The following is a 69,998-nucleotide window of genomic DNA, read 5'->3' on the forward strand; positions in this document are numbered from 1 at the left end:
CTAAATACTTAAGTGTTACATGAATCCAATAGAGTCTCTTATTGGTTTATAAATTACCACAATAATATGTCAGAATATATAAATATCTCCATCATTGATCTTTGTGGACTCATGTAACACATAGATTTTCTATGATACAAGGGTAAACTAAAAGCATCTCAGGATGACACACCTATAACGATTACCTTAAGTGCGTAGTATATACTCCCTCTGTCGTATTAGGTTTGTCCCAAGTCAAACTTGGTAAACTTTAACCAAATTATGGAAAGAAATAATAATATTTACAATACCAAATTTGTTTCATTGAATCCACCATAAAATATATGTTGATAGTATAGTTGTTACTATATCTTTCTACAGATTTGGTCAATGTTAGTAAAGTTTGACTTAGGACAAACCAGCTAATGCGACATGTAAATAAAAATGGAGGGAGTAACTGCCAGAGTGAATTAGTGTTTGTAGAATCATCAAGGTGCAATGAGGGGGAGTTGAGGAGATCTGATGTATCCTAAATTTCAAGCACCAGTCTAGAGAAAGATCAGTGGTCCAAATTTGATTATGCGAGTCACAGAATACAATAGCTGAATCAGATGGAAGAGGGTAGAAAGGCTTCCTATCTACGGGAAGATGCACGAGGCATTGGTACCTGTCAGCGAAATAATTTTAGAAGTAAAGGCTTTTCGTGAAGCTATAGAAAGCGGTATGTGAAATAGACAACTATGAAACAACTAAAAACTAAAGATTCATAGTGAGTCCAAGAAGATGACAAAATTTAGTGAAATCAGCATCCTGATTTTCATATGAGTTAATAATTAAAATAATCAAATAAGAGTGTAATTCAAATACATAAAAATAACTCCTAGAGTTTTATAAACAAGTTAAGCAAATCACTATATGAAAATACACGTTTTTATGAAACTATTTTCATAGGTATCAGGAAGAAAAAGACACAAACAAGGTAAAATCTAAACCATAATAAATAAATGTTTAGGGCCGTGTTTGGTAAATTTCGCGCACGTTTTCTGAGAAAAGAATCTCGCATGCATGGATTACTAAATGAAGTCTATTTGCAAAACATTTTTAGGGATAAGTGTAATTTTTCGAGACGAATCTAATGATGGTAATTAATCACGCGGTCAAAGGCCTCATTAGATTCGTCTCGCGATTTACACGGGGGGTTGTGGAGGTGGTTTTGTAATTAGACTTTATTTAATACTCGTAATCAGTGGTCAAAGTAGGGTGAAAATTTTTTCACCCTACAACCAAACACGGCCTAGATAAAAAATAGAAAAAAGAATCAAATACAGTATTAGGAAAAGGGGCAGTAGCTAGCAAAGGAGGATTGAAGGAATTATAACATAATCCCTACTCTTAGTGTTTTGCTCTTAATTTCATAATTTATCTAAATTGAGGTAAGCTGATAAGGACTGATCAGCCAAGAGTACGTAAAAGCACCATCAAAATAGGGCATCTGCATTAAATTATGTTTAGATATAGATATTCCCTTTTGTCATGTACATATTTTGCACAATGAAATAAGATGATAAAAAAGTGATATCTTAAACTGGACTATTTGGACAAAGTAATGACAATGAAACAATTAGACAAAGTCACTTGAATACATTTAATTTTAAGTTAAAAAGATCCTAATTTTAACATGAAAAATTGCTAGCTACCCGCGCTATCTGCGCGGGCCACCTTGCTAGTTTAATAGAATTAATAGAATACTCATACAAATAAGTTGCAACTTCTTTTTTCTAAAACCGATCTCCAAAAAACTCTGAGGTTAAGCGTGTTTGACCTGATGCAATTTGGGGATGCGTGACCGACCGGAAAGAATCTTTCCAGGTGCGTACGAGTGAGGATAAATGTTTAGAAGAAAAAATTTGTTGGCCTGTGAGGTCAATCTAACTATATCCTAAAAAAAACTGTTAGATGTAAACGGATCCGACTTCGGGGAGGCGAGACGTTACATAGGGCATCGTCTCTTCAGGAAGTACAAGCCAGCTTCATCGTCTAGCTACGCTATTAGCTGCCCAGTGCCCATGCATGCATCTCAGTGGTTCGGAATCGAGCTAGGTCAGACTAGCAGCTTGTTAGGCTTGTGCTGTTAGTTTGCCTGATCCTGATCCTACAAGATGGTGTATGCTGTGTTTAGATCCTGCAAAATTGGCACTGTAGCGAATTGTAGTAATTTTTATTTGTTTGTGGTAAATATTATTATACCATGGGGTAACTAGACTCAAAAGATTCGTCTTGAAATGTACATCTAAACTGTGAAATTAGTTATTTTGTTTACCTACATTTCTTACTCTATGCATGTGTCTTTTGATACATTTAATGATTCGATGTGATGGGAATTTTGGAAATTTTGGAAGAAGTCGGGGGAACTGAACACAGCCGTAGTGGATTGGTGGTAGCTAGTGGACTAAGTGGAGCAACATTTTTGTGCTTGGAATTCTGTGGCTCCGATCCAGTAGTAGTGGTTCAACAAGATCACTTACACGTCCTGTCATGTCCTGCAACAGCTAGCATCGTGGAGCTGTAGCGACGTACTTCTACGTATTTTCAGCTAATCCACGACATCACCAATCTGGATCGGATATGGGGCTCGAAATTATTTGTAATCATGTTTTTACTGGATAATGAGCTAGCCATGTCTGATGTCTCTGGTCGCCACACCCTGCTGATCCTTTTGAAGGACATCAAGGCCCCAGATACCCAAACCTAGGGGGTTTAGCCATGATCGACGGATATTACTAGCTAGCTGCTGAAACCCGCAGCAGCAGTGGCATGATAGTTCTGCCGGCCGGCCGCTGGTTGTCAAATTATGCTAGTACCGCCACTCATTCTGGCTGCTTTGATTTACTTTGGGGCCAGCTGGCCTTGCGAATCTTGTGGGTTAAAGCAGGCTGACCTTTATTTATGGAGATGGTTAATCTGAATGACCAGATTTTAATCTGCCCTCTCCCTCTCTCTTTTTTTTAAAAAAAATCCAAGTAACCTTTTTTTTTTGGCGAAAAAAAATCCAAGTTTGCTATCCGTATAAAAAATTGTCTAAATTTGAAGTTTTCTTTTCACATAGTGAGAAATTTGATTTAGGGTAAAACTAGGACGACGTCCTACACGTTCGACACGGATGGAGCAGTATGCAAATTAATATTTGATGAATCTAAAGCTAATCTATCTGCTTGTCTTGTACCCGGTTGTCCTTCGCTGTCCCTGTGCTCGGGAGTTCGTCAGGGCGATTGGATACGCACATTAACGGATGTGGAGCACAAAATCTAAGACATTCAGGCGATCGAGCAGGGTGTGGCATTGTTTATAGCGTCACCAGAGCCGCGACACCTTTTCCAGAACGGTTTTATAGTGGCTGCAAGTAGAGTAATAAAGAAGATCGGAGGAAATAAACACGTTGCTTACTTGCTTGGTTGAAACGTACTGGGCCTGGTCAACCCGAAAACTTGCTGAGCCTGCGAATGATACCCCCAAGGCCCACCTGGCACCTGTCGCTGGATGGAGATCCGACGGGCCATACGAGAAGCTTCCTTTAGAAGACGATTAATCAATCATACAAGTTGTTCCACCACGCGCAACACGCGCAGCCGTGCACCGCCACTTGCTCGACCGGTCGTGAAGGCCAGCCAGGTCATCTCTCTCTGCCTCTGCTGCATCTGAGCCGCAGATCGAGCTCGCGGTCGTGATCCCACCCCACCACCGTGATGGCGCGGCCGGGAAATGATGGGGGCGGAGACGGGCGGGCGCGGAAAGGCCACGCACCGACCGTGGGGTTGGTCGGCCATGTATGCGGCTGTCCGGCAACGGCAACCACGTAACGGCAGGACGCGGTGACTCCGTGAGGGAGGAAGCAGCCAGCTCCGGTCGACAGCTCGGGATCGGTGGGTGCGGCCGGAATGCGCGCCAGGGAAGGGGAGGGGGATTGCGTCCAGAACTAGCAAACAATTCTGGCGACTAGTGTGGTCTGGAATTGTTTGCTGGCTGTGTCCGTGTGGGTGGGTGACGTTTACGTGTGCGGCCTCCCCTCATGGGCTGCAAGCCGACACCATTCATCTTTGGAGGCCCACGTTTGGATTGGGTTCCACTTCCACTAGCTGCTGCTGTTTTCACGTGCCCTTTTCCTCTCCTTTTTGAGGCACTTTCTGTACCGTTTGATTTTCTTTCTCCCGGGCGCTGCTGAATCGTTGACGGACACGGTAGCGGTAGGCATGTACAATCAGGACGCCAGCCTACGTGTCTAGGATACGGTATCGCTCGTCGACACGTGTGGCTGCCCTTTCGTCCCGTGTACGCGTGGGTCAACGACGCACTGAGGCCCGTCTGCACTTCCCCCTTCCGTCCGAGTTCCGACCGTGCGCACGCGACGACTTTTCAGTCCACGTTCCGGAACAGTGCTGGACCGCTAGTGTTGATCTTGTTCGCCCACCGCGGCGCCGCCCCCCTTCGCAATACGTCTCGTCCAATGTCCAATGCGCCCCTCATAGAAGTGGACCCCGGGCAGCGGCAGAACCCCGCGCGCGGATGCGCCAAGTGCCGGCGCGCGCGAGGCAAGCGCTGACGGGCGGCTGACGCCAGCGCGTAAACCGGAGGCGAGCGAGAGCGACGAGGCCCGGCCGCCCGCCTGGCCCGAGCCCTGCAGGCGCGGCACGCGGCGGCGCAAACAGAGCGCGACGCGCGCGGGGCGGCATGATTCCGACGGGTTCGGGCGGCAGCGCGCGGCGCGCTCCCTGTCGCGGGCTGGCGGCGCCGAGTGCCCACACAAGGCACACGATCCGAGCCGAGCAGCAAGCAGCGAACCTTCCCGGCCCGCCCTTCAGCTGGGACTGGGAGCAAATGTTTTTTGACTGGCCAAAAAGCAAGCCTGTTTAGTTTCCAAAAAAATTTCTAAAGTACCTATGGCTATCACATCGAATCTTTGGACACATATATAGAACATTAAATACAATTGAAAAAATAACTAATTACATAGCTTAACTATAAATGACAATACGAATCTTTTAAGCCTAATTAATTCATAATTAGATATTAATTATTAAATAACAACGAAAGTGCTATAGTACAAAAATCCAAAAAAAAAAGCGAACTAAACACAGCCTTGGGAGTGTGTGCTCACAGCCCTTCCTCCAAAGCAAACGAGCTGCAGGAGCAAGGAGATGCATAGCAAGCACGGCAGTGTGTGTGTGATTCCACAGGATAAGGCTGTGTTTAGTTCGTGAATTTTTTTGGATTTAGATATTGTAGCACTTTCGTTGTTATTTAACAATTAATATCCAATCATAGACTAATTAGGCTTAAAAGATTCGTCTTGTCATTTACAGTTGAACTGCATAATTAGTTATTTTTCAACTGCATTTAATGCTCTATGCATGTGTTCGAACATTCGATGTGACGGATACTTTAGAAAAAAATTTAGCAACTAAATAGGGCCTTAAGACAAGAGAATCTGCTCGCCCGATAGGCTTTTTCCCCATTAATCAAATGCGGCGCATCCACGTCAGTTGCTGCCGCCTGGCCCTGTTCCGTTCAGACGGACGCTCCACTTACTAGACGACTACCCTTCGAGTAAACTCGCGCGATTTTGTATTACAACTAGGTGTACAATCCGTGCATTTGCGCAGCTAGTATTGAAAATAAAAATATAATATGTTGTTGTATTCTTACTTAAAGATTATACTATTTTTTTACCATACATCACCCTATTTATTATCGTAAATTATGTCTTATTATTGGTTAAAATAATTCAATATGATCTATATATAATAATTTGATTTGTTGAGCTTTAATAATATTATTTATATAATTATTTATATTTTCATTTTATTTAGACTGATTGTTGTTAGCTTTAGTTTTTATTAATAGTATATGTTTGTAATTAATACATAGCTAAATAATATTTTATATTTAATTTTTCATAATGGCATTGGTGGGTGATTTTTAATTAGGCACAGGGGTTGTGATTTTAAATTAGCCACAGGGGTATTTTAGGCTAATTTTTTCGTAATGGCAGTGATGGGTAATTTTAGTTTTTTTTCTCTGATTAACGTGAGAATTTCTATGTCTTAAGAGCAAACGTGGAGGCTCCGTTTGTTGGCCAAATAATAAGATAATAGATTACACGACCACCACAGTATTCAAATGCACGCACAGTGGATAAGAATATGACCACCATAGAGTATCCCCCAAATTAAGCACGCATGATTGGTAGTACTAACCATCACACCGGCCGTTGGCTCAGTTTTCTGTTGGCAAACAAACATTTATTTCAATCAGAGCTCATTTTCCGTTCCGTTGTGAAACCAACTAATAGCTCTGATCAAGAGCAACGATGGATCGGAAAAAAAGAAATGCTGGGATCGAGTCTGCAACCGGTACACATCCAGAAGAGACAACACCACCATTGGTCGCTGGCTTGTTATTTTAGCTCGCATGTCGGAGCTCCATACGGAGCCCATGCATCTCCGTGACCAACAGCTTAACAAAGAGACAGCGACAGGTCTGATAAAAGAAACCTCCCCGAGCTTGACCTCCTTGTCTCGAGCCCCCCAATTCTAGCTAACACCAGGCTCTAATCAGGAAGCAAAATTTAATGAGATGCCTCGGCTTTAGAATACAGGCTAACATGGAAGAACACACATACCTCCAAGCATTCAACGAATCTGCGCAGCTTCCCTCTCTGAAAGATACACGTTTGGAATTGCCTTCTCAGCGCTAGACACTGACCAAATCAGAGTGGTTAATGGGTAGCGGTTGGTTATTAGCCTGGTCCTGCAAATTAGCTCAGACTTCAGTCTTTGGGGGGCCATTGCTTCATTGATCTGAATATTTGCCTTAAAAAATGTTTGCGTTTTGCAACTGAGTCATTGTTTCTCTTGTCTCGTATTGGAATACGGTCTGTAATCTCGACACTGTAAGATGCATGCAGCATGGTAATACAGAAGACAAGGAATCTCACATGCAAGACAGGCATGATGCGTGCACCCACCCACAAAATCGGCATGAGAAAAACCCTGAGGCATGGGGGTCACGGTGAGGCCATGCCTGTCCCATCAGGCCGGTAAACGGTAGTGCAGACGACAGACAACATCGATCAGGTCAGTCGACTGATCAAGCAGCATCATGTGTGCGCTGCCTGCAGTGCGTTGCTTGGGATTTAGTAGGGATCTCGCGAGAGCAGGAAGAAAAAAAAAGGCCTACAGCAAATCGCCAAACTTTGGGGTTGCCCGTGCCCCTACCTAATAATTGTTGTACACTCCTAAACAATTGCTTACTCACTCACATGTGACGTAATGGTCCACAAACTACAGCTCATTATGCTAACAGAGCCCCAGTTTTGTCATGTTTGCCAAGTGGTGCTTAGATGGTAATCCTGCTTACATCTAACTTCATTTTCGTGAACTAGCTCTCCTTGCGAGTGGCCATAAAGGTCTAGTTTGCAAATGTGTCAAAGTCCAGACACCATAGTGCATTTTGGCCTGCAACCGTCACCGATTTATATCCAAGAAAGCCATGGAGGGAGGGAGGGAGGGAGCCTGCTCTTCTCTTGTTAAGCCCCCTCCATCACCAGTCGCTACCACCATTGCCAATACACCAGCATGACGAAGCTACTCTGTGTAGTTCTTGTCACAACCCTTCTTCTAGCCACTCTCGCAGGTGCTTCTTCATCTTCTCTTACGTCCTCCCTCGGCAGGCATCAAGCACAAGTTCTAGGTCGCAAAGGCAGAGAACTTGGGCAGTACCAGCATCAAAGCAGTCACATGCAACAGCCTGAGGTCAGTTCATAGTCCCTACATCCCCAAGAACCTGTTGAAGTTTCAGTTGGTTATCTTATCTCTGCAAAGGGAAATTCAGTGACTGAAGCCTGAATCTAGCAGCAGTCTGCTTTCCTCTTCACATCAACTTTCTGTTCACATTACATCTTCAGCAATGTACAGGAAGGAACTTGACAGTTCATGATCTGTCCATGATCTGCAGGAAGTGGCTATGGAGGTGAAGAAGCCTGCGGAGACGACGGCCGGTTGGACGGTGGTGGATCATGGTGACGACGCCAAGGAAGGGCTGATCTACAGCGCGGACTACAGCGGGGTGGCCATGCATGCCGGCTCTCCGCCGACGCCCAAGCCCAAGCACAGGCACCCCAAACCGTAGGACATCCGAAATCCGACCGCGTTCGTCCATGACCGTATCCTCGTGTAGTAAATGGTGTTCTTAATCTTGTGCGTTTTATCATGGGATTGTACCATCCGTTCCTTCCGTCTCTGTAAAATACTAGGCTCTTCTGCTGCTCCTGTTGCTTTGCCACTGTGCCCTTGCATGATTGCATCTCACTGGTAGGTCCTGAGCAACGACGTCACAAGGCACACAGAGAACACGAGTTCGTAAGCTGATCCACACACACACAAAATGGCAGTCGGTGACACGTCAAATCATTGTTAAATTTGACCGAAAAAATCATCGCTAAATCGGGTGGCATGCCGCCGCCGACATGCCAATCGTGGGAGGTTGGGCGCTTGGGCCTTGCTTCGAACGGCAGACACTGGTCTGCCGCGGCGGCGCACCTGCGTCTACAGCCCAGTCGGCCGCTGCAGCCAGCAAGCGTTGATCGCCGGACCGGGGGGGAGGGGGGGGGGGGGGGGGGGTCAGATCGCCGGTGTGCCCACCGCAGCCGCGCACAGTAGCACAGCGGCCGGCTCACGTAATTAGGTTGTTCAGAGCCTCCGCAAGGAGGGCGAGCACGCCTCCATCTATCTCTCTGCAATCCCAACTTACCACAACAACGCCTCTACTGGCTGGCACGGCATTGTCTTCCAAAACTATATAGCGCGAAATTCAGGGGAATGGCGAGGCCAATTCAGGAGGACGTGGATCAGAGCAAGCCAAGTAGCAAACGATATAGCTTTTCAAAAAAAGAAAAGAAAAAAAAGAGAGAGAGAGTAGCAAACGACATCGGCGCGGTTTCAGCCTAGAACAGAACAAAATCTGACACCTTATGCTCGACGCATTATATCTGAAGAACCAGACTCACCGAATGAATTTCACTGTTCATTATCGAGTCCCAAGTGGAGACAAGTACAGACCGAGTACAAACGTGGTATCCAAGCAAAAGGTTACTGTAACCGACGAATCAAAGAGAATGTGGATCCAGAAACTGTAAATTTTGTACAGGATGGCGCCGAACAGAATCACAAGATCCACCGGTGGGCAACAATCAATTTTGTTGCGGACCGGTTTATTTGCCTGAGCCATGCTTCATGTCTTTCATACATTCAGCGCCAATTTCTTAGCAGCAAGAGCCTCGGCTTCAAGGGTTGGCTCCCAGAGAATTGTGGTCTCTGCCAGTAGCCCTGTCACAATGTATGGGTCCATGTTCGATGCTGGGCGACGGTCTTCCAGGTACCCTGTTCGAGCGAACGAGGTGAAAAGGGGAAACAGTCTTGGGTTTTCTAGTTACTGAATTCACATGCATGAATACTGAAAATTGTATAATAAGATATGAATTTAGTGCACGGTATCTTTTTCTTTATATTGCGGTGCACGTGTTGGCCAACTGGATGTATACATTCGTTAACAAGAAATATATTTACATCCTGAACTGCACGACTAAATTTATATTTCAAAGGCAAATGCAACATTGGTATAGGGTCATTTGGATAGAGTGCAGTCAAGATCACAAGACCACTATTGACCACTATTGTGCCCTTAGCAAGATGATGCAAAGGCAAGGAAAATTAATTACTCTGCATGGCCTAGACTCTTTGCCCAGTGTCCAAGTAGTATTTATATATAGGTAATATCAAGGAAAACTGCAAAAACATACCTTTTCCTTTGGCCTCGGTATCTCTCCCAACACGAATAGAGCATCCACGGTTCGCCACACCCTGATAAATGAAAATGCTTCATTAGCAACTTACAAATAAAAAATATTCAGTGGACAGGCAAAAGATAAAGAAAGCTACACCATCCATACCCATGAGAAGGTGTCGATGCTAGCTGTCTCGTGTAACCCTGTCAATCTTCTCTCATTTCCTTCTCCATATGCACTAATATGCAAATCATGGCGCAGAGAAAGGTTAAGGATTGCTTTCTTGATCACTTCAAATCCTCCATCTTCACGCATGCTCTTCGTGCTACATTTGCAAGGATTTCAGACTGTCAGTCTCAAATAAGGGCAAATTATGTTAAATGTATTGATAAAAATTCATAAATGCAGAAAGTAAATAACTGAAGTAAATACTCATATGGATTCATTCATGCTAGGCAACAATTTACTAATGGCATATTGATACTTACTTTTACTCCCTTTTAGGAATGCAAGAACAAATGTTTTTCTTAGCTCTCAGCAGTCAGCATATGCTAAACTATAGTGCTATAGGAATTCTAATGTTTGGTCTATACATGACAAAATATACCATGAACTCATTGTGAAGGATTATTAAGTATTAGCATAAGGACTGTAACCTGTAATTTGTGTGGCAGCCAGCTCCATTCCAGTCACCCTGTCACCATATAATACGGATATACGTTCAGTTTCCTTTAATTGTAATCCATTATAATAACTTGAAACATGTAGCTGGCTGGCATACCGGAATTGGTTTTGGATCAAGTGTAAGCACAACTCCAGCTTGCTCCGTGATTCTCTGATAAAGGTGAGTAGGATTACATGTAGAAGTGCTTATAGTGATGCAAAAATTGATATAACATTAAGGACAGAATCATGGGCTTCAGGCCTCAGGTCTATTGAACGAGACAGATACACGGTACTATGATTTTTCACCACAAGGAAATATTCTAAAACCTATAAATACTTACTTTACTATAATAAGCTGATGGACTCTTAAAAATATGCTCCAATAACAAGGAAGAATAGAAGAACCGAAATGACAAGATACCAGGAAATCCTTAATTACTATTTGGAGTACCTCGAGAAGGTATCTTGAAATCCATATGTGGTCTCCTGCTTCAATACCAACACTAGGTCCAACTTGGTACTCCCACTGCACAGATAAGGATTATGAAGTTCTGCCATTTAAACAGTTTGGGAGGGGTAGATATATAACACACAGATTCAGAGAACTAAAAAAAACAAATTACATGTGTCTTGAAAAATAACATAATCATACCTGACCAGGCATGACCTCCCCGTTTGTTCCACTAATGTTGATTCCAGCATAAAGGCATGCCTTGTAGTGAGCATCTGATATGTCACGGCCGAATGATTTTTCCGCTCCTACGGCACAGTAGTACGGACCCTGCCATATTTTGACAGAATATGTTATTTTCGAAATAGTGTTCATCAAGCCAATGCAAGACACTAATTTCAACAAGTAACTTTACTATGGCATGATACACCAAGTCTTTCTTCTTGATTAACAAAATACCTGGGGACCAGGGTAGCCTCCAACAGGCCAGCCAAGAGGCCAATTCACATCTCTCTGCATCAAAGTGTACTCTTGTTCAATGCCAAACCTAGAAGCAAAAGGATACATGAAGTGTTTCAACTCATTTTGCTATTAAGTAATAGGATAGTAAGATTTGTATTATAATCTATAGCGTACATGTGATTAAGTCATGATTACCATGGCACTTGTTCAACGACCTTTGGGTCGCTGAAAATTTGTGCAGCCCTGTGGCGTTTGTTAGTAGGAATGGGTTCCCCAGCTGGCGTGTAGGTATCACACATAACCTGAGAAGCCAAATTTTATATTAATCAGCATATTGTTTTGCACAGGCTAATCAGAGGTCAGCATGTTCGCCCATAAGTTCAGGTGACTATGTAGCATCATCTGAGAAGCATGAGCAACAATCACAATTGAAGGTTAAAAGATGGTACCATCTAACTTGTAACTGCTATTCTTTTAACCTTTCTATTCACGTTTATGTGGAATAGCACAAAAGGCTAAAAGCATGTGTAGAATGATACGAATCAGTTGGGATTGGATGTACCAAAATGTTGTTGCCACCTCGGAATGGGTCCTTGAAAATAGCCTGGGGACTGTGAACAGAAAGAGAAATATCAGCAATGTAACAGTAAAATATTTTTTTCCCCGTATAAAGAGCGCATCTGTTGTAATCCCCACTTACTATAGAATGACTTCACTGTCTTCTCCTGGAGCTTGCCCTGTGCTTGATCCATCGTAGTTCCATTTTGGTAGTTCCGAGGGGTCCTCCACCGGTTTTTCAATTGTCTGAAATGCAGGCATGAAGATCTATTTTGAGTATCGTCCTGTAAAAGTGATATGCAAAAAGTGAAAGGAGTCCCTGTGCTCATGGGCTCTTTCCCTTAACACCTGGTAATTGACCGGAAAAAAGAGACGCAAATATGGTGGTGGTGACGTCGAATGCTTACCCTTGATTTGCTTCTGATATCGATTCCAGATCCTCCGATCCTACATAATATGAAAAGGGGGGGGGGGGGGGGGGGGACAGATGCAGATTCGTCAACACAGAGCTATTAGCACTTTGCATCAGTAGCGTGATCCTCCTGATTTTAGTATTTTACACACAAAAGTATGTGATGCACTCTATTACTTAAGTGCAGGAACTGGAAAGCAGAGATGAATCAGCACCCACAAAGCTTTAGAAGTTGTTTTTAGACTAAAAGCTTAAGAACTTTTCGTGGCTCCGAATACTTATACAACTTGCAATAAAGTTGAATCCGCACTGTATCTTGTGTGTCCCCGCGCTAGCGGGATCTCAATCAACTGTGCACCTCCCGATCGGACGGTTCACGGACATCCAAAAAGTGAGGCCTTTGGCCTATTCCCAGGCTACGGTTCGTCAGGTGGGGGGCAAAACAAAAAAAATCCCTGCGCTACAGCGACAGAATGGAATGCAAGGCGCGTACCAGATGTACTCGGCGATGATCTTGTCGGTGTAGGGCTTGGTGTCCATGTTGAGCAGCTGCTCGAGGCGCGGCACCACCCCGGTGCTCGCGGTGCTGAGAGCCATGGCCTTGAACCCCGAGGTGCCGCGTCCGCTCCTCCTGACGCCCCACACCCTACCCCCGGCGCTCGCCGCCGGCCTCGCCCGGACGGCCGCCTTCGCCCCGACCTGGCACTGCATCGCCGGCACCACCGCCTGCGCCATTCCGGAACGGACCGGCTGCCCTCCCTTCCCACTCGAAGACCTTCAGCGAAGCAAATCGACGCATTACATCGCCAGCCCCAGGAACCACGCGGGAATCGGAATGCGGCAGAGGAGCCGCCGCCGGGCATTGCACTGCACCCCCCGAACTCACCTGGGACGAGCGCGGGCGAGACGACGCGATGCGAGAGACGGGAGAGAAAGGGGAAGAGTGGCGCCTCGGAATTATGGGGGCGGGCGGTATAAATTTTTGGGATCCAGTCGCCGCGAACAGCATCTGGCTTTTGCCGAGGGGATAGGGATAGGGCTCCGCGGGCTGTGGGTGGACGAGAGATCCCTGGCCCTTGCCGAGCACCGGAGCCGGAGCTAGGCAGCACGACGACACAGCACACCAGACGAGGCCTCGATCACACGCACGCGCACGTCCCCTCCGGATAAAACCCGCGGCGTTTTCCTGCGGCTCTCCTTGTCGCGCTCGCACGACGCACCTGCTGCACCGGTGACCTCTGCGAAACCGCAGCAGCAGCGACCGGCGCGTTGTTTATGCTTGGGATTGATCCATCGGCATTGTGAACTTGTAACCTGCGATTACAATATGGCCTTTGACCAGAGAAGGGCAGTTATTGGAGGCGAGATTAGCGGTTCAGGGATCGTCATCTTCTTGCTTGGTTGCAATCCGCGCAGTGGGCTCTTCAGGTTCTGCACTTTCGCAGACGCAAGTGGCCATTTCAGCACAAGATCTCCACTCAGAACAGGGAATTCACCACTATTCACTTTTAGAGTAGTATTCAGGTCCAGCGACCGACCAGGGGACCAGGGTTGCTGGACCGGACGTGGGCACATGGCAATGTGCCGAATTCAGTAATTGACAAACAACTGCTGATCTTTTGTTTTGTTTTGCTGAAAATAACAACTGCTAATCTGACCAGCAACTAAAGGTCCGCGAAATGATTGAGTGTGGTACAATACAACCGTACATGTGCCCCGTTAGTTTTTTTTTCTCGACAGTAGGAAAAATGACTAGATAACCACCCCCAAAAACTTCCCTGTCAAGACTTAAGTGGGATTATCCAGTACTCAACTCACGTATGCCCCGTGCAACGCCAGCATTCCCCTCATGTACTGATTCCTGGTTGTTCTATACATCTGAAGCAAAGTCTCAAAGCTCTCACAGGCGTCCTCGTACACGACGTACCTGCAGAACCTTGACTTGAAGCCTGTGAAGCCAACCAAGGCTTGCTCAGGGTTAGAGCTGAACGCCCCAATCGGCTCTTCAAGGGCCTCCAAGATGTTGCAGAAATCGATTCTCAAGTCTGCATCTCCTTCTTGTGGCAAGTGCCGGAGCCAGCTCATCCACTGGAACGGTTCATCATTATTTTCTTGCACTGCCAACTCGATGCTTCTCCATGCTTCCTTGAAGCTGCAGTTCTTCTCCATGCTCCTAATTATCTCATCAAAAGTTGATCTCTGGCTGCTTCTAAGAGCCTTCAAGTGTGCCGTTGTGCAGGAACTGGAAGATGGAAGCTTTGCTGCAACTATGCATGCCTTCCTGAAAATAGGATCATTGTTGGAGAGCAACCTGATGGCCACATGCAACACAAGAGGAAATAGCGAAGTTTCCTCTTTTGCTCTGGACCTGTCAAATTGAGACCCTCTAAGCTTCTGCTTCTCCACCCAACAATGAAGTGCAATATGTGCAAATCCTTCCCACCTGCAACACAATGTATGCTAAGAAGAAGACACACTAGACACGCAAAGTAAGAATTTCACATAAATGCGGTTAATACTTACTCAAAGGGTGGCTCAACCTCAATAGCAAGCGTCAAATGAGTGAATAACCAGCATATGCATTCATTTGAGATTCACCAACATCAGTGTGAGCCTCGTGGACATAACCTCTAGGAATGTACATCATGTCTCCTTCATGTAACACCTCCACTCTTCCACTGTTATCATCTAAAGTACAATCTAGAGGATCAAAAGGCTCATATAGTCTAGGCAAAAGTGGCTTTGGATTAGGCCAAATCATCCATTTCTTGCAACCAAGCAGCTGCCAAACAAGTACACAGTGATCATCATAATGTCGGGCTAGGCCTTGAGACCTTGGAGGAGAGAAGTATATGTTAGCTCCTACAGAAGGTTGGCCAAATAGATCAGCCAGGGCAGAAGCTATAGCAGCAACCTTTTCGGACCGGAACTCCATGCCACGCAGCGCAATTGAATAGCCATTCTTAAATGCATGCTTACATTTTTCTGCGAATGCATCTTCATCCAGGAAGACTGTTCCATCATCAAAAAAATGCTCCTCCCTCACACATACCCTTGAGGTTTGATCACTTGGGCCTTCTGTTCTCAAAACTCTAATGTCTTGCCTGTACTTTATGGCATCACCCAAGGAATCATGAACTTCATGGAGAAATGAATTTATATCAAGTTCATCTGAAGCAATAGCAGGGCAAGAAACAAGCCCCTTTACAAATGATTCAATTATAGCATCAGGTGCTGTACCAAGATTAAAAACACTATTCAAGGCTGCAGAGATAGGATCATCATTTTGAGTGTTTTGTTTCCTCCTGTACAAATTAGGTGATTTTTCCCAGTAGGCCAGGATAAAATTTTCGAACTTGGACTCTGCTTGGCCAAAAATACATTTCCTGACCACATCAGGCTCTAGGCAGGCTGGAGAAGCAAGATCAATTGAAAGATTAAAAATAGCTTTAGATATTTCATATTCTCTACTTTGAAGTTGATTCTTCCTGTTGGTGCAATCAGCTGATGATCTCAAGAGTTTGACTTTCTTCCATACTTTATATAACAAAGACAGAGTGCTCCTTACCAGCTCTTGCTGCATACTTTGCATTTTTTCAACTTTACAGGAACTCACCAGAAGGACCACTGTGTCAATGATGAAGTACGATATTTTATTTGCTTCTGTGTCTTTTTTTAGGTGTCTGATTGTCCTGCTATCGACAAATTCACAAATAGATCCCACCTGACAAAATACATGCCTACAGGAAGTCAACTTCACATTTTTCACTTGCTGAATAGGTTCAGAAAGTACAAACAGAGAGCATCTCTTTCATCAATTAAAACAGACTGTGATACTTTTCTTCTTCTAACTATAGGGTACCTTTATCATATAACAATAAAGCATGCATTTGAAATACATTTCGCTGATAACATGGCTCAAGTCGCTATGTTAATGTAAACAATTTTCTCAACCTAGTCTAGTAGCAATTGCACATATACAGAATTGCTGGTAGGAAAACTAGACAGAACATGAACACGAATTCAAGGTTGTGGCACCGAAATTTGATATTATTTTGCTCAATTTGGTAGCGAAATCGAACAAAACAGTAAGCAAAATGTGCTTCTCATACAGTAATGCAACTATAAACTATTACTTCAAAAAAATACAGTAATACAACTAAGGCCGTGGCAGATGCTCACAATATCCTCGGCAGAACAGGTGAGCCTGCAAGGTGCTCCCTACCAAGAGAAGACACCGAGAGATCCATTATAGAATTACAGGCAGCATCGGTCACTAGCTGGCTTCCACTCCCCAGCCCCCCTCGCCAAGCCGCTGGCAATACCACTGTCGGACGCCAGCACCTCGCCGGCCTCCATGGACCGCAACGCCGCCGCGCCCAGCACCTCGCAGCTCAGCGCGGCGACAGAAGGGCAGCTGCAATCCACATTGCAGCATACAGCTCGTATCAGCTCGTATCAGAAGGGCATGAATGTAAGATAAAGTGATAAACAAGCGCGGGGAGGGCATTCCTGCAAATTGATGGAGGCGGAGCTTGCGCGGTGCCTACCTGGAGGAGAGGAGGCGTGGAAGGAGCGCAACCAGGGAGTCCGGGAGAGGATAGAGCATCTGCGGTGAGCGGGAGAGCACACGACGCAGGAGGCGGGCTGCTAGTGCGGCTGGGGAGCAGGAGTTGCTGTTTTGGCGGGTAGTTTGGGCGGCGGCGAGAAGAATGGGGAAGACGTGGCGGTCGAAGGAGGCGGAGGAGGGCGAGGCGTCATCGGCGGTCGCTACATCCCCGCGCTCCTTCCTCTTTCTCCTCTCCCCGTTCCGATTCATGGCGTCCGGGTGCGTCGCGGCGGCGTTCGAGGGAGGGAGGCCGCGAGGGCGCGGTGGGAGATGATGGTGGCTGCAGAAGTACGTGTTGCCTGTATCGGTGGCGTATAAGATCATATTACGCTTTCTTTGTAGCTTTGCGTGATGACGCCAAGACATCGGTTGGAATTTGGAAACTTAGGCATGAATTGAGCTTGTTGCAGACAATGAGACAACCGCAACTTAGTTTCAATTTTAAACAAAAAAAATCTAAAGTACGGGATTTAATGAATTTTCACTATTTTTATTAGTTATCTATTTCGCTAGGGATACTCTGCAGAATGCTCGTACTAGTTTCAAGAAAAATTTAAACTCTAAAGTAGTCACACACTCACGATCCTAATAATCGTACTTTTTATTTTCCAGGCAACATAGCCTGATGGCCGTGTATCTAAAAAAATTGGAGGATGTGATGGGCTTTTTCACCAAAACAATGACGATGAGATACGTGGCAGCGTACTAAAAGCAATCAGAGACTAAATTAGTCTGAGAATAGCAGCACAGCTCGAGCTTACCTTCGAGGGCGGGTTGTTATGATCTTGCGCGCCATTAGTCACTAAATTAGTAGAAAATTGCTGATACATTTATGCTAACAACTTGAACTTTAGCAATCATACTTTTAGCTGATGGAATAGTTAATAAATCACCGTGGTGGCCGTTTGGCTGTTCCCCATACTTGCTCTTTGAAAAGTTGGAGTTGTACGGTCATTATGCCCACACCTACTCCCAACTCCTTGGCCGCTAAGAATGCTTTTGGTTAGATTTCATGGATTTTTTTCATCTTTGACCACTAATTTAGAGTATTAAATGAAGTCTAATTACAAAACAACCTTCACAACCTCCCGTGCAAATAGACTACATTTAGTACTCCATGCGGAAGATCGTTTTTTTGTGAAATCTTGATTTGACGTTTTACCAAACGCGGCCATATATGAAGACCTCAACTCGCGTCTCAGCAGTCAGCAGCAGTGAACTCTCTCAGTCTCTCCTCCTGAGCTCTATCTCCTGAGTCCTGACTATGCGTCGTGGAGCTGTTCCTCTCTGACCTTCTTCTCAAGTCTCGTATATGTGCTTCTTGTTTCTTGAATTATGATCCGTTTTATTTACTATGCGTCTCTCTCTCTCTCTCTCTCTCTCTCTCTCTCTCTCTCTCTCTCTCTCTCTCCCTTTTGTGCTTTTTCATTAAGTTTATTTTGCGGTTTAATAATTTGTCAGTCTTTTTTGTTTGAGCTTGGCCCTTGGAGGACAATGATGGAAACAACGAAGGCTCGCTCGCCGAACCTAATATGGCATCTCAGGTGCCTTGACGATTATATTCGTATGTGTACTGAGTTCTCCGTGCTCACAGCTTCCCTTTGTCACTCTCTCACTGATTAGAGTCTGAGAAATCAATCTTGGCTTTGCACGTTCTTCCTTCTCTCAGCTCTCACCGTCTTGCAAGGAAATTAAAACTTTGCAGCTTCTATGTTTTTCGCTCTGAGCAAGTTATTCTTGCTGTCAGGTACCACGCCATCAGACATTTCGCTCTTTCCTGCAGATGAACAAATGTCGCTCAATTTTTCTTTTTCCTGCTCTTTCAGATTTCTCCTGGTACTATTTTGCTCCCCTTTTCGGAACTACTGTCCGAAACTTCGTGTATCGCTCTTTCGTTTTGGAGTGGACGAACTACAGTTGTTTTGTGACATTCAGAACTTCAGATCACGCATAGTTGTTTTGAACGGTCGTAGTTCAAAATATCAGTTTGAGTAAGAAAAGAGACACGAGATGCACTGATGCACAAAGGTTCAGAATCAGCATTTCACCAGGAAGCTCGATTGCTCAAAAGGGTTTCGGTGGAAGACAAGTTCTGTTATGAAATTTGTGTGGAACTAAGCCCGAACTTTCCGACTGAACAAAATTTCTCATTAAACTTTCATATGGAACTTGGTCCGAAAATCACAACAGAAAACAGCTCTAAACATTCAACACAAAATGATCTAAACTGGAATGAAACTACAGCTCTGTTTGCAAGTTGCAACAGCTAACTCTCTAACATGGCAATCCCCATCATCTCAACACTAATTGACTAATATATGAAAGAACAACAGCTCTATTTGCAGCAGCTAGCTCACTGGGGAGTTGACGGTGAGCCCCGCGCTCACTAGCGAGCACACAGTACGAGAAGCTGTGCAACACAATCTATGGACATCTGAGCCACCTGCTCGCTAGTCGCTACAGGAAGGGGTAAATTAGAAGAGCACCGTGAAAGATGTGTCTGCAGCAATTCACTTCCAAAAGGGGGAACTGATGGAGACGATCAAAAGTCTCCACATATCGTGTTTTTTTTTTTCACAACAATACAACACTATCGTCAGACCTGACATCCACTGCGACGAAACTACGGTGAACGACGGGCAACAAACTTATTGTTTAACCTAATAAGGTACACAAATTTCCCGGTGACTCCCATTAATTCAACAGAATCCACGTATCCTAGCTTCACCATTTCTCCATTTAACCTTGGAACATCAATCAACGCCTGTATATCATATAGCACACCACTGCATAGGGTACTTCTACTGCTTTGCATTAAGCATATCCGCTACTACCTTGCCCATGCAAGAAGTGCACAACGACACAGGTTATGTTGTCACTGCTCTCCCTCTTGTAGGCCTCTTGCAGGAGCTTCTTTGCAGCTTCTTCCGGGTCCTGAATGGATCTGGTCAGGGCGACAGCTTCCTGCATGACAAATATTGTAAATGAGCACAAGGAATACATTAAGAGACCATTCAAATATTCTGATGCTTTGCATTTCCTCAAATTACCTCATTAGAGACCACATCCCACAGCCCATCACTTGCAAGGATGAGAAACTCAAGTGTCTCATCGACAACTTCCTCCTATGACCCACCAAAGCATTACAAAACACATCCATTAAATTTTATCAAGTGAATATAAATGATAAGAGGCACCCAAAAAACATGACTAAATGAAAACAATACTTCTTCAGGATAGAAAATGACTTGTACTGCCAGTTTCTGTGATCACAAAAGTAAAAGTTGATGGAAAGATTCATGTTAAACATTCATCACCAAACACCTAGATGGCACAATGCTGACAAGATGTGCATAAACAATAAAGCATTAGCGCATTACTAAGTAACTGAGCACTGCACAAGGATGAAAGCTTACGTACACACATATGCATTTTGGGAGGAGAGTAAGTGAAAAAAGAAATAGTGAAATGTCCAAGATTACGTACTCGGATCTCTGGATCCACAACTACATATTGCTTTAAGAGTTTGTCACCAAATGCGCGTGAAACTGCAAGTACGCCACCAACACGCCATGTTCCTGTAGAGCAAAGCACAGTAATTAAGAGGAGAATCAAAATTCATCAAGAAACCATGAAGAGAATGCGGTGACTGGTGTACCTGCCCACATCACAAAACCTCCAGCATCTTCAATACGTTGCCGCTCATCTGTCTGATCAGGCTTGTGATCTTTTGAAACAGCAACAGCTGCAAAATCCAGCAGAACACATCAAGTTAAGAACTGACTAAATGGTGTTACCACTGAGGAACTGATGCAGATTATTTGCAATAGTCAACACATGTCGAATCTCGGTTGTGGACTTAATGCCTACCTTAGCATGACAATGCCTACAAGACACAATGTCTCAAAAATAATCATATTTATATTTACTATCAACAAAACTTACAAGCAAGCATGCATTTTATAGCAAGATAAGACAAACAAAGCCAAATTTGGACCGTTAGGAAATGTCTCAAAACAATCATATCGTGGTATGTATCAGCTAAATTCTACAGCCATGCACGAACAAAGCGCTCGAGGAGTGTCACACCTCCTTGCCCAGGACCTTCGGGCAGTTTAGGTGTTCTTTTTGGTCAGGTCCCACCCTTATGTCTATCTGTAATAGTCTACAGGAGTCCATTGTAAGGGCATGATACAGGCCCCTAACTGTATCACTTGGGGTTTCTACCCCTCCCTTTTCTTCTTAATATATTGATGAGCACTGCACGTTCGAGAAAAAATGCATGAACAAAGCAAAAAGGATGCATTATATTGTCATCCATATTCCATAATAATGAAAGGCATTAACAAGTCCAGTTACTTATAACCAACATCAAGAGCATAACTAAACTAAAACTGAAATGTAATGCACTATATTGCACTTGCAGAAAATTGATGGAAACCACTGAAGATTGTACCTCGTTTTTTTTGTTCTACTATTTTCACTAAAGAAGTTTTAGAGGAAAGGAAATTGTCTCTGGTAACTATATTAAGTAAAAGCAACAGGGTGATTTGAAGAGCAGGCACAGTGAAGTCTTCATTACCATTTCCACCCCTGCATATGATAGCCCTAGAGTCCCCGACATTTGCGACAAAGAGACGATCACCGACAAGAACAGCAGTTGATGCAGTCGAACCACATTGATTTTGACTACTGTCAGATTCTAAGAATTCACTGTCGGTGCTTTTATAAGCATCATCTGCAATAATACCACCATGCAAACTCTGCTGATTGAATTCACACAATTTAGCAATTGATGTTAGTGGAAAAGAGAACAAAAGAAATACCTATAGCGACTTTGGTATCACTCATGAACTTTGGGTGCCTAAGAAGATGGCTGGACAGGTTTTCTTTAACATACTCTGCTACTTTAGCACCGCCATGACCTACACAGATAAACCATACACTATGGGGTCAGAAAAAACTAAACATATGAAAATTATGCTCAAATTAGTTAAATGACATTATGCTCAATTGAGAGAAATTCATACCGTCAAAAACTCCAAAAAGGCCAACTATCTGACCATCAACACAGTCAATCTTTGTTTCATAGAAGTCTTCCATGGAAGCCCTTTTACAAGGGGAGCTTGCATAACCATAGCTAAATTTACCATTCTGGCTGGCAGAAAAATAAATGAGAAACACTGAGCAAATAGGTAATACAATTACAAAATGACAGTCCACTGAATTGATTTTTGGCTAAGACAAGGTACTATAATACCCCGGAGATCACAGAGTACAATTAGCTGCCATTCCAATAACTGCAGTTATGGTATTTTGAAAAGCTATAACTGGATGAACTCTTGCCATGTAGGGCTACACACATCATTTCAGCTTCGAGCTAAAACACATAAAACACCTGTCTGCTCATAACAGCGATGAAACCCTCACCATTTGTTACGCGAAATTCGTGTGACGCATCAAGCAAAGTATCCCCGAAACTACAAGCGACATGTCATCACATTCATACGAAACTAATCGCAGCCAAGCTGAGACAGACGAGCACACACACACCACCAAAGGAATTTAAAGCTCCCACGTCATAATTCGAGCATATAGAACACGGATCAAACAAAAACCAAGGGGTCAACGAGAGAGCAGCTCTGAGAATCGTCACCACCTGAGGCCGCCGCCGCTGACGGGCGATCCATCGGTGGGGTGGCCGATCACGGTGCTCAGGTACCCCATCCCCCGTGGACCACCGGCGGGGACGACGAGCCCGGTCGAATCAAGCAGCCGCGAGCCGCGAATCGGCGCTCCAACGCGTCAGGTCTGGGGGGTTTGGGGGAAGCGGAAGCGGAATGGGAGGAGGACGGACGCGGGCGGCGACGGGGTTGGCACATTTCTAGTGGAAAACTCCAGCTCGCTCGTCGGGGATTTTGCGGTTAGGCCCTCGCGCTAGCGGAATATCAGATCTCGCTTTTGGATGAGGTGCCGTGCGAGCGGCGAGGCCGAGGTGCTCTTTTCACGTGACCGAACATGGCTTTCGCGGCTTCGGTGCGTGCCAAGTGGCCAAGCTAGGAATGGAAGGCATGGCACTAGTGACTCTTTTTTTTTACACCCTCTCTTCCTTTATTAATAGTCTCCAAAATACTGTGGGGGCTCTATGGAGTTTTGGATAGTAGGGAGGGCTGGAGCCCCCTCAGATCCGCCCCTGTGCGTGCCTGATTGCAACCTGATCCTTCGAGAACATCGAGGCTGGATCACCGCGTGTCGCAGCTCGATTCGGCGGCTTCCGTTCCGTGTCGCCGCCGTCCACCATGAATTGCGTAGCTTGTGTCTGGGGCGTCCCGGACGAACGAAGATGAGTTTTAGTGGCAGCGGCGTCTAAATTGTCGAGTGCCATGACCGTTTAGGAGTGATTGTACTCTGTGGGCATCTCACGATTCATGTCCGGTGATCAGCGTCGGCGAGTTGCCATTGCGACCGCCATACGCGAGTTCGTTCTGCCTTCACGAGGCACGAGTGTCAGGGCACGATGGGAGACGGAGTCCCCTGCAAAGCTTTCGATCACCGACTGTGTAGCGACCAGATCGTCGTCGTCACCCTCGGCCGTGCGCCTCCACGGGAACACCGATGGCGGCTTTGGCCTGCCGCCGATGGTCAGAGTGCACCTGACCGTGATGGTGCCGTCGTCGCAGACGCACGACGAGGCCTCCAGCTCCCGCCGCCGGGCGAGCTCGACGTAACCCTTGCTGAACTCGCCGTCGCTCCTCGCCAGCGCCCTCGTCTTGGCGGTGGCGTCGTCGAAGACGGCGCTCTCGCCTTTGCTGTCCAGGATCTCGATCGTCGTCACCCCGGTGTTGTGGAAGCAGAAGCGCTCCGTGCGGCACTTGACGAAGACGGCGACGAAGTCCCGCGTGGCCGGGCTGAAGCCCGTGGGGTACAGCTTGATGCGCCACGAACGGCCATGGAAGACGAAGGGCTTGGACCTCAGCGCCTCGCCCGGCCGCAGCTGCGCCGCCGCCTTGGAGTAGTTTGAGAAGGTGTGGACTCGGGTCGTCGTCAGCGTCTTGATCGCGGGGTCGCGCGAGCCCGCCGCACGACGCAGCGGAGAGTTTTTGGATGCCATGGGTACAGTTGAATAGCGGCGGCGCCCTGCCGTGGTCTGTCGTCTTTGATGCCAGTATATATTGTAAGGAAGCTTGTTCGTCCAGTACCCGAGTCAAGTTCTAGTCCATATCCATCATGCAACGTGACATAGTTCGGATGCGAATTGCAACAAAGGCCTCGTTTAGTTTCCAAAAAAATTCACACAGTATCCATCACATCGAATCTTCGGACACATGCATGAAGCATTAAATGCATCTGAAAAAATAATTAATTACGCAGTCTAACTGATTAGCACGAGATGAATCTTTTAAATCTAATTAATCCATGATTAGATATTATTTGTCAAGTAACAATAAAATGTGCTACAGTGCCAAAACCCAAACTTTTTTATCAACTAAACACACCCAAAAGTGTTTTGTTTCTACGCGAGCCATGTTCGATTCTGATCCGGCTCCTTTTTTTTCGCTGAGAACAAAAAGAAAATATTTCTCTCAGCAGATGTTTGTCGCTAGCCCTTTGGCCTTTGCATTGAATTAAAATATAAATATTAATGTGTGCAAGCAAATATATACTAGGTTTTTTGTGGGTACAAGTTGTATCCTAATTGACACGTAATTCACTGGAAATATTTGAGCACCGAGAAGGATTCGATTTCGCCCGAGTGATATGGTATCCCGCCGCCGATTTCGCCGTACATTCCTCCATAACTGCTAGCTTGCGAGATCTCGACGGAGAGATGCCCGGCGTGAGGCGTGCGTGATCAATATCTACTGTTATCTTTTACAAGTAATATTTTCTTGGTCCATCTATCCGAATCCTAATAGAAATGCGAATAAATTAATCCAAATCTTAATCGGAATCTCAATTGGAATATAGACAATTAATATCTCGTACAAAGTTGATAGTATTACATAGATATATTGTATTACCTATAGCAACACATAGGTACTAGACTAGTCCAAATAAACACATCCCTAATAATAATTAACTAGCTAGGGAACCCAACCCTACGTACATCAACCGATCGATGATGGGTTGCTGCCTCTCGGAGCCCGACGCCGGCGTCGAGCTGCAGGACCCGGTGTCCGGCACCCACCAGTTCACGATCCGGCATTACAGCCAGACCAAAGGCATCGGCCCCGGCAACTCCATCCTCTCCCGCTACTTCACCGTCGACGGCCGCACGTGGTTCGCCCGGTTCTACCCCGACGGCTACACCCCCAACTCGGCGTTCGCCGCCTTCTACGTGCAGACGCTCTACAAGCCGCGCCGCCGCGCCGTCCTCGCCCGCTTCACCTTCCAGCTCCTCAAGCCCGACGGCACCGTCCGCTACTCGCGGCGCTCCGACGGGCCCTGCACCTTCGACAGGCGCTGCAACAGTTGGGGCTTCCGCGTGTTCGTCACCCGCGAGGCCCTCGAGGGCGCCGAGCTGGGCGTCCTCCACGAGGACTCCATCAAGGTGCGCTGCACCGTGGAGGTCGTCAACAGCCGCCGCCGGGAGAGCCGCGGCGGCGGCGATGGTGACCGGGCCAGCAGCGTCGCCGCCGGCAGCGCGACGATGGCGCCCCAGTCGGCGGACTTCGCCGCGAACGCCATGCGGTTGTTCCTCAAGAGCGGCAGGGCGCCGTTCGACGTCAAGTTCTCCGTGGGCGGCACGGTCTTCGAGGCGCACGGGCTGGTGGTCGCGGCGCAGTCCGAGTGGTTCGCGACGGCGCTCTACGGGCACGGCGGGGAGGGGGGGAGGTGGGCGGAGGCGGGCCTGCCGTGCGTAACCATCTCGGGCACGAGCCCGGAGGCGTTCGAGGGCGTGCTCCACTACATCTACCACGACGAGCTGCCGGAGAAGCTGATCAAGGCCAACGGCGAGGCCGCCATGACGCGGCAGCTGTTCGAGGCCGCGGACATGTTCCTCATCGAGAGGATGAAGCAGATGTGCGCGGGCAGGTTGCGCCGCTTCATCAGGGACGACACCGTGCGGGGCATCATGGACCTGGCGCAGGCGCACTCCTGCAAGGAGCTCGAGCAGGCGTGCCAAGCTTTCTTGGGCCGCCGTAGGCCACAACCTACAATTTTGTACTAGCTAACTAGTTTTATGTCTCTGATTTGGCATGTCAACAATTTCATCATCTTTTTTTATATAGAGATAGAGAAGCAGGTCATACGTTTTGCTAACGAAAGGCATGTATGGGCCCGTTTGGTTGATGGGCCGTGTTTGTCGCTGTATTGCTTTTTATTAAATGGGACCCGCACCATCACGTGCATCGCACCCGACTCTCTCGCACCTCGCACCTGGTGCGGTGGGGTTCAATCTGGGCCCGTCGAGGTACCGTCTCCGCCAGCGAGGCTGCGCAGCAGAGGCGAAGCTACAGTGATGTAGTGTTTCCTTTTATCTCCATATTTACAGCCTCTAGTTTGCTTTTAATTAAACAAAAAATAGATTAAATAGGTATTCAATTTAGTATCTGAAAAGACAAGTGCCCTGGCTATAGTAGACAGTCGTACCGTACCAATATAATGTAATCTCTGATGATATTATATAAAAAAAACATATAGTTCCAAAAAGTTACTAGTACAAACTTTTGTGCTGGCCAGAACCAGTGATAACTATCTTTTCAGAATCCACTAGTAAAACAGAAAATTTGAATTTAACATATATTAGATGGAAATGTACCGGTGATTATGTAACTTATGTAAACCCTATTTTCGAATATCTTTGTACTCAGGAAGAGGGAGAGTGGTCTAAGGCTCTGAGCAAATTCGGAAAACATGACTTCTTCGTTTGATTATGCAAGTTTTAAATTTGGAACTGGAAATCCTGTATTCAATTGTGTACATATAGTGGCTCGGATAAATTTACAGGAGATTAACGGGGACCCGGCCTTCGAGCATATCCACCACATTTTGCATGCTTGGCCTCGTGTCCCGATCGTGCTGGATGCAGCAGAGTGCCACCTTCACCAGAGTCTTCACCGCCTCCGCATCGTCTACAGCCAGCACCATGGCTGCGTCCACCAACTCCATGTGCTCGCCTTGCGCCACCTTCTCCCGCAAGTTCCGCGCGAGGTTCGGGTCCGGCGCCGCCGCCGCCGAGGGGTCGAAGTTCCGGCGCCCGCGGATGAGCTCGAGAAGCGTCATGCCGTAGCTGAAGACGTCGGACCGGTCCGACACCGCGTTGACGAGCATCTCCGGCGCCATGTAGCCGAAGGTGCCCCTCCCGCGCGTGTTGATGACGCTGGTCAGGTCCCGGGTGATGGAGAGGGAGATGCCGAAGTCGGAGACGTGCGCGCGGAGGTCGCCGTCGAGGAGGATGTTGCCCGGCTTGACGTCGAGGTGCAGGATCCGCCGGTGGCAGTCCTTGTGGAGGTACGCGAGCGCCCTTGCCACGTCGACGGCGATGCAGAGCCTCTTCGGCCAGGTCAGGAGGCGCCGTTGCTCGTCGCTGCGGCTGAAGATCCACCTGTCCAGCGACCCGTTCTCGAACAAGGGGTAGACCAGGTAGAGGCCGCCCCCGTGCGGGAGGCAGTAGCCGAGGAGGCGCACCAGGCTGCGGTGGTGCACGTTGGCGATGATGGAGATCTCCCTTCTGAACTCGTCCTCGCCGGCCTCGGTGCGCCCGCTGTGCATATGTATGCGCTTGACGGCGACGGCCGTGCCGTCGTCGAGGCTCCCACGGAAGACTTGGGCAGAGGCGCCATGGCCTACCCTGTTTCCGAAGTCCTGCGTTATGGATTGGATTTCATGGCTCGAGAATTCCGTCAGGAGGTCCTTGATGCGAAATGGGGTCTGCTGGATTCGAAGCACGGCCGCTTCTTCTTGCCGTGCCGGTATGTGTGGCCCCGGGCCCGTCTCCACGTGGGCATCAAGAGCATCGAGCCATCGTCCGATGACTCCAATCCATGGAGAAAGCTTCCAGATGCAGTACGAGGATATAGACACGATGTTGGCCCCGAAAATGAGATCGGTGCGCAATCGAATTGTGGTCACGGCAAGCGAGGAGAGTAGGAAGACAAACAGAACAAGAACAAGAAGTCCAGCGGAGATAAGTTTCCTCTTCCGACTAGAGGAGTTGCCAATGTATAGGAGACCAACGTCGTTGTAGGCTACTAACTGAATGAGTAGCCATCCTTTAATAATGCTGTATTCTTCTCTTGGTCTCAAGTAATATCGAAGATCTGATCGATGAAGATTACTAAGATAAAGAAGATAGGTAGATATAATCACAGCCAATAGGATAGTTACAGTTGCACCATGTAAGATGGTTCTCACAAGCTTTTTCAGCCTACAGCAGTGCAGGATTATAGAGCCAAACTTCCAGACGCAATACGAGGATATAGCTACTATATTGGCCCAGGAAACGAGTTCAACTTGGGGATAAGAGGAAACGGGTCCAACACGGCGATAAGGGTTGCGGGAGTTATGGAGTCCAAAAGAAGAGATGAGGAACACAGACATAACAACTACAAGATATCCAGCAGACATGAACTTCTCCGGCCAACCGGAGGAGTTGCAGATGTATAGGCAGCTAAGGGCAAGGTAGGCTAGTATCTGAATGATCAGCGATGCAATACTCTGGAAATGATAAAGATAAAGGTAGATGTAGGCAAAGATGATCACAGAGAATAGGGCAGTTACCATTACACCATGTTTGATGGCTTTGATTCTCAATGGCTTGCAGCATCCTAGCAGAGAAGGATCCTCGACAAGAGGGTTGGAGTCCTCTAAGCCTGGCATGTGTAGCTACACTCTGCTGGTTGGAACTGAATACTGATGAAGAGAAAGCGCTGCGGAGATGAAAATCCGGGATAGTGCGTGCACTTGAGCGAATGGGTTGAGAAGAAGAAACCAAAACGAGGCGTCAACTACCACGGTATAGCCGGCCAGGCAGTGGAGCCAGGCTGCTGCCAAGCATATCCGACGTAGATGTCAAAACGAATGGGGCCCTGGCCAAAATATGGTTTACTGTGTCGGAGGAGCTCAGTGACATGATCCGTGGAGGGAGACACCAAATGAAGAAATCGGGATTGAGCAGTTCTTTTACAGGAACAAAGCTTTCTTTGCTGAAACAAACTATGCATGAGAGCTGCTCACTGTGCTGCAATGAACAGGACGGTGCAGAGTTCTCTGAGTTCTGACGACTCTAGCAATTAGCACTGGAGGAATTTTCTGCAGTACCACCTTTTAAGTTCCGTTTCATGGTCAATGATCAAGTACCCACGCACGCTCCACCAAATACACGTCAGGAGGCATGTGGGGATTTTTTTTAGCCGTGTTCTTCATTAAGATTGTGGAAAACAATGTTTCTGTTAGTAGCACACTGTACACCTAGCAATATTCAGTTTATGGTCCGTTTAGAGGAGCTAAAGTTGAGCGCTAAACTTAGCACTCATACCTTTGCTAATATTTTTGAGTCTTGGCTAAACTTTAGCCCATCCTACTAGCATTTCTATTTGAATACACTAGTTGTCTGGTGCTAGCACTTCCATCCATTAGCACTTGTATCCAACCAATAGGACCTTAGGCAACGCGAGACATAGCAACTACCAGACTAATTGCTTTCACCTTTCAACACGTACGTAGGTGTCTTTAATATGTAACCTTGAAATCTTCTTTGCAATCAGAATAGGGAGAAGTCCAAATTACACCTGGAACTATCGCAGAAGCCCGATTTTCAACATTCAACTACAAAACCGGACAACACAGGCTATCCAACTGTTGAAACCAGGCAAATTTGGCCCTTGTGGTGGTTTCCAAGGTGGTTTTGTATTTTTAAAAAAATATAAAAAATTCTAATTAGCTTTAAAAAATCATAACCAGTTCATTTTGAATCAGAAAAATATGAAACTAGTACCAATTTTTTAAAATGTAACCTATTTATTATCGCTCTATTTGAATCTTAATTACTTAAAAACAATTGACATAATCACAAACAAAAACAATTGACATAATCACAAACAACTAAATATTATGAATATAAAAAAATTGGATCTGAATAACTGAAAAGTATCGTACCAATAGATAGGTTATATTTTTAGAAAAAAATTTATACCTATTTTGTACTTTTTGATTTAAAATGAATTACTTATAAATAGAAAACTACCTTCAAAACCATCTAAAGGGTCAAATTTGTCCCGTTTCAACAGTTGAATGGTCTTTGTTATCCGGTTTTGTAGTTAATGTTGAAAATCGAATTTTTATGATAATTTAAGAGTGTAAAGCGGACTTTTCCCGTCAAAATATTGACGTGACCGGAGATTCGTGGATCCAGGGAAATTAGAGAAAATCCAGGGAATTTTATCTAAATTATCTGGATCCAACGATCTCCTGTACATCAGGGTGCGGGTCTTATTTGAGTGTTTGTTTCAAGCGCCACCAGCCTGGGCTTAGCTGTGCTGCTCACTGCTTGCCATTGCCAGCGCGTGGTGCCGGTCCACTTGTTCTCGACGGATCGCTATCGGCGGAGGGGCTCCACGACTCCACGAGCAGATTGGCCGTCAATGATTCAGGGTTAGCCTGTCCCTGTCCATGAGTTTATGATTTGGGGGGAGAGCAATCACGTCACGTGACCCGTGTTGAAAGTGGAGGAGTGCCATGCCAACCCCGTCATCCTCATCAGAAAGGCGATTTGGTGAGCCCATCTTCTTTGTATGACCCTCCTTTCCGGTAGGCGGCAGCGAAGGAAGGGATCAGCATTCAGCAGCACAAAACGGGGAAGAAACGATGGGCTTCGATGTCATGTCAGACACTTCAGCAACATCTTCGAAAACAATCAATCAATCAAATTGAGGGCCGGGGAAAAAATCTTTGTTTCGTGAAAGCCACTGGCTCTCCTAGAATTGGACGATTCTGGGGCAGAGCATGTGCCCCGGTCAGATCCCCTTGTTAGCCTCTTTTTTTTTTGTCTGCAAATGACAGGGTTTCTGTAAATAGATCTGCACATGAATAGATGTACTTCCCGTCATGGCTGCACAGGCTGTGCAGCAGCTTGGACTTGCCAGTGAGACTTGGAAGAGGCCAAGGGCAAGGCCAGCAGCTCGGCCAGTTTTTTCGCACTTAAACCGGGGCGCGATCCGCGAACCAGCCGTAGCTTAGCTCGGTTGGCAACTCGATAGCTGCGCGAGGCTGCCGGCCCACGTTCGACTCCCATCGGGAGCAACGCGGGTGTCGCACCGAGAAACAGTATTCCCACGAGTACTCGGGCAGCTGCAGTGTGGCGCGTTCCGATACTACTCGGACAGTCTCGTCTGCGTTGAGTCCGATCAGTGTGGACGTCTAAAATTTTAAATGACTCCTCAGTGCTCCTCATGCTTTCAAAAAAAACCGGAAACTCCTCGTGCTTTCAAAAAAAAAAAACCGGAAACGGAGCGCGATCCCGGCTTGTCGACGAGACGAGACAAAAGTCTGCGCGATGTCTTTGTCTGCCTATCCAACCCACACACACACACCAATTAGGTGACAGAGACGAGTTATCCCAGTAGCTCATCCTCCTTCCTCACCAGTCCTCCCATGAGTCAAACACTGCAGCTCTGAACAGCGACCGCTGGTCATCAATGGCGCACCACGGCGGCCAGTCCCTGGAGCTCGCCGCCGCCCCCGAGCTCGACGACGACGGCCACGCCCCGCGCACCGGTATTCACAAGCTTTTCTCGTGCCTTGCCTACAAACACGTGTGTTAGGGGTATGGGGTAGTGCTAGTCGCGCTGACAGCGGCCATGGCTCCCTTTCTCTGGTTTCTTGTTGCTCGTCAGGGAACCTATGGACATGCTTCGCGCACATCATCACCGGCGTGATCGGCTGCGGCGTGCTCGCGCTCTCGTGGAGCGTGGCGCAGCTGGGATGGGTCGGCGGCACCGTCGCCATGGTCTGCTTCGCCTTCGTCACCTACATCTCGGCCTTCCTGCTGTCCCACTGCTACAGATCCCCTGACCTGGAGAAAAGGCAGAGGAACTACAACTACATGGACGCCGTCAGGACGCACCTAGGTAGCTGCTGCCCCTTTTCAAATCATCAAATCCTGTGACCTTTTTTTTCCACAACCATCTTTGTTAGTTACAGTACTACTATCATGGGTACTACTTTTTTTTTGGTCAAACGTTTTCTTTGTTCTTTCCGTTCAAAAAGCTGAAATTTCTCAGTTTTTGGTTATCTTTTCTGCGGCAACTGATGAGCAAAATGCGCAGGGGAAAAGCGCACCTGGCTCTGTGGCCTCCTCCAGTACCTGAACCTGTACGGGACTTGCATTGCTTACACCATCACCACCGCGACTTGTCTCAGGTGATTCTGATCTTGGCATGGATTTTCATCAGTTGGCAGTAGTCAGTCCTGGCAAATTAGCTCCAGTTACCTAGAGGCGCAAGCGCAACTGGTGGCAGGGCGATCAAGAGGGCCAACTGCTACCACAACGAAGGGCACGACGCTCCCTGCGGCGCACACGGCGAGCACTTCTACATGCTGCTCTTTGGTGCGGCGCAGCTGGTGCTGTCCTTCATACCCAACTTCCACAGCATGGCGTGGCTCTCCGTCGTCGCGGCGATCATGTCCTTCACCTACTCCACCATCGGGCTCGGCCTCGGACTCGCCAAGACCATAGGTAACACGAATGATCCCGATACAGTTCAGCCGAGATGGCGCAGTCGAGAGAGCGAGCATTGATTGATGCGAATGATGCTTGGATGCAAATCTTGTGCCAGAGAATGGGACGATCAAAGGAAGCATCGCCGGCGTTCCGATGAGCACCCCGGCGCAGAAAGTCTGGCGAGTGGCTCAGGCAATCGGCGACATCGCATTCGCGTACCCGTACACCTTAGTCCTACTGGAAATACAGGTAGCTACACCCTGAACTTTACCAGTGTTCCGCGGGCTCACACAGAGCCGCCGCCCTTTTGCCCACTTCATCATTGAGAGCGAAGCATCCACACAGGACACGCTGAAATCGCCACCCCCTGAGAGCGAGACGATGCAGAAGGGCAACGTGATCGCGGTCCTGGCGACCACCTTCTTCTACCTCGGCGTGGGGTGCTTCGGGTACGCCGCCTTCGGCAACGCGGCGCCGGGCAACCTGCTCACCGGCTTCGGCTTCTACGAGCCCTACTGGCTCATAGACTTCGCCAACGCCTGCATCGTGCTCCACCTGCTTGGTGGCTACCAGGTAAACTAGCTAAATAACCACTGGAAGCTAGGAAATATTTGATTATTCCTCGAAAAGATTTACTACAGTCAGAGACTTGGACAGAGAGCTTGACACCATGCTAATGATGATTTCCAATTGATGATCTGCAGATGTTCAGCCAACAAATCTTCACGTTCGCGGACCGGTGCTCGGCGGCGATGTTCCCGGACAGCGCGTTCGTGAACAGGTTCTACGCCGTGAGGGTGCCGGGCGTGGCGGCGAGCTACCAGCTGAACCTGCAGCGGGTGTGCTTCCGGACGGCGTACGTGGCGAGCACCACGGGGCTGGCGCTGCTGTTCCCCTACTTCAACGAGGTGCTGGGCGTGCTGGGCGCGCTCATCTTCTGGCCCCTCGTCATCTACCTCCCCGTCGAGATGTACTGCGTCCAGCGGGGGATCACGCCGTGGACGCGCGGATGGCTCGCGCTCCAGGCCTTCAGCGCCGTGTGCTTCGTCGTCGGCACCTTCGCGCTCGTCGGCTCCGTGGAAGGCGTCGTCAGGAAGAGGCTCGGCTAGTGGCCTAGTGCTGCTCGATCTCCCACACGGAAGATGTTAAAAAGAGAACAAACAAACTATGACCTAGTGCTACACTTTTCATGTTCCTTTTACACGTGCTGATGATCGTGCGTTTGTTTTCGTCACATTAAAAAATATCTAGTTTGTTGGTGACGTATGTTAGTTTTTTTAAATATATGTAAGTTAATTGGCAATAATTTTACGGGAGAATTCACAGAGTAAATGAGCAGATAGCCTTATAGATGGCCAAATGGGTGGTCCAGCCCAACACGATCCTAACCCGATTGGGCACGGCCCGGTTTGGCACGGTCGGCGAATCGTGCCGTGCCGTGCCGCAGCCGTGGCCCAGGCACGACACGACGGGCGCTCGGTCGTGCCGTGCCGGCACGACGGTACGGTCGGCCCGAGTGAATCGTGCCGCCCCATACTCGTCGCCCGGCGCCGCACGTCGCCGCTGCCGGCCCAGCCCACGGCCGCACGCCGCTCGCCGGCCGTCCGTAGCCCGCGGCCGCGCGCTTGCCGACCGCCTCCACTCACCGGCCCTCCCCTACGCCAGCCGCCGCAGCTTCCTGTCCCTCGTGTGCATGAGAGAGAGGGATCGAGAGAGTTGAGAGTGTGGCAGCTGAGTGGATGGAGAGTGAGGGAGAGATAGGGATTGGGGATTTAGGGTTGAGTGGGGAAGTATGGGCTATTCATGGGCTAAATTGTTCCAGACACAGACTATTAATGGGCCAAATTGTTCTAGACACAAAATTAGTCGTGCCTGATCGGGTTAGGCCTGTTAGTCGTGTCGTGTCCGGGTCAACACTATGGGTCGGAGTCCAGACCTAGGCACTACCCTATGCATCGTGTCGGGTCGACCCTGACCCTATAGGTTGTGGGCTGGGCTAGGTTAGAGTAGGGTTTTTTCGTGTCCTGCCTAGTGCGGCCCATTTGACCCAGTCCATTTGGCCACTATTAAAGTCCTTTTTGCCTCCCTCAACTTTGAGCCGAATTCGCTTTTCCTCCCTAGACCACAAAACCATCGTCCAGCCTCCTCAGACTCACAAAACCATTCAAATAACCTTTCTGAGTGGTTTGAAGGTGAGGTGGCAGCAGTTTTTCTATTTTTCTTTTATTTTTTATTTTGACTAAATCTTTGAAAAATCACAAAAAATAACAAAAAAAATCATAAAGGAAAAATCCAATTTTGTTGAACTCCACGTAAGTACATCTACGCATTGAACATATTATATGATATACTTTAGTACAATTTTTTGTCTGTAGTTTTAGATATATGCTTTTCTATAATTAGTTTATAGTTATAGTCTCCATCATCAAATTATGATGAAAATTTTATGGTGGGCTAATAATTATATGATTGAGCTATAGTAAAAATTTTATAATTATTAGATCATGTTTGACTGAGCTATAGATTTATCTATATAAACCTAGATAAATCTAGACCAATCTATAGTTAAACCTAGATAGATCAATAACTCAATCATACATGATTCGATAATCATAAAATTTTTACTACATATCAATCATATAATGATTATACCACCATAAAATTTTCATCATAATTTGATGATGGAGACTATAACTATAAATTAATTACAAAAAATCATATATCTAAAATTACAGAAAAATTGTACTAAAGTATATCATATAATATATTCAATGCGTAGATCTACTTACGTGGAGTTCAACAAAATTGGATTTTTCCTTTTATGGTTTTTTTTATAATTTACTGTGATTTTTCAAAGATTTAGTCAAAATAAAAAATAAAAGAAAAATAGAAAAACCGCTGCCACCTCACCTTAAAACCGCTCAGGGAGGTTATGTGAACGGTTTTGTGAGTGTAAGTAGGCTGAACGGACGGTTTTGTGATCTAGGGAGGAAAAGTAGATTCGGTGAGAGAGGCAAAAATGACTTTTTTCTTGGGCGAAATGAATCACGTTGGGCATCTTCCGGTGGACCAGGCTTTTCTGTGAAGGCCGGAGTCGGATTTAGACCGGCCCAAAACGGCCCAAAAAGCCCGGTTACCACTGCCTCCCTCCCATTGTGACGTGTTCTGAGTTCTGACCCGTCCGATCGAATCTGGCGGGCCCGCACGTCAGTGAGCGAGTCCCCTTCAATTACTTCAGCAAAACTCCCTCTATCGAATCACGAGGACCCGTTATCGTACTCGAACTCGATACCTTCCCATCCCTCGCCGCCCCGGCCCCGCCGCCCGCCGCGACTCCCCCGCCGCCGTCGACGCGAACACGCGTGCTAGACCTCGTTCCTGTGGCCGAGGCGATGAAGCTCGTCCACCGTGACCTCGTCCGCAATGGCCCCGGCTCCGTCAAGGTCCCCCTTGCCTTCCGCCTTTTTCTCTATCTCTCGCGCTCGGCGCTCTCCATCCGAGCAGTCCACTCGCTTGTTGGGTTCGCCTTGTATTTGGGCTAGGGCTGACCCCGTCATTGGGATTCCGTGGGGTTGGATGTTGATTGGCTCGCAGTTAGTGCCGGAGGAGGAGGACGACTTGTGGCACGCTTACAACCTCATTGCTACCGGGGACAATCTGCAAGCGGTCACTGTTCGGTGAGTTCCCTTTTGTTTTAGCTTGTAGCTTGCTTCAGTTCTCATGCCATTTGTGCTTGAGTTACTCATCGCAATAAGTTCTCCGGTGGATGCAGAAACCACCACAACCTAACTACTTGAGCAATTATGTTTTGCAATTAAAGCTTCTAAGTTTTGTAAAGCTTCTGGGTTTGTTTTATCTGGCACTCTTATGGATCTCGAGCTATGATTGAAACTGGATGTAAATTTGGAAGGCCTGGTTAGCATATTTGTTTCATGACGATGAAAATGAGATAGGTGGATAATTTCTAGCTATTGACTAGGATTTGGGATGTGGTTGACTGTTGCTCACCAATTCTCATTTCATTCAAAGTGCTTTGCTGCAGCTCCACACTGATCATTACACATTCATAGTTATGTAGTTTGCAACTGTATACATTCATGATTACAAAAACTTTTGTCACGCAAAACATCAGATATGCTATATTGCTTTCAAGCATTTGACCATAAGTACAAATTCTTGGGAATAGTAGTTTAAGTCTCCATTCACTGCTCTCTCCTGCATGTGTGCATGTTTTAAACATTTTTACAGTCTTCACGTTATGGAAATCATGGATTTCCTTATAAGAAATTGTTGTTCTTCTGCTGGTTTCCAGGAAAGTGCTGAGAGAGGTGGCATCTGGAGGGCGTGATGCTGAGCGTGTGAAGCTTAAGTTGGAAATTGTAGTAGAGGTGATATATCATCTATCCATATCTGGAGTTTCTGTCTATTAGCATTTACATATAGAATTGAGAGCGATCATCATCATTTGTCAAGAGTGCCAACTTTATCCACATCACTTGTGGCATTTGGAAAGAAAGTAACAGAACGAGCATGATTTAAATGGACTCTAATTTCAGGAGATACTTTTGACAAGGCCTGAAAATTGGTATCTAAACTGATAATTTTGTCAAATATAAGCATATACTTTTTATGATCTGGTTAAACAAATCTGTTGTTTTTGTCCCTGCTATTGATTTGAGTTACTTTGCTCCTCTTTGCTTTGTTTGATATTCTTTCCTTGTGCTATCAAGCCTTAACCATTTGTATCGATCGATAATTGAGTGTGTCATTTGTTTTGGAATGAAGTCTGTAGACTATGACAAGGAGGGATCTGTCTTACGTGTGCGTGGAAAAAATATCACTGAGAATGATCATGTGAAGGTTAGTAATTCTTGGCTTAATAATACTACTGTGTTAAACCTAGTTAAGCTGACCTCTTTCTTCCTGAATGAAGATTGGCCAGTTCCACACTTTAGAGCTTGAGCTGAAGAGACCTTTCGTTCTACGAAAGGTATGGTTTAAATATTGAGCAAGTTTATCTCAAGATATGTAAAAAATCAAATTATTGTGCATTTTGACCATAGAGCATAGCATAGTCCTCACTTTTCAGCCAATGTTGAAAATCTGTTTGACTGATTCTTTACAGCCTACATATCAGTTACAGGTCCTGTAAGACTAGTTAGGCCTAAGCTGAAATGGCTGCTTTCCACTTATTTTACTACCAGATTTAAACATGCAGTTTGATAGCATGATAGTGCTATCCTTTTGTCCCATCTTACTTCTGAGCTTGTTGATAGTTCTTTGCAGTCTTAAATCTGATAATAGTTCTTTGCAGTCTTTGTTGTTTATAGTTCTTATAATAATTTTGTAGTTATGACTTGGGAAATAAATCAAGAAGTTATGGCTTTTCCGTTTTTGTCAGTTGAGATCAGAATAGCATCCTCTCCACTATGCTTATTATGGTGCATGGTCGCGATGACACATTTCATTCTGTTTTGTTGCTCCCGTTTCTTCAATGAAGTTTTTTGCATCTCGTGTAGGAAATTTGGGATTGGTTAGCCCTTGAAACCATCCAGCAAGCATGTGGTATGTGGTTTTCTCCCATCATTTGTAAACATGGATTATCTGCTCAATCAAATATTCACCTCATCATCCATTTTTAAATTATAAATTGGTGTTAACATGGTGTGTACGCAATACCTGGTGTGATTCAGCTGGGACCATCTTGCCAATTTTACCTAGACATAAACCACCTTTGATTCCATTTTCTATAAGAAGCTATTCCAAATCTCTTTAGTCTCTATTGTAGCTCCTTCATATGAAAATAGCGTTTTGATTGAGTCTATCCAAACCTATCGTAGATCCTTCTGCAAGTGCTGATCTAGCAGTTATTCTCATGCAAGAAGGACTTGCACACCTGTTCCTCATTGGCAGAAGGTGAGTAGAATTATTGAGCCATCGCTAAGCAACAAATATCGATTTCTATAATATCTATTGATTTGCTTTATTCTATTTGTAAGGTGATAATGTTGTTACCTACATAAGAGTTTATATCTTAATAATTAACTCCTCTGGACTCTGGTTTTCTTATGCTAAGAGTGTTTGGTATCACTTTGTGAATCCTTGCTTGCCTGCACCCCTTTTATATGAATTTCCTGTTCTGAAAGTTACCAATTACTCAGTGTTTGCTCTTTACAACAACAACAACAACATAGCCTTTTTTCCCAAGCAAGTTGGGGTAGGCTAGAGATGAAATCCGAAAAAAATAAGTTCAAGGTTCAGGCACATTGATAGCTAGTCTCCAAGCGCTCCTATCCAAAGCTATCTCTTTAGAGATATTCCAATCCTTAAGGTCTCTCTTAACCGACTCATCCCACGTCAGTTTAGGTCTACCTCTACCCCTCTTTACATTATCGACCCGCTCAAGAACCCCATTACGCACCGGCGCCTCAGGAGGCCTTTGTTGGACATGTCCAAACCATCTCAGTCGATGCTGGGTAAGTTTCTCCTCAATTGGTGCCACCCCGACCCTATCCCGAATAACTTCGTTCCGGACTCTATCCCTCCTTGTGTGCCCGCAAAACCACCGCAACATCCGCATCTCTGCTACACTCAGTTGCTGGACATGTCGCTTTTTTGTAGGCCAACATTCAGCACCATATAACATCGCTGGACGAATTGCTGTCCTATAGAATTTGCCTTTTAGCTTTTGTGGCACCCTCTTGTCACAAATGATGCCAGAAGCTTGCCGCCATTTTCAACCAGCCAGCTGAAATTCTATGCCTAACATCTTCATCAATGTCGCCATCCTTTTGTAGCACCGATCCTAAATACCGAAAAGTATCCTTCTGGACCACCACTTGCCCATCTAGACTAACGTCTCCCCCCTCATGCCTAGTCGCGCTGAAATCGCACATCATGTACTCGGTCTTGGTCCTACTAAGTCTGAACCCTTTCGACTCTAACGTGCGTCTCCACAGCTCTAACTTCCTATTAACCCCTGCCCTACTCTCGTCAACTAGCATCACATCATCAGCAAAGAGCATACACCAAGGGATCTCACCTTGTATATTCCTTGTGACCTCATCCATCACTAAAGTAAATAAATAAGGGCTCAATGCTGACCCCTGGTGTAGGCTTATGTTAATAGGAAAGTCAGTGGTGTTGCCATCACATGTCCGGACAAACGTCGTCGCATCCTTGTACATATCCTTAATGAGGGTAATGTACTTAGTTGGGACTTTGTGCTTCTCCAAGGCCCACCACATGACATTTCTCGGTACTTTGTCATATGCCTTCTCAAGGTCAATGAAGACCATGTGCAAGTCCTTCTGCTCTCTATATCTCTCCATCAATTGTCGTATTAAGAAAATCGCCTACATGGTTGACCTTCCAGGCATGAACCCAAATTGGTTTTGGGTCACACTTGTCACTCTTCTTTGGCGATGCTCGATAACCCTCTCCCAAAGCTTCATCGTATGGCTCATCAGCTTAATTCCACGGTAGTTAGTACAACTTTAAACATCGCCTTTGTTTTTGAAGATATGTACTAATATACTTCTCCTCCATTCTTCTGGCATCTTGTTTGACCGAAAAATGAGATTAAAAAGCTTAGTTAACCATACTATTGCTCTATCTACTAGGCATCTCCACACCTCAATGGGGATACCATCAGGGCCCATCGCTTTACCTCCCTTCATCCTCTTCAAAGCCTCCCCGATCTCTATCTCCTGAATTCTCCTCACAAAACGTTTGTTGGTATCGTCAAAAGAGTCATCTAACTCAAGGGTAGGGCCCTCACTCTCCCCATTAAACAACTTGTCGAAGTACTCTCTCCATCTATCTATGATCTCCTCATCCTTCACTAGCAGTCGATCTGTCCCATACTTAATGCATTTGATTTGGTTGATGTCCCTTGTCTTCCCCTTCTTTCGTGCCTAGCCGTTGATACAGGTCATCATACGCCTTACCCTTTGCTACACTCACAGCTCGCTTTGCAACCCTCTTCGCTAATTTATAGCCCTCGATGTTGGCTGCAGTCTTGTCAAGGTGGAGGCGCTTGAAACACTCCTTCTTCTCCTTGATAGCCCTTTGCACCTCGTCGTTCCACTACCAGGTGTCTTTCCCTCCTGTTTGCCTCCCCTACTCACGCCAAACACCTCTGAGGCCACCTTCCGAACACATGTTGCCATCTTTAGTCACATGTCATCTGCGTCTTCTCCTTCTTCTCAAGGCCCCTCACCTAGTATCCTTTCCTTAAACGCTTGTGCCGTTTCCCCTCTAAACTTCCACCACTTTGTTCTCGCAATCTTGGCACGTTTGTCCCGGTGGACACGTACCCGAAGACGAAAGTCCGCCACCACAAGTTTGTGTTGAGGGACAACACACTCCCCAGGTATCACCTTACAATCTAAGCAATCACGTCTATCCTCCCTCCTAGCAAGGATAAAGTCGATCTGGCTCGAGTGTTGTCCACTACGAAACGTCACAAGATGGGATTCCCTCTTCTTAAACACGGTATTCGCTATCAACAAGTCGTAGGCTAACGCGAAGTTCAACACATCCCCTCTTGACTCCTGCTACCATACCCAAAACCCCCGTGCACTCGCTCGAACCCTACATTAGTCGCACCCACATGGCCGTTGAGATCTCCTATAAAGAGTTTCTCGCTGGTAGGCACGGTACTAACCATGCTATCTAGATCTTCCCAGAACTGCATCTTGGTGCTCTCACTAAGGCCTACCTGAGGGGCATAGTCACTGATCACATTCAAAACCGAATCTCCAACTACCAACCGGATTAGGATAATCCGGTCGCCTTGCCTTCTAACCTCTACGACTCCATCCTTAAGGCTCCTATCAATCAAGATGCCTACACCATTCCTACCCGGAGTTGCTCCCGTGTACCAAAGCTTAAAGCCAGTATCCTCAACCTTCTTCACCTTCTGGTCCTTCCATTTAGTCTCCTGAACGCATAGAATATTTACATGCCTCCTAATTGCTGCATCAACTAGCTCTCGCAACTTACCCGTTAGGGACCCTACGTTCCCGCTACCTATACGAATCCTAGTTGGCTCGGCTAGCTTCCTTACTCTTCGCACCCGTCGAGGGAAGTGCGAAGACCCTTGCTCATTTTTCACTACACCCGGGTGTAGATGTAGCGCGCCATTCAGGTGACGACCCGACCCTTGCTCACTTATCATCGTACCCAGGTCACGATACGACGCGCCCTTGGGGGGATGGCGACCTGGCCCTTGCCCATTTATCACCACACCCGGGTTCCGATGTAGCGCGTCGCTAAGAGGGTTACGCTCCAACGAATTTCTTGTGGGTTTCAAATCCATTAGAGTGGCTATTTTTTATGCTAGTTTGCCAAAACCTAACGCAACCCTCCTCCTTTACCCGGGTTTGGGACCGGCTATGCTAAGACGACTCAAGAGAGAGTCTTCCAGTCAGCATAGGCGGAGTTCAGTGTTTGCTCTTTCAGAGGAATAATTCCTTGAACATGATATAAGAAAATTAGAAAGATCTTGAGTATTTTTTTCATCTCCATGTTCCCTCTCCTTAAGTGGTTGCACAGTCAAAAACTCAAAATAATATTTTCTAGTTTTAATTGAAGAAGAACACATGTTGCCATATCGATGTCATCCTGTCTTATCATACACCTATCATTCTCTCTTAAGTCGTTTTAATGGCTTGAATTCTTCTAAACAGCATAACAGCAACCAGGGCACGCATTGAAACATCGATTCCTCGGAAGCATGGGCCTGCAATTGCTGGCTATGAGTCGGTATGATAACTGATTCTATTAACTACAGCGCGAAATTGTTTTTTTGTTTGCCACTGATTTCCACTTTCTGTTCTTGTGTAGGCCCTCAAGAAGTTCTTTGAGCACGTTTTGCAAGTAAGTTATGCAGATGAAGTTCCCAAGCAAATGTGGACATGCATACAGACACATCTGACTGATGAATTACATACTTGGTTGTAGGCTTTGCTGAAACACATTGATTTTGAAGTAGTCCAGTGTGTTGTAATTGCAAGCCCAGGTTTTACAAAGGTAATCCTCACTTAAAGGAGAAACAATCTGCTGTACAATATTTCCTTTATATGCGGCATAAGTTTTAGCTGTGTGTTATCAGTAAGTATGCAATCATACAAGTCCATCTGTCATCTCGCTAGCCTGCTACTGTTACTTGCACAAAATATAATTCTCCTACGTTATAAGGCAAACAAAAAGTCAACTTATGTGTTTTTTATTTTCTTTTGTCCTTTATCTTATCAGGATCAATTTCGTGATTATATGTTTCTTGAAGCTGCACGGCGAGATTTAAGAGTAATAATTGAGAACAAACAACGCCTTGTTCTGGCACATGCAACATCAGGTTACAAGTGAGTTCTTCCATCTTTTTGTATCTTGATAGTTAGTTTTGTCTGTAGAGATAATGTGTTAGCATCGATTCTTAACAGTGTAATACGTTCAAATTTAGGCTTGCTATCTGATCTTCTGAATGACATGCAACTAGCATAGCATTTTTAGCTTTATGATGTGTTCGAAACTTATTTTTGTGATCTCAGACTCAGATATGCATAACTATTTCATAGAAGTGGTTTGTTACATGTGATAAGCTGCATGATCCTTCTGGGACAATAATCATCTTAGCTAATTATCATCTTAGATAGTTCTGAATTTTCCTACTGACCTTTATGTGATCGTGTTTCCTATTTGTTTGAGCATCTCGTTGTCCTGTACCCTTCCAGTTGTCCTAACTTTATTTATACTTGGTTTTTAGGCATAGTTTGAAGGAAGTTTTGGATACTCCAGGCATCATGGCACTGATAAAAGATACAAAAGCAGCACAGGAGGTAATGGCTCAGAATCAGACATGTCACTAAATATGCTAGTTTATGTATGGAGCTTCCTTAAACAATTGCTTTGATTATTAAAGCATATTACACTCAGTCTGAACATATATTATCAAATTCTGTTGGCTGTTTCATGTTTGTATTTCTTTCTAATTTGCAGGTCCGAGCTTTGCAGGATTTCTTCAACATGCTTACTAATGTAAGTGTCTTCAAGTGAAACTGATTTTCTAACAGTGCCTCCTAAGGCTGCAATTCTGGTGCCACAGATTCGAGTTAGCCCTTCATATTTATTCATTGGTACCTCATTTTCAAAGAGGTTTAAATAATAGTTTAATATGCTTATGAATTATTGCTTCTAATGAATTTAATTGAAACATATATGTTTTCTGATTAACTGCAGGATTCAGCTCGTGCTTGTTATGGACCAAAGCATGTTGAGATTGCACAAGACCGTCTTGCAATTCAGACTCTTTTAATAACTGATACTTTATTTCGGTAAGTTGCGTTCATCAAAACTGAAGGTAGTTGTGATTTTCAATTAGACAAAAAGAAAATTACAATAGTATAAAGCGAAGCAAATCAATCTTGGTGAAATGGAACTATACAGAACATTGTACTAGACTAACTTGCTTGCCTATGTAAGCTTGCTTGCCTAACTTGCTACAAATATCTTTTTTTTTGTTGGTTTCCTGATATAGATTGGTACTTGATACCTAGGTCAAACACAGTAGCAATTATCAGACATAACTATGATTAGTACACACCTGGGAAAGGGATCCAGTCATTCCAGTCTGCCTTTTCTTTTATTATGGATCTATCCCGGTGACAGCGTGTCGCTGAACTCACTCATTTAATGATATTAATAACTGTGTTTTCGAATTAGTCTTTTCCATACAAGCACTTTATATGTGATCCTCTGTCAACTCTAACATTTACTTATTGTTATTGTGGACATAGGAAGTGATGTCTCATATTTGATAAGTATGCTTTGTGAGCTTGGTAACTTGATATTTCTGGAGAAGCTGCACTTAATATCGTTCCTATGTACATCTAATACCAGTTGAAACAGAACTTGATGCATTACAAACCTGTCTTCATAGCATTATGCTTCATAGTAATTGAAATTCTAGTTATGAAACACTCCCTATGGCTTAGTATTCAGTATTCACAGTTCCATACTTCTATCATGCTTGTGAGCGGAATTATAGTCCACAGAATAGAATTTCCGGTGGTGACTGTTGAAAAAACCTTTTGTTCACTCACAGGAATGCTGACATTGCTACCAGACAAAAGTATGTGAACTTGGTTGAAGGTGTCAAGAAATACGGCGGCACAGTGCACATATTTTCTTCAATGCACGTCTCCGGCGACCGTGAGTTCAATGCATTTATCTTGTTATTTTGTTTTAATTGTTCATTGCCTGATATAATCAAAGAAAACTTGAACATTAAGCTATTATAATGTTGGATACTTTAAAAAGTAATAATTCATATTAATTTTTCAATCTCATTTTCTAACCAAGAAGTAAAGTTTATTTTCTTTTATTGCCTGCTGCAGCCATATATTTAAATTGATTTATCTTTTGTTTGAACAGAGTTAGCGCAGTTGACAGGGATAGCAGCTATACTTCGTTTTCCGCTGCCTGATCTAGAGGACATCGAGATGTGATCGCACCAACCCATTCACAGCTGTTTTTGGTGGTGATCTGTTTGCATATAACCGACATCATGTGTAACCTTACGCTCCTGATGACCTGAACTGATATAGGTAACCCTGAGAAAGAGATCCAGCTACCTTTTAAGATATCCTTGCTGTAAATGGTTTGCTGTGCCATACTGTATTTGTTAATTCTTTTCTCGATATAAAGGGGCCCTTGGTTCGCAAAAGTTAAAAGGCAAGCATGCATAAAGTCTTCTCTTTCAAAACACAAACAGACGTAACATGGTGTTTGTACTTGGAAATCACATGCTCTGATTTGACAAATCATCACGGAGTGTTGGAGCCTGGAGGTTCACACATCGGTGCACCGTGCTGTTAAAACGTTACAGCATTTGACGTTGTGGGGGTTGTGGCACTTTTTTTTCTTTGAAAAAAGGACAACATTTTATGACTTTTTTTATGGAATCAAACTTTTATGCTCCTATGCTCGGCTGGAACTCCTGGAACCTAGTGCTTTGTTGATGGCCAACCCTTTGCCTACCTGTCATGCATTATTCGATTATTCTTCCCTTTCTTTTCTATTTTTCATTTTATTTCAGGGCGCACGCTTAGCATGATATAATATAGTCTGCCTTAACCACACTGGCTCGGGGGAGTCGTGCAAAGAGCAGAAATTCTTCCGCCTTTGATGCAAAAATAAATTCCTGAATACAGACAAGGCTGCAAAGCGGAATCTTGTGGTTTAGTGATCGCTGGAGTCCAAGTATATCATTTGCCAAACCACTAGAAAATGCGTCTGCGTGATAGTTGATCGGCCACAAGCTGCATTGTACATCTGACATTTTTCGTTCGGGCCATCATTTGTACCAATCGATTTGGCGTGTTGCTCTACAAGTCCAGCCACCCTTGAAAAATTCTGGACTTTGTTTGCGAGCATTGATTAGCATATTACGCTGGACGAGTTTGTTTTGCTTCTAGTAATCGTTGCTTACCATGTACCAAGAGTCAGGTCACAAGGTAAACACGTACGTAGCTCAATGTGATTTGCTAAAAGGTCGAGGTCACCAATACAATGACCCTTGACTTGAAGTCTACTATTACCTTGGCCATTTTCTCTGTACATTTTCCACCTTCATCAGATTTCTCCTCTCATATATATATTATACTCCCTCCATACCCAAAAAACCTGACGTTTAGGACAAGGTTTGAGTCAAACCTTGAGAATATAAATCATGAATAACTCTCAAGTTATTGAGTTTGAAAATGTAAAAATTATATGAATAGATTTGTCTTGAAAAATATTTTTATGAAAGTATACATATATCACTTTTTGATAAATATTTTTAGAGAAATAAGAAGTCAAAGTTGTGTTTTGGAGACCGTGTCGCTGTCCTAAACGTCGAGTTTTTTGGGTATGGAGGGAGTATATAATATCGTTATCCCACCGTTTATAAAGAAATAAAAAACTTATCAGTGGACCAACATTCCGTCTCTTTCTTACTCCGTCATGCTCTACAACGTGACGAGCACAGAAGGGTCAAATGCCGCACGCCTCCGCCGAGCGCCACAAGCCAAATGGCAACGGTTTGTATTTTTGGAAGGCGGCCGATCCCCGTCGCTGGGCCCACCGTGGTGGTGACGATCATCAGGAAAAAATCAGGAAAACTCCTTGGCATTTTTCTATTTAAAAAACGCTGGAAATTCACAGATGGGAAGAGCCAGACCGGTTGCTCGTTGCGTCAACGTAGCCTGTCCAGTCGGGAATCAGAAGGCACTAGGCGCGTAGGATTAGGACAACGCATTGGGAGACTAGTAGCTAGCTAGTCGATGTAACTGGTGGCTAAGCAAGCTACTTGCTGTGTTATCTTGGGTTATTTTAAGCAGCCGCGCTCATGTTGGGGCGGCGATGCCACTTTACAAGCGGACACATGCCGGACATTCGATGTTTATCCCATTAGGACCATTACCAACGTCAAACCCTAGTAGTGATTAGGCTATTCATATGCCTGACTTCACCACCACCTGGTTAAGTACTGCGTTAGGTGCTAAATAATTAACTAAAGTTTCTCCTTTAGTGCCTGACTTCTGCGGCTGTACGATCAGTAGTATGCAGACCACAACTGCGGGGACAAGACTTCACTAAAAATCTAGGGTGATCGATCTGAACAAACACATCGTCTCCTGGAGATTGCTTTGCCTTGCTGAGTCCCGGCTTTTGAGCTCGGCAAGTACGCGAACCCCGGCAGGGATTTTGCTTAAACGAACTTGACTGATCTAGACTAGCACGTTCTGATCGATGATCTGATCCAACCCCTCCCACCCGTTTCGAAGACTACAAATCGCCAGCCATCGTCATGTACGTAAGCTTCTAGTTTACTAGCCTATCCATATCTCGCCACCCCATCTTAAACCTCACACAAAGAAGAATCCAATCCTCCCTCGCTCCTAGCTAGCTAGCTTCCTCCTCAATTCAATACAAGCAACTTCATAGGCTTTATTAGCTTTCATGACACATCATCATCATGCTGATGAGATTTAGTACCAAATTAAAAGAAACTTGTACATATGGACCCAATCATTACACATTAACTGTAAATTATCCAACTTGAGCTTCTAGCTAGCCAGGCCCTCCATTACACCACACCACACTCCATACTTATTAGCTAGTTAGTTATAAATAAAATTAGTATAATACTGGAAACAACAATGGTACGGTGCCACTAATGGTACGAACCTGAAAGGACCAACTAGGCATGTAAACAAAGGAGCAACCCTTCTACTTTGGTCCCTAATCAGTAATCACCTTATTGAGTCGACCCCAAGATGGTCCCAAAAATGTGTAGGCATCCCTTGATCTCACCAAGAACCAACAACACCTCACGCGGCTCTAGCTAGCATGAGCCCATTTGTCGAGCACAAATTAAAGCCGCATCAGCTAGCTAGCTAGGCCACGTTCCACGCAAGATAATTAAGGTCTTTGGCATGCTTGCTTTAGGCACAACCCGAGTTGGCCATGTTGTAGAATTAATATCACAATGTATCTATATATATACTTGTACTACCACTTAGCACTATAATTTTGTTCCTAATTTCTTATCACTGTATGTATCCAGGTAGAGTGTGACGACATAATCACACCGTTTTTCTATACGAAAAAAATCATATTATTTTCTTGTGGGGCACACGTATAGCCTGCATTGCAAATGATTCGAGTGTCATGAGAGGCAAGAAGGGCTTTCCTAGCTACTCCCTCCGTTCCAAATTATAAGTCATTCCAAGAATGTTGGAGAGTCAAAAATTTTCAAGTTTGACCAAAATTATACAACAAAATAATAATATTTATGATACCAATTAAATATCATTAGATTCTTTGTTAGCTATATTTTCGTAGTATACCTATTTGATGTTATAAATCTTTGTGTTTTTCTCTATAATTTTGGTCAAACTTTGAGATGGTTTGACTCTCTAAGATTTTTGAAATGATTTATAATTTGGAGAGTAATTTTTGGAATGATTTATAATTTGGACCGGAGGGAGTAGTAGAGTGCTTTCAGTACGTGATGGCAATCATCACGCCATCATCATCACACAGCAGGCTACCCACAATAACTTACTAATACCTCACCTACTAATTAGCTAAGTGCCTTGCAAAATGCTACCCCCTCTCACTCACTATATAAAGCTCACTCTCTTCACTTGAGTGGCACAGCTAAGCAAAATTGAGCGCTGTCATCGCTCATCAGAGAGTTTCAGTGTCCAGCTAGCTAGCGCAGTGCCGTGAGCTCAAAGCGCAGGACGACCGAGAGGCAGAGTCGCAGAGATCATGGCTAGGTTGGCCTCGGTGGTGAGGTGGTGCGGCGGGTGGAGGGAGCGGCGGGCGCGGCGGCAGAAACTGCTGCGCCGGCGGCATCACAGCGGCGGCACGGTGTGGCTGGGGCGGCGCAGGAGCTGCCGGCTGGCCGTGTCGCGGCTGGTGCGGTGGCGGCTCGTGGCCGAGCTGCTGCGTCCCATCAGGAAGGCGCTGATGGAGATGGTCGCCGGCGCGGCGGATGGGGCCGGGTCCGGCTCGGCCGGGCGGCGGCAGCTGGTGATGCTGCCGCAGCTCAACTTCCCTTTCGTCGGCACGCTCACGCTCCCGGCCGTCGCTTGAGAGCCCAGCATGTAATGATTTTTGCGTTTTGTTTTGTTTTCGTGGGTTAAGCGATCTCCCGCCAGCTGGATGCTCCTGCCACTAGCTAATCTGCTGTGATCGACGTCCGGTACCAATCGAGTTATTAACTGTTGATGTTTCCCCCCTTCTTTTGTAGCTTAGCTTCTATACTGTCGTAATGCTCAAATACTCATAGCAAATACAAATTCAAATAAAGGTAATAATATTCAGAGCAGGTTTAGACTTAAATCCTCGATTGGAAATGCAGAAATTCATATGAGAATCTGTCAGAGTTTACACCAATTAAAACAAATTCTCCTTTGTGGAGAAATTAATAGAACAATTTTAGTGTGTTTCCATACAGAGACTGTCCTTTGTGTGTGCAGACCCGAATAGCAAGCGAAGAGTTCGTATCAGACCAAACATTAAAAACCACTCAAAAGAAAGAAAGACTGCTAAAAGGCCGGTGAAGGACATGTTCTGAAGAGCTAACTATTAGTCACTAGCACACACAAAAAAAATAATGATCTTCATGCAACACTACTGGAAAGCACTCGGCAAAACCTTTGCCGAGTGCTGCCCACACCAAAGCTGACACGACAACCAAAATGATGGCAAATACCTGTTTGCCGAGGGTTTTTTGTCAGGCACTTGGCAAACCTGATTGCTCTCGGCAAACAGGCGGTTTCTGGTAAGCAACAAGATTAATTCGAGGACAAGAGAAGCTAGTTTACTAGTTACTAACATCTGTCCAATGGTATAATTGTAAGGTATATTAACTAATACTCCTAACGTTGAAGTTTTTTTACTTAACTTGTGCTAGATTTGGTTATAAACAAATTCCTCATCTCACTTGATGTCAAACACATTGATCTTCGGACACAAATTCAAGGATAAATTGAGAACCTAGCTAGTAACATCTGCAATCACCAACCAGGGCTCCTATACATTGTTGCAAGGTCGTATTCCACTGGAAGTTTTTGTTTAACTTAGTAGCAAGAGTGGCATCTTATTAACAATCTGTTATCGCTAAACACCATGCATACCTAGACAGTCACATGTACATGCCTCGGAAAAAAGTCAGACTGAGTACAGATTACATTTAAGTATGTTCTTTTAATAGATTACATGCATGCATGCTTTTAGATGCAGGTGAAGCGCGCGTAGCAAACTTGCTAGCTAGTTATTATAGTACGTTACAATATATATGTCAATGTAGAATCTTCGAAGGGATTCTTCGAAGTTTTTAAATATTTATTTGCTCTTCTCAAATTTCTGGACCTCTTTTGGAACATGCCTGGGAGAGCTCATTAGATCACAAGAAGGCAATCAAAATTAATTTTTGATGTTGACGATCTCCAATGATGGAACCAGTTTGTCCGTCTGGTGACAACTGTAACGTGCGTTCCGCAGAATTCTACAACGAATCGCTTATGAAAATTAAATGAAAGTTTGTCTTGAACCTATTTAAATTGCCTTTGGGTGTAACGATTCATATCTGTCTGGTATTATTATTATATATTTGGAATTAAGTTTCAACAGGTAATGGGCTATAGCTCAATGGTGCTTCAAAATGAAATCAAAATAAAATAAAGTTAAGGATGCACAGTTTATCCTGTGCAGTAGTGGTCATTTTTTAACTCGAAAAAATAGCCAGCAATATCTTCAGGCAGATGTGGGAATACAAAAAAAAAAAAAGCAAATTAATTCACTATTTGTAGGCACCCAGCTGGACATTATTTTACTGTTTTTTTGTGAAGGGGCATCTCTTTATAAATACACTCGTACATTTTACATATTTTATTTGACATTTTTATGTACAAATTTTCATTAGAATATAACATCAATAAAAATATCGTGGGCAATATATATGATGATAGATATAGTTGAACACCAGGAGCCACAGAAATGTTAGAAATGTTTATTAATTATTAGTATATGACATATACCACTTTGCATATATAAATAAAAAGTGGACGACCTTGTACATGTGAAAGCCCTCTACATCAATATGCAGCGTTCTGAGTGGTTGGCAAATGTAAATATAGTTAGCTAAAAATAATGGTTATATATATATATAACCAACTGTACATTACACAAATGACTCCTTAAGTACAAAGACAATTCATCACTTGGGAAAACAGAAGGAAACCATAGAATATACTTATTATTGCTCTTAATATAATTCCAAGAAGGATAATTAACTGTATTGCCATACCAATCCCCTCTCTAGCTAGTATTTACCAAAAAGAATATTTTGCCGTAGTTCTTATGTTCTACGTTGCATATGCATATGATATATATATATATATATATATATATATATATATATATATATATATATATATATATATATATATATCCTCACATCAGACTTATTTTGCAACAATCATGTCTTCGAGTTCCCAAACATGAAAAAACAGGAGCCCTCCATATATATGACATAATTCTTATTCAATGCAATCAAGTTAGTTTTAATTTTTTTGTTTTTCTTTATTTGTAAAGGTCAACAAAAGTTTCGTGAGACCTAGTCTCCAGGTATACTTTGAATGTTCATTTACTTAATCGTGTATACCAGTGTCATAGTTAAGAGAAGACCACAATTTTTTTTACCAACTTCTTACTTATCTCGCTGAATGCATGTTTTCTGTATGACTGCATGTTGCCATATTTCTATGATAATAAGAAAAATGCAATTTGCTCATTAACTGATAAAAATGCTTCTGTATATGTCTGTTCGATTTGAGTACTGGCTGTAAAATAAAAGAGATAAAAACATAAGAACTCATAAGATGTATACACACATAGGTTGAGAGCAGATCAGAAAAATGGGAAGTCATTGATAATACATAGAAATCTCCGAATTAAGGAATTAGTACACAATCTTGATATGCCACAGTTATTAGTGGGCAACATATCGTTGTTATGTATATTTATGTTAATCAATAGAAGATTATTAAATTAGCTAGCAAATTATTAGTACAGCTAACCTTGTGGGCCAATTATGAATTGGCGGATTGCAAAATGACATTAGCTGTTGATTAATCAAGTACCATTTAGCTGTTCAAATTGGATGGCCATCTAACCTAATTAATACTCCTAATTAAGTGCGAGATGCACACAGCACATACCGTGTCTATATATAAGAGCTTTTGTACCTTTTAGTCACATATATATATGAACATGCATGTATTTTGATTTACAGCAGTGCAGAGCACACTTAACTAAAATAGTACCAAAACCAAAATATATAACACCCAGAAAATCCAAAAGATAGAAAAATAAATCCAGCATCTTTTCATAATAACAGACGAACAGTACAGATAATGTGTTCACGCAAAATAAGTAGGTACAACAACATATGTGCAAAGAGAACGGCCGGAACGCAAATAAACAAAGGGGAACTATAAGGAAACCATAAATAAATACTTATAGGTAGCCTGAATTATGAATAGTTTTGGTAAGATTTGCATGAATATGCTTAAACTACCCAGTGGCACATAATTTGGGCAGAATACTTCTCCTTTGATCAGTTGATCGAAATGAAGAGAAGAAGCCAGTATTAAGGCTTTCAGATTATTATACCTCAAAAAGAAAGAAACAAACGCATGTGTCAAAGCAGACAACAATGAAGAATAACACACAAAAAAAAATCCAAAGAGGAAAACTAGATAGCATCAAGTACACAGAATACTCTTTAGAGCCGGTGGCACCTAATAAAAAGGAACGGGGGATAATTAGTTGGCGCAGTTGATGGAAGGTGAGGACGGAAAAAAATATGTATTTCCCAATGAAAAACAAAAGGGAGCTAGACCCTTTAATCAAAAGATGCTAACTGCCTGTAGAGAGAATGTCTTTTGGTTCCTTTGGCTACAAGTCATATGTCTTCTCAAGCTCAAAGTTCAGCAGCCCTATCCCTCATAGACTCTGTGGATCCCACTTTCCCAAATTTGAGAGAAAAGGAACACTCCACCAAACCAATTGAACATAACCACCATACTAGCACTCCAATTACACAAGGCAACAACTAGCTAGAGCATGCATCATCTAGCTAGTTGTCTCTTCCGGACTATTTGGGGGGTTGGGGGGGGGGGGTGTTAGAGAGACACATGTGCAGCAGCTATACACTACCGAGAAAAACGGGAGCTAATATAGCCAACTCAATCAGCCATCTAGCTCTAGAAAAAAAAAGAGTCGGTAACATGCATGCTTCATGCATTCATGCAACCACGCACCCATGGTAAAGGTTCATGCATGCCATGCTATGAGCCATTACCTTCCTTCTCATTCAGATAGACCTACATAAAAGTGAAAAATTGATAGGCAGAAAAAGTGCGTGTGTATAAAACAGCTACCTACATGTGTAGCTAGCTAGCTAGCTACAAAAGATAGATGACATGGTTCCAAAATTCACGAACATATACGCATATCAATCATCTGACCCCCAACAACAAGTATATAAGTATATTGCACTAGCAGCTTATATGTATGTGACTCCATATGCTTCATCAATTTTTTTCTCTCTCTCTATATATATTACAATTAATTACCTCATCAATCTCCCTCCAATCTTCCATGTGTTCCCAATCTATACACCTACTAATAACCTTACCAACTAAAAGTATGTACCAACAATAATAATCTCTCTCCTCTCAACAATCTCCTCCTATATATCTTAACCATGCATCGATCTCATGTGACATGAACAAGAGAGATATATATATGCGATGATCTAGATACAAACAGCGGCGGCGGCGGCAGCAGCAGCATATGATCGACGGTGCAAGAACAAGAATTAATTAACCATGCGGTATTAATTAATTACTGGTTCGATCATTGGCCGGAGAAGAGGTCGACGAGGTTCTGCATGAGCTGCACCTGCGCGCGGAGGCACCGGAGGTAGTCGGCGGTTTCGTCGAGGAGGTTGCAGTACTCCATCTCGCTGCCGCCGGGGACCAGCCGCCGGAGGGCGTCTGCTCTCGCCGGCTCCCCCGCCTGCCGCGGAGGCGGCCCGCCCCTGCTGGCTAGAGCCATCGCCGCCGTTGCCGTGTCTCCGGCGGCAGAGACGATGCTCCTGGAGGCGCCCAGAGGAGGCGCAGGTGGCGCCGCGGAGACGCGCCTCCGCAGCAGGACCGCGCGCCTCGACCTCATGGCCCTGCGCACGCGCACCTGGCGGAGCAGCGCCTGTGTCCACGCGCGGCGCGGGTTGGCGGCGCGCGCCATGGACGAGTAGGCCGCGCGGCGGATGGTGCGCGAGCGCCGCGGCACGGGGCTGGTGCTGTGGATCCGGGCCAGCGCGCGGAGGAAGTGGAAGGCCAGCATGCGCTTTGACGGCGACGCCGAGCCCGATGCCGGGGCCGGGGCGGCGGCGCTGCTGGCCACGGCGCGGCGGTTAGGGTTAGGGTTTGGCGGCGGTGGCGGCGGTGAGCGCGCCGTTCTCTTCCGTGCCATGAAACGGCGCGGAGCAGCGGTAGAGGGAGCAGAGAAGGGAAGGCCGCTGGAGGATCGATCAAGAGAGAGAGAACTCCGGAGGAGGCTTGCGCGTCGCTTAAAAGGCAGGAGAGGGAGTCGTGGGAGGCAGGAGAGAGGAAGGTGAGAGCGAGCGAGAGCAGCAGCAGGAGAGAGAGAGAGAGAGTTAAGGTCGGGGAAGATAGGGCGGGGAGGAGAGAGAAAGGGAGATTTGGGCTCTGACACAGAGGATCAGGAGAGGGGCCTGCTGCCTTTTGTGCTGTGCTGTGTGCTGTGTGCTGTGCATGATCTTCTTTACGAGTAGTCGCCTTTAGAGAGAGAAAGGAAGAAAGACAGGAGAGAGAGAGGGGGAGGAACACGGCTCTGACACAGATGTCCTCAGCAAGATCCTGTGTCCTATAAAGTTGACAACGAGAGACAAAACAAGGCGGGAGGAGAGAGAAATAGGTTATGTTTTCCCTTGCGGTGCAAGATGAATTGATGAAACAGGTAGGGAGAGGAAAGAGAGAGAATAAGAACACGCGAGCAACAACAACTCCCCACTCCTGCATGTGGGATAATATAATGGAATCGGCTTCGGAGAAGATGGGCGAGGATATAAAAGCACTCTGGTCGGACGGCGGTCGGATGAACAATCATCACCATTTCTACTACTATTCTACACTAGCTCCTCCCCGATTTCTACGCGGATCGGATTATCCAGCAGTATTGCAGTAACAACCCTCGCCCATTGCTCGCAGCCACGATCATCATATCATCTCTCGTAGTAATCGATCGTCCACGCATGCGCCGGCCGCGCATCAATGGCGTGATTAGGAGACGCTCGAGCCTTTTTTGCACAATAATTATGGCCGCGCAATGCAAATTAAATCCCCGGCCGGCTGCTGCCTGCCACCTCCGATGACGATCACGTTGCCGTTGCTGTCGTGCAATCGCACGGCCGCCAACGGAAAACGGGAAAACGGAGAGCCGCCTATCTAATAGCTAGCACTTGGCATGCGGCAGCGTGCGAGCAAAGTAATCCGAGGATGGATTGGGTATGGTTCTCCTGACGAGCGGTAGCGCCATGGGCGATGGGGGTGCCACGCGCTTTGCAAGCTGCTCGACGATGAGCGAGCGGCTTGCGGAACACATGGCGTCGCGTGCACTTTTGCCAGCGGATACGGCGCGGGTAACATGCGCGCACGCCGGGTCGGCGTCCCCGTTTCCGTTAGGCCTGACAGCCAGGCGGACGTCCCCGGCTCAAGAGAGAGAGAGAAGGGAATCGAATTCGGCAGAGGGAGGGGGAGGGCGATGGCGGTGGTGGTGTACGTATGGATCGATCGATAGTCCGGTGCTGGTGCGGTGGGTTGCAGAGGAGAGAGAAAGAGACTAGAGAGAGAGGGAGGGGGACGAAGTGGTGGGTGGTGGGTCCGGGCGTTGCAAACCACCACATGAGCGCACATGGGGTGCCTGGCCCACCCCCCAATGGATGGACGGATTGGAGAGATACGTACGTGCTCTGGCAGGGAGGAGAGAAACAAATATAGCCCGTGTTTAGATGCAAAAATCAAAATTCCAATTTTTTTTCCCAGCACCAGCATGGAGACTTAAATCTAGATGAAATAAAAAACACATTGCGACTGCTGCCTATAAATGGCGAGACGAATCTAATGAACCTAATTAGTCTGTAATTAGATGCTAAATTGCTACAGTAAATAACCTCTAATGACGGATTAATTAGGCTCATTAGATTTGTCTCGCGATTTACAGACGAGTTCTGTAATTATTTTTATAATTAGTCTATATTTAGTACTTCAAATATAGAAAGATGTCTTTTCAAAATTTTTACAACGCGCAACCAAACGGGGCCTGTTTGGTTCGGGGCCTGCATTCTAGAGTCGCTAGCATGTATGTTTTTCGAGAAAAAAATTTCACATGCATGGAATACTAAATAAAGTTTATTTGCAAAACTTCTTCAGGGATGGGTATAACTTTTCGCAACGAATCTAATGACGGTAATTAATCGATGATTAACTACAGTGATGCTACAATAACTATCCTCAAATTACGCGGTTAAAGGTCTCATTAGAATCTTTAGAGTTCCTAGCGCGGGGGTTTTGAAGTTTATTTTGTAAACTGAATTTGTTTGACACCGTAATTAACAGTCAAATTGCGTTCTAGCCCATTCTAAAAAAACAAACAACGCCGTAAAAAGCTTGCCACACCAGCTGCGTGCGGTGCCCTCGGTCTCTCTCTCCTAGTCCTTTTTTTCTCTCTCTAGCGGTCTAGCCGAACAAGAGCACTGCTCCACCACATTTCTGCTGCCACGACGTGCGTAATATAATTAGCGGGGTAAATAGTAGCAACAATAATCCTGGTGGCGCTCGTCCCAGGCGCGCGCGGCGCCGCTCATCATATCATAAACCCGGCCGGCTCCTTTCGCTGGCGACGGCGAGCCGGCCGGCGAGCGGAGAGTGATCGATCCGTGTGGTATTTGCTTATTAGTTCCAGTCGTTTTGACTTTTGACAGCGATCTATCCCTGATAAATTCTAAAAAGGCGCAGGCTACACTGCAGTATATATGGATCGTCGTCTATTCAGACACGTCAGCATGTGGACGTCCACGGAGACCTCCATCCTCTCTACACCTCAACCTCATCAGTCTCCAATATCTCCAGCTAGAGAGAGAGAGAGAGAGAGAGAGAGAGAGAGAGAGAGAGAGAGAGATTATTGCGTTGCTGCATTGGCTCCTAGGGCTACTAGCTGGTTTATTTGGCTAATGGTGGTTTGGTCCAACGTCTAAACCAGCCCATCGGCCTCACACGAGAGCTCAATCTCGCGACGGTTAAGACATGCTAATCAGCGCGATCCATCACATATGAAACACGGATTAGACGACGGCCGGGCAGAGAGGGAAAAAAAATTAAAGTTGCATTGCATTAGATGGATCGTGGCCTCTCGCTTGCCACTCTCGTCGTGATTATCGTTGACTTGTTCACATCAACGGGATAAGCTATGGCGGCTAGTAGCCTTTGCATTCCATTGCTTGCATCGATGATCTCAGTTAGCTGCAGGCCGCCGGCGAGCAAGCAAGGAGCTAGCTGACCAGTGGATCAGTGAAGATTAATTTATCCAAGCTTTATTTTGGTGCACACATATATACCTATCTAGTGGCATGTAGTATATTTATAGATATATAGTCGTACACGTACTTACTACGTATAAATTAAAACCGCATCAATATAATCTCGTACATATTATTTCTAAGTCAAAAGGACAAACAAATCATATGCATAGCTAATTAGCTATATATGCTCATTTCCCTATGACGGACGCAGGTGTACTACGATGCAACCTGCTCTAGCTAGCTTTAATCTGTGCATGGATATATTCATCTTAGTAAAACTTACGATAATGCTTTTTTTCAGTTGATATATATCAACCCCAGGAAGTTGCTTTTTTTCAGTAAAACTTACTACTCGTGCTGCCTAGCTCGTCGATCGAGCACTCTTTCGCTGAAATATTTCTTTATATTATCAGTAAAATGAAAACAGAAATAATATAAAGAAAAATGACAAGGAAAGGCTTCATCAATCATGAGGGGTGTCCTGCTGCGCACAGTATGCTCTCCTGCCACATATACCTTCTAAAGTAAAAAAGTTCAAGTGCGTCCTTCGTCTTGCTAATAAATCCGAAGTGGTTATGTGATAATGCATTGGCAACCAAATGCTAACACGGTTTGTCCGGTACCAATAATGATGCTTAACAGATGACATAAACTAGTGCCCAACCGCATATATGATCCGTGCCGTGCCTCCGGCGTCCATATGGGCCATGCCTACATGGATCATGTTCTTGGAGATGTCGGGCATGCAACTGCAATCTATCGTATTGTTTGTGTCCAAATGAAAACAGAGATGTCGAGGTCGAACAAGGGCATACATACGTACGTACTATATATGTATTAATTTATCCCAATTGTTGACATATATACTCAGAGCCGAAGCTAGCCCTAAATTTACCACGGTGCACACACCTTATGAAGTGTAAAAGAGTTTGCAGTAGCAAATGGTGAAGTTGAGTCTAACTAGTGGTAAAAAAAAAAATCTTACCCTGGTGCATGGGCACCAGGCAACAGTAACTTGGTGTCACCCCTGTATATACTCATATATATTATTGCTTCTATTAGGAGACAAAATTAACACGAGATATAATATTTGATCAGTTTTTAATTAATAAGTAGAGCACGTCAACATTCAGCTATATATAGGTTCATATGGCTGGCGTCTAAACACATTATTGCTCTTGGTGCGCATATATAATCATATTTTGCAGTTCTAATAATAAAAGCTTTATATGTAACACAATTTGATCACAAGTGCTCCCAGTGAATAAGTGCACTACTTGTGTTGCTATGGCCATGCAGGATTGGTATCGTTTTTTATAGAAAAAAATGTGCATCTCCTTGCAGGTTATCTATATATACGCCATAATTTATTTACTGGCTTAATTTGTACTTGGGCAATTATTCAGAAGCCTGGTTCGCAGCACAGGGTGTCTTAGCTTCTGGAGAATGTGTTTAGAGAGTGTTTTTCGCAAGCACATGGTAACGGCCGTCTACGGATTGTTTGATTGTTTATTAGCTTTTCTATCACTTCCTACCTTACAACTGTTGTTATTTTTATTTTGGCCATGTGTCTTAGTTGTTCAGAGGCCGGGATTAGTCTCAAGATATAATCTATCTTGTCATCAATAAAACCTTACTTTATCTAAGAAAGGTGCTTATTTACAACGCATCTTCAGTTCAAATCACATGGTACACATACAATTATTTAATGGTAATTAACTTTGGGGAGCATTTTTTTATTTATTATAAGGAACATTTTTTATACTATTATAATGAACATTTGAAAATCATAGTACTAACATATAAGAACGTGTGTCCTTGCTAGCTAGCTATATTATGTATACTTTGCCATAGATTTTCATCTAATATAACACTAGATACGGTGTCTTATATATTATGTTCACGCTGAGTGCAAAATAATACAATTAAACAAAATAAGATAGAAACATGGAAAATTAAATAGCAATAGGATATGGCACATAATTTAGAACTACGATAAGAACATCTATGGATATCTAGTGTTTGATAAGATCGATCTATGGACAAATAATGTAATTGTTCGATGCATACCCCTTACCTTCTAGTGTCATTATCATGTTTAATGTTCAGTTTGTCTTCTTACGTACACGGAAGGGAAAAATATATTAATGTATCCTGAAATCAATTGAATAAAAGTATTAAAAAACCCAGTTGTGTGACATAATGACTTCAGCATGCGAGGCATGGTGCATGCATCGCAGTGAATAAGCTCTATATACTGTTAGATTTAATATGGCTTGGTCTATATTTTATTTAATTAAATCAAATAAGTTCTAAGATCCGTTTTAAATATTATATGCAATATTTAGTGTGCATGCCGCCTGGTACAAGGCATGGTGCATGCATGACGTGGTGTGTGCGTGAATTGGTTTTGCTGCTAGCTATTTATGAGCCGGGAGTAACCTACGAGAGAAATAAAGAAGGTGAAAGGTGGAATTGAGAGCTGTCGCACGATGAAGGGAGTTTCACTCCAAACTAATTGCATGCGAGAGTTATTCCATTCTTAAATTCTGGAGTTACAGGAGTTTTCAAATATGATGACGGAAGTTTCTTCCGTGGGCGAATTCTTCTGTTGCTTGATCTCCCGTGTCTTCTCGTTTACTGCTGGCTGCAATATAAAAGATTTCTTCTATCTTGCATAACAATACTTTTTAGTTTTGAGCGAGAGAAATCCACTTCTTCCGCTGCTTGCTAAGTTCTCCCCGTTCCGTCTCCTGCGCGCACACGAGATGGAAGAGTAGGCCTCCGGAACGTCTCCGTCCGCTGGGTTCACCTGCTCGGGTGAGGACGGCAATCACATTTTTGGGGAGTGTCGGCGGCGGCACGACTACTCGCTTCCGTTCCTGTTCCCTGCGTTGGCGGCTTCCGTTCCTGTTCCCGGCATTGGCAACTTTCGTTCTGTTCCTGGCGGCACGACATCGAGCGGACGATCTTCACTGCAACACTTTTGCACTGCATCGAGCGGGGCGGCTACATCAACAAAGCACCATGTCGCTTTCGGGTGTTTCCGGCTCTGCCGCTGGGTATGCTAATCTTATTGCAATCTTTGTGATTAGTGTGATCGACATGCTTTATTTGAGAGATTCCACATATCATGCCTTGCTGGTTAGCACTAGTTTCATACTCATGATGACTTTGATGATGAATTCTTTTGACAAGCACATACATGATATCATGTTCATGCATTTCTTTCTTGCTTGCGTCATATTTATGGAATAAATTAAACATGAATTTGCCTAATTTTTTAACAATCCAAAAATGTGATTTTAGACAATTTTCATCTGTTGGCTTTGCGAGTATGTTGAAACCACCGCCGTTTGAGGGAACCCACTACAAGAGATGGCGCCAGAAAACTATTCTGTGGTTGACCTCTATGCGTTGCTTTTATGTGGTGACTGAGATGCCTGCTACTGTTCGAACCGTTAATGAGCAACATCAGTTCGATCATGATGACACCAATGGTAGGGGTGGCTTGCTGAGCGTCATTGGAGATTCTCTCATTGATGCATATATTCAGCTTCCAACTGGTAAGGCTATTTGGGATGCTCTTGAGGCCCGTTACGGTGTTTCTGATGCCGGTTCTGAGCTGTACGTCATGGAGCAGTTTCATGACTATCGGATGGTTGAGAACCGTCCGGTGGTCGAACAGGCTCATGAGATACAGGCACTGGTGAAGGAACTTGAGCTGTATGGGTGTATGCTTCCTGATAAGTTTGTGGCGGGTTGCATGATTGCAAAGCTGCCACAATCTTGGACTGACTTTGCAACTTTGCTCAAACATAAGAGGCAAGAATTTAGCACTGCTAAGCTTGTTGGGACTCTTGATGTTGAGGACAAGGCTAGAGCAAAAGATGTTAAAGGCAAGTAAGTCGTTGAGGGGAGTTCTAGCGCACATGTGGTGCAAAAGAGTCGTCCCAAACCACATAAAAAGAAATTTCAGCAAGAGCTTAAGCAGAAGCCCTCCAATTTTTTCAAGAAGGGAAAAAAGATGACCAAGGAAAAGATGAACTATTTCACCTGTGGCAAGACTGGGCACTTTGCGAGAGAGTGTCCTGAGGCCAAGTGGAAGCCTCCTGCACAGAAATCAGTCAACACCGTGGAGACTGATGCTGCAACTTCTGGGTATGGTAAATTTTTACCTTTTGCATTTTCAGTTTTTTATTCACCTGATTGGTGGGTTGATACCGGTGCAATATTCATGTGCGTGTGCTGATTTTTCCTTGTTTTCTTTTTACTAGGCTGGGCGGGCTGACTCCTTGCTGATGGGGAATGGAGCGCGTGCAGCTGTTTATGGTGTTGATACAGTCGATCTGAAGCTTATTTCGGGAAAGACTGTGCAGCTCAAGAACGTGCATCATGTCCCCTCAATAAAGAAGAACTTGATTAGTGGCTCTTTACTCTGTCGTGAAGGTTATAAGCTAGTATTTGAATCCAATAAATATGTTGTTTCTAAATATGGAACTTTTGTTGGAAAAGGCTATGAGAGCGGAGGCTTGTTCCGCTTGTCTTTGGTTGATACTTGCTTTAAATCTGTGAACAATGTGGTTAGTAATGTTGAGACTAATATTTGGCATTCGAGGTTATGTCATGTTAATGTTGGTTGCATGTCTCGCTTAGCTAGTTTGAATTTAATTCCTAAATTTGATGTGGTCAAAAATTCAAAGTGCCATATGTGTGTTGAAGCAAAACAACCTCGCAAGCCTCACAAGGCTGCTGCGGCGAGAGAGTTGGCACCACTTGAATTAATTCATTCAGATATTTGTGAGATGAATGGAATATTGACCAAAGGTGGCAAGAAATATTTCATGACGCTTATAGATAATTGCACTAGATTTTGCTATGTGTATCTGTTAAAAACAAAGGATGAAGCGTTGCATTATTTTAAGATCTATAAGGCAGAGGTAGAAAACCAACTTGAAAAGAAAATTAAACGGGTGCGTTCTGATCGCGGTGGAGAATATTTCTCAAATGAGTTTTCTGAGTTTTGTGCGGAGCATGGAATTATTCATGAGAGGACACCGCCATACTCACCTCAATCAAATGGAATTGCTGATAGGAAGAACCGTACTCTAACTGATTTGGTTAATGCCATGTTAGAAACTGCGGGACTACCTAAGGAATGGTGGGGTGAGGCGATTTTGACAGCGTGTCATGTTTTGAATAGGGTGCCGACAAAGAAAAAAGAAATTACACCATTCGAGGAATGGAAGAAAAAGAGATTAAATCTCTCCTATCTGCGAATATGGGGTTGTTTGGCAAAGGTGCATGTGCCAATTAACAAGAAGCGAAAGCTTGGACGCAAAACTGTTGATTGTGTCTTTCTTGGTTATGCTATACACAACGTCGGTTATAGATTTTTTATAATAAATTCCAAAATACCGGATATGTATGAGGGTACTATCACGGAATCGAAAGACGCAATATTTTTTGAAGATGAATTTCCCATGAAAAATACACCTAGCATTTCTAGTCATGATTCTATTTCTTCTGAGGATGTCCATGAACTGATAAATAATGATGATTTTGAAAATCATGTGGAAACACCTGAGGAGGATAATAATACAGTCACTCGAAAGAGCAAAGGGTTGCAAAATCCTTTGGTGAGGACTTTATTATATACCTCGCGGAAGACACTCCTACAACCATTGCTGATGCATATTCATCCATTGATGCTGACTTATGGAAGGAAGCAGTGCAAAGTGAGATGGATTCTATTATGTCTAATGAGACTTGGGAAGTGGTTGATCGTCCTTATGGATGTAAACCTGTGGGGTGTAAATGGGTGTTCAAAAAGAAAATGAGACCTGATGGTACTGTTGAGAAGTACAAGGCAAGGCTGGTGGCTAAGAGCTATACACAAAAGGAAGGAGAAGATTACTTTGATATTTACTCACCAGTTGCCCGACTAACGACCATATGTGTGCTAATATCCTTGGCTGCTTCACACGGTCTTCTCATTCATCAGATGGATGTTAAGACATCTTTCTTAAATGGAGAGCTTGAGGAAGAGACTTATATGGATCAGCCTGATGGATTTGTGGCAAAAGGTCAAGAGGATAAGGTTTGTAAGCTGCTAAAATCTTTGTACGGCCTAAAGCAAGCCCCTAAGCAGTGGCATGAGAAATTTGATAAATTTTAACATCAGCCGGTTTTGTGGTGAATGAAGCTGATAAATGTGTGTATTATCGGTTCGGTGTAGATAATGGTGTCATTTTGTGCTTATATGTGGATGATATTTTAATATTCGAGAATAATATTGAAGTCATCAAAGAAGTGAAAATTTTTCTGTCTAATAATTTTGAGATGAAAGACTTGGGTGAGGCTGATGTTATTCTTAACATTAAGCTATTGAGAGAAGAAGGAAATGGTGAGGTTACTCTTGTGCAGTCCCACTATGTGGAAAATGTGTTAAATCGTTTTGGGTACGATGACTGTGCACCATCTCCAACTCCTTATGATCCAAGCGTGATTTTGAGGAAAAATCGGAAAAATTGCAAGAGACCAATAGAGACATTCACAAATAATTGGTTCTCTCATGTATTTGTCTAGTGCAACCAGACTTGATATCTCGTTTGCTGTGAGCAAACTAAGCCGGTTTGTGTCAAATCCGGGAGATATTCACTGGGTTGCTCTTGAGAGAGTACTACACTATCTAAAAGGCACAATGAATTATGGTATTCACTTTACTGGGTATCCAAGGGTACTAGAAGGTTATTGTGATGCTAATTGGATTTCTGATGCTGATGAGCTGTATGCCACAAGCGGATATGCGTTCCTGCTTGGAGGTGACGCTGTTTTCTGGAAGTCTTGCAAGCAGACTATTTAACGAAGTCTACAATGGAAGCATAACTGACGGCATTGGATACTGCGGGCGCTGAAGCCGAGTGACTACGTGAGCTCCTTATGGATTTGCCTATTGTTGAGAAACCTATACCGGCTATATCCATGAACGGTGACAACCAAACCGTGATAACAAAGGTGAACAATTCTAAGGATAATATGAAATCTACAAGGCATGTGAAAAGGCGTCTGAAGATTGTCAGAAAGTTGAGAAACTCCGAAGTAATATCATTGGACTATATCCATACATCTAATAGTTTGGCAGATCAGTTTACTAAGGGTCTATCACGCAATGTGATAGAAGGTGCATCGAGGGAGTTGGGCTTGAGACCCACTTGAAGTCATTCCATAGTGGTAACCTGTCCTTTGTGATCGGAGATCCCGTGAATTAGGATGGCGAAACAAGCTAGTGGATGGCTGAGGGAGAGACTCCTTAGAATAAAGTCTAGCTCATTTGAGATGCACCGTCTCTCCAATACTGCAAAGGAGGTTGATTAAGTTCTTAATGTGATCCGAGTGGCTTGATAAAGCAGGGATGTTGTCCTACAGGACATCCTAATAGGAACACACCCATATGAGTTCGATTGTTAGTCACAATCTATGAGATGTGGGTAATCTCTAGATACTCAAGAAAAGGCCAGGAAGTATGACTTATATGCTTCAAATAGAGGGGATGTTTGTTGCAGCCTAGTACCAGAAAAGAATTTCGGTGAAACCCACTTCGCACAAAACTGTCAATTCAAGGCATAGTCCATTGTTCAGTTGTGAATGGGTCATTAACCGCTGTTCTAGACGGATGTTCAATTTAACAGTCCCCCTCGAAATTCTGGTATATCAAAGAATAGTGGATTTGAAATTATTTAACACGTGTCTTAGAACTTGGTGGAGATTGTTAGATTTAATATGGCTTGGTCCATATTTTATTTAATTAAATCAAATAAGTTCTAAGATCTGTTTTAAATATTATATGCAATATTTAGTGTGCATGCCGCCTGGTCCAAGGCATGGTGCATGCATGACGTGGTGTGTGCGTGAATTGGTTTTGCTGCTAGCTATTTATGAGCCGGGAGTAACCTACGAGAGAAATAAAGAAGGTGAAAGGTGGAATTGAGAGCTGTCGCACGATAAAGGGAGTTTCACTCCAAACTAATTGCATGCGAGAGTTATTCCATTCTTAAATTCTGGAGTTACAGGAGTTTTCAAATATGATGACGGAAGTTTCTTCCGTGGGCGAATTCTTCTGTCGCTTGATCTCCAGTGTCTTCTCGTTTACTGCTGGCTGCAATATAAAAGTTTTCTTCTATCTGTGACGGAACCATCAAATTAAAACTCTAATTAAGCATAATGGACGTCATTTGAACACATCGGACGCAATAGCTTAACAGATTAATTTGGCGATCCTTTCTCAACCCACAGTCCGATCGAAACAACACCGGTAGTCTCACACGAGGGTGAGCGCAGATGGTACGAGCACAACACAAAACTTAAAAAATACAAACATCAGAAGCGCTGAAACATTTAGTTTACAAACCGAGTTCGAAATACATAATATTATACAAGTGTGTCAGCCATTTATACAAAGTTTGATAAACATGGAATCTACCACTACAATATATAAGAACGGAAATGAATTACACACTCAGCCAACGAGTGTGCAATTCCATACACTCCAAAGCTACGTGCCTGGGTCCTCAACGTTCCACCCCTCCGCGTCCAGTCGAACGAACTTGGCGCAACACGGACAGAAGTCCACGTGTGCGGGTCCTGAAATCATTTTTCCAACAAAACCCTGAGTATACTAGTACTCAGCAAGGATTACCCGACCAGTGGGTATAACTTAGCCCACGTATCTAGACATGCAAAGCTTTTGGCTGGTGGTTATTTTGCAGAAAAGCGACTAATGTAATTTCTTATTTTCAGTATTTTAGCCCCAGATTCTATACAAATTAACTCTATTCTAATATTTGCATGAACCAACTATAGCAAACATAGTGGTGAAATCAACAATAATTCAAGGTGTTCATCCTCATATGTATATGAATATACTCATCATCTCGTCATAACACTGCGATGCGACGCAGTGATCAAGGTGCTCATATTCGAGAGCGACTGACGGCGAATCGATCCGATTTAACCTTGAAAGGTGGACCTAATCAACACGGCACGCATAAGCCCCGTCAGACCACACGCACCAACCTTTCCCCTCCCCGCCTCGAACTACAGGATCGTCCCACCTTCATATGGTCAGCCGAGCTCAACGTGAGACCACCAAAAATAAATACGTACAACCCATTTCTCCGCGACTACTCGACTACCCCAGGAGGTGAGATGAGATCCTGTACTTTCGAAGTGAGGTAGTACTCGGCTTACCGGTTTCGACTACCACCTACTCCCGGCATGCGGTTAGTACATTTCAAATATGATCAGCAGGGCCAACAACGGTACGGTCCTCAATCAACTCGGACGGGGCTAAGACACCCAGGAATCCTATCCTGCTGCCATACCTATACATCATCATCATTCCCCGCCCGGTCTCATATTTCCATATCAAATTCAACAACTCAGGTACTGTAGATAAGTATATAACCTATCTCTCACGAGTAACCGGTAATTACTCGACTTCTAAATATCATATACCTCGCGAGTGCAAGAAGACACTCGACTTCTATCGAGAACTATTAAGCATAGCATTTCTATCGTCCTATTCATGCTAGTACAACTCAGAGAAATCTAGGGATCATGCAACTAGGGTTCCAATCAACTCCTGAACGTAATGCACAAGTAATAAATACATATATAGATATCATAATTTCAAATAATAGGGTGTGCACCGGGGCTTGCCTTCGGGCTGCTGCTCGACACTGGGCTCAGCTGGGCCTTGGGCTGGGTGCTCACAATTCTCCTGCTGAACTTGCCCCCGCTGCTCCTGTGGCCCGGCGATCACCTCATACACGGCTACTTCGGCGGCGGCGTCTACACGTATGCATATGATATGAGAATGCATGCAGTATGATTTGTAACTTTGAAACAAACCTAAACTGTATACACGCACCACTACCCGAGACAACCCGACGGCCAAAATTCTGCAAAACCCGGAATATCGGGAATTCAATCCGGAACATCCGGAATTTCTGGAGTATCCGGATTAATACCCGGAGTATCCGGACTCCTAAGTCCGGAGTTTCCGGGCCTATACCCGGAGCTTTCCCCGGAGTGTTCCAAATCCGTTGTATCCGGGCTTATACCCGAAGTCTCCGGGTTTCCTACAATTTTCGCCCCCTAAAACTGAAATCTTGATTTCTAGCAAAACCAACCTACAAAAATCGAAACCCTTCTAGACCCAAGTAGAGTGATTCATAAGAAGATGATTGACCCAAAAGAAATCGCTTAACACATCCTAAAACGACCATTCCATTTAGCCCTAACTTGGGTACCTTGAGTAAGCTTCCCTTGCAAGAAAACTCGAAAACAAAACCACCCCAAGGTGGAATACCTGGAGAAGATGATCCCCGCGCCGATTTGAGCTTCTTTGACCTTGGAAATGGATTTGGAGGGAAGGATTTGGAGTTTAGGGCTAAGGAGAGAGGGAGAGCTCGTGGAGGAGTGAGGAAGGAAGAAAAGCTGATGTTTTACCATCTGAAAATAGTAGAAAGACCCTAACACATGATATAGGATTTCAAGTCCGGACTATCCGGAAGAATATCCGGAGAATCCGGGTAAATCCGGAATTTCCGGATTCAAACCCGGAATATCCGGTTCCTCTGGCTCTAGAATTTGAATTCGAGATTTGAGTCGATTTGTGACTCGATTTGTGACGAAACGAATTACTTGCTAAGTATCTAGTCAATCCCAAGTTTAACACTCGAGTGTTACACTATCTTCCATAAAAATACTTTTTAGTTTTGAGCGAGAGAAATCCACTTCTTCCGCTGCTTTCTAAGTTCTCCCCGTTCTGTCTCCTGCGCGCACACGAGATGGAAGAGTAGGCCTGCAGAACGTCTCCGTCCGCTGGGTTCACCTGCTCGGGTAAGGACGGCAATCACATTTTTGGGGAGTGCCGGCGGCGGCACGACTACTGGCTTCCTTTCCTGTTCCCTGCGTTGGCGGCTTCCGTTCCTGTTCCCGGCATTGGCAACTTTCGTTCCTGTTCCTGGCGGCACGACATCGAGCGGGCGATCTTCACTGCAACACTTCTGCACTGCATCGAGCGGGATGACTACATCAACAAAGCACCATGTTGCTTTCGGGTGTTTCCGGCTCTACCGCTGGGTATGCTAATCTTATTGCAATCTTTGTGATTAGTGTGATCGACATGCTTTATTTGAGAGATTTCACATGTCATGTTTCATACTCATGATGACTTTGATGATGAATTCTTTTGATAAGCACATACTTGATATCATGTTCATACATTTCTTGCTTGCATCATATTTATGGAATAAATTAAACATGAATTTGCCTAATTTTCTAACATATACTTCATAGTTTCCTTAAAAAATCGTTATACATTTGCTAGATATCTTAGAAATAAGTATCGAAAAAGGTTTTAGAGCTGTGTGTAAAGAACAAATCTGTCAGGTCAAGCCTTTTCAACATCAACAGTTGGCCTGCTAGCCGCTAGCTCTAGGCAGTATCTAGCTAGGATAACCCACGTACTCTGCCTGCTCAAAATATTTCTGACTGCAGAAAATTCCCTTTGCTGGGGAAAAAGTAGAATTGATGGAGTAATTAGAGTTAAAGGCACTAGTGAACTACAACTATGTTTCATAACCATATCTTGCTGGTTTACTTCTATTGCCAACAAATGAAGCCTCCACGTTCGCTCTCAAGGCCTAAAAATTCTCACATTAATCAGAGAAAAATAAAAATTACCCATCACTGCCATTATGATAAAAATATCCTAAAATACCCCTGTGCCTAATTAAAAATCACCCACCAATGCCATTATGAAAAATTAAATATAAAATATTATTTTGCTATGTATCCATTACAAACATATACTATTAATAAAAACTAAAGCTAACAACAATCAATCAAAACAAAAAAAATAAGAATAATTATATTCATAATATTATTAAAGCTCAACAAATCAAATTGTTATTACAGGTAGATCATATCTGAATTATTTTAACCAACAATAAGACATAATTTACAATAATAAATAGGGTGACGTATGGTAAAAGAAAATAGTATATTTTTTAAGTATACAACGATATGCGAAATTTTAATTTTCAATACTAGCCAGGTAAATG

At 44.6% G+C, this 69,998-nt stretch overlaps 7 protein-coding genes and 1 pseudogene across 8 annotated transcripts; 4 read left to right on the forward strand and 4 right to left on the reverse strand.

Annotated features, from left to right (window-relative positions):
- Positions 1 to 7,518: 7,518 nt before the first annotated feature.
- On the forward strand, positions 7,519 to 8,316 carry LOC120683903. Its single transcript, XM_039966005.1, has 2 exons — positions 7,519 to 7,787; positions 7,990 to 8,316. Exons 1-2 carry the CDS (start codon positions 7,611 to 7,613, stop codon positions 8,161 to 8,163), a joined length of 351 nt encoding a protein of 116 aa, XP_039821939.1. The 5' UTR covers positions 7,519 to 7,610; the 3' UTR covers positions 8,164 to 8,316.
- Positions 8,317 to 9,016: 700 nt separating this feature from the next.
- On the reverse strand, positions 9,017 to 13,502 carry LOC120683477 (glutamine synthetase, chloroplastic). Its single transcript, XM_039965558.1, has 14 exons — positions 13,253 to 13,502; positions 12,860 to 13,141; positions 12,362 to 12,401; positions 12,097 to 12,200; positions 11,959 to 12,007; positions 11,592 to 11,698; positions 11,394 to 11,481; positions 11,136 to 11,264; positions 10,935 to 11,009; positions 10,599 to 10,652; positions 10,474 to 10,511; positions 9,983 to 10,142; positions 9,833 to 9,893; positions 9,017 to 9,413 (listed from the first exon to the last, which is right to left on the reverse strand). The coding sequence occupies exons 2-14, from the start codon at positions 13,099 to 13,101 to the stop codon at positions 9,274 to 9,276; spliced, it is 1,287 nt and encodes a 428-aa protein (XP_039821492.1). The 5' UTR covers positions 13,102 to 13,141; positions 13,253 to 13,502; the 3' UTR covers positions 9,017 to 9,273.
- Positions 13,503 to 13,963: 461 nt separating this feature from the next.
- Positions 13,964 to 22,903, reverse strand: LOC120683478 (annotated as a pseudogene). The gene is made up of 12 exons (XR_005678807.1): positions 22,635 to 22,903; positions 22,006 to 22,133; positions 21,802 to 21,900; positions 21,558 to 21,713; positions 20,634 to 20,720; positions 20,462 to 20,553; positions 20,026 to 20,100; positions 19,832 to 19,939; positions 19,554 to 19,587; positions 16,549 to 16,808; positions 14,890 to 16,106; positions 13,964 to 14,809 (listed from the first exon to the last, which is right to left on the reverse strand). The product of XR_005678807.1 is annotated as an uncharacterized LOC120683478 (transcript).
- Positions 22,904 to 25,097: 2,194 nt separating this feature from the next.
- On the forward strand, positions 25,098 to 26,147 carry LOC120681366 (BTB/POZ and MATH domain-containing protein 1-like). Its single transcript, XM_039962862.1, has one exon. The coding sequence runs from the start codon at positions 25,098 to 25,100 to the stop codon at positions 26,145 to 26,147; it is 1,050 nt and encodes a 349-aa protein (XP_039818796.1).
- Positions 26,148 to 26,823: 676 nt separating this feature from the next.
- LOC120682773 (serine/threonine-protein kinase BRI1-like 2) lies at positions 26,824 to 28,910 on the reverse strand. Its single transcript, XM_039964785.1, has one exon. The coding sequence runs from the start codon at positions 28,796 to 28,798 to the stop codon at positions 26,921 to 26,923; it is 1,878 nt and encodes a 625-aa protein (XP_039820719.1). The 5' UTR covers positions 28,799 to 28,910; the 3' UTR covers positions 26,824 to 26,920.
- A 2,573-nt stretch (positions 28,911 to 31,483) lies between these two features.
- On the forward strand, positions 31,484 to 33,971 carry LOC120682774 (probable amino acid permease 7). The gene is made up of 7 exons (XM_039964786.1): positions 31,484 to 31,693; positions 31,813 to 32,046; positions 32,245 to 32,338; positions 32,437 to 32,654; positions 32,755 to 32,888; positions 32,985 to 33,212; positions 33,344 to 33,971. Exons 1-7 carry the CDS (start codon positions 31,615 to 31,617, stop codon positions 33,746 to 33,748), a joined length of 1,392 nt encoding a protein of 463 aa, XP_039820720.1. The 5' UTR covers positions 31,484 to 31,614; the 3' UTR covers positions 33,749 to 33,971.
- Positions 33,972 to 35,898: 1,927 nt separating this feature from the next.
- LOC120682833 (protein PELOTA 1-like) lies at positions 35,899 to 45,381 on the forward strand. Its single transcript, XM_039964863.1, has 16 exons — positions 35,899 to 36,082; positions 36,234 to 36,316; positions 36,952 to 37,027; positions 37,425 to 37,499; positions 37,573 to 37,629; positions 38,159 to 38,204; positions 38,480 to 38,555; positions 42,332 to 42,407; positions 42,489 to 42,521; positions 42,606 to 42,674; positions 42,900 to 43,006; positions 43,408 to 43,480; positions 43,641 to 43,679; positions 43,881 to 43,975; positions 44,746 to 44,852; positions 45,075 to 45,381. The coding sequence occupies exons 1-16, from the start codon at positions 36,032 to 36,034 to the stop codon at positions 45,146 to 45,148; spliced, it is 1,137 nt and encodes a 378-aa protein (XP_039820797.1). The 5' UTR covers positions 35,899 to 36,031; the 3' UTR covers positions 45,149 to 45,381.
- A 7,184-nt stretch (positions 45,382 to 52,565) lies between these two features.
- Positions 52,566 to 55,283, reverse strand: LOC120682411 (transcription factor IBH1-like). Its single transcript, XM_039964315.1, has one exon. It carries the CDS (start codon positions 54,738 to 54,740, stop codon positions 54,123 to 54,125), a length of 618 nt encoding a protein of 205 aa, XP_039820249.1. The 5' UTR covers positions 54,741 to 55,283; the 3' UTR covers positions 52,566 to 54,122.
- Between the last annotated feature and the right edge of the window lie 14,715 nt (positions 55,284 to 69,998).

This window comes from Panicum virgatum, chromosome 7N, assembly GCF_016808335.1.
Source record: "Panicum virgatum strain AP13 chromosome 7N, P.virgatum_v5, whole genome shotgun sequence".
NCBI classification, from domain to species: domain Eukaryota; kingdom Viridiplantae; phylum Streptophyta; class Magnoliopsida; order Poales; family Poaceae; genus Panicum; species Panicum virgatum.

What these genes read in the sequence shown, in the direction of transcription:
- LOC120682833 (XM_039964863.1), top strand. Translation starts at nt 36,032, where the DNA reads ATGAAGCTCGTCCACCGTGACCTCGTCCGCAATGGCCCCGGCTCCGTC. An exon ending in CTGAGAATGATCATGTGAAG is followed by an intron (nt 37,500 to 37,572) that starts GTTAGTAATTCT and finishes TCCTGAATGAAG; the next exon opens with ATTGGCCAGTTCCACACTTT. An exon ending in CTGTTCCTCATTGGCAGAAG is followed by an intron (nt 38,556 to 42,331) that starts GTGAGTAGAATT and finishes TCTTCTAAACAG; the next exon opens with CATAACAGCAACCAGGGCAC.
- LOC120682411 (XM_039964315.1), bottom strand. Translation starts at nt 54,740, where the DNA reads ATGGCACGGAAGAGAACGGCGCGCTCACCGCCGCCACCGCCGCCAAAC.
- LOC120683477 (XM_039965558.1), bottom strand. Translation starts at nt 13,101, where the DNA reads ATGGCGCAGGCGGTGGTGCCGGCGATGCAGTGCCAGGTCGGGGCGAAG. An exon ending in GTCGTTGAACAAGTGCCATG is followed by an intron (nt 11,482 to 11,591) that starts GTAATCATGACT and finishes TTTTGCTTCTAG; the next exon opens with GTTTGGCATTGAACAAGAGT. An exon ending in TTGATCCAAAACCAATTCCG is followed by an intron (nt 10,512 to 10,598) that starts GTATGCCAGCCA and finishes ATATGGTGACAG; the next exon opens with GGTGACTGGAATGGAGCTGG.
- LOC120681366 (XM_039962862.1), top strand. Translation starts at nt 25,098, where the DNA reads ATGGGTTGCTGCCTCTCGGAGCCCGACGCCGGCGTCGAGCTGCAGGAC.
- LOC120682774 (XM_039964786.1), top strand. Translation starts at nt 31,615, where the DNA reads ATGGCGCACCACGGCGGCCAGTCCCTGGAGCTCGCCGCCGCCCCCGAG. An exon ending in CGGCCACGCCCCGCGCACCG is followed by an intron (nt 31,694 to 31,812) that starts GTATTCACAAGC and finishes GTTGCTCGTCAG; the next exon opens with GGAACCTATGGACATGCTTC. An exon ending in CGGACTCGCCAAGACCATAG is followed by an intron (nt 32,655 to 32,754) that starts GTAACACGAATG and finishes ATCTTGTGCCAG; the next exon opens with AGAATGGGACGATCAAAGGA.
- LOC120683903 (XM_039966005.1), top strand. Translation starts at nt 7,611, where the DNA reads ATGACGAAGCTACTCTGTGTAGTTCTTGTCACAACCCTTCTTCTAGCC. An exon ending in GTCACATGCAACAGCCTGAG is followed by an intron (nt 7,788 to 7,989) that starts GTCAGTTCATAG and finishes CATGATCTGCAG; the next exon opens with GAAGTGGCTATGGAGGTGAA.
- LOC120682773 (XM_039964785.1), bottom strand. Translation starts at nt 28,798, where the DNA reads ATGCCAGGCTTAGAGGACTCCAACCCTCTTGTCGAGGATCCTTCTCTG.